The sequence below is a fragment of the Muntiacus reevesi genome, chromosome 18, assembly GCF_963930625.1.
Source record: "Muntiacus reevesi chromosome 18, mMunRee1.1, whole genome shotgun sequence".
NCBI lineage: Eukaryota > Metazoa > Chordata > Mammalia > Artiodactyla > Cervidae > Muntiacus > Muntiacus reevesi.
In genome coordinates this window covers 55,208,857-55,280,945 of record NC_089266.1, presented here as the reverse complement: position 1 = coordinate 55,280,945, position 72,089 = coordinate 55,208,857, and the positions used below count along the sequence as shown (strand labels likewise).

General features: G+C 39.8%; 1 protein-coding gene across 1 annotated transcript; it reads left to right on the top strand.

Moving 5' to 3' along the window:
• Window positions 1-29,975: 29,975 nt before the first annotated feature.
• LOC136149818 (phosphatidylcholine transfer protein-like) lies at window positions 29,976-62,273 on the top strand. The gene is made up of 6 exons (XM_065910403.1): window positions 29,976-30,070; window positions 53,271-53,385; window positions 55,886-55,967; window positions 58,981-59,150; window positions 60,026-60,093; window positions 61,201-62,273. The coding sequence occupies exons 1-6, from the start codon at window positions 30,020-30,022 to the stop codon at window positions 61,294-61,296; spliced, it is 582 nt and encodes a 193-aa protein (XP_065766475.1). The 5' UTR covers window positions 29,976-30,019; the 3' UTR covers window positions 61,297-62,273.
• The last annotated feature ends 9,816 nt before the right edge of the window (window positions 62,274-72,089 follow it).

The following is a 72,089-nucleotide window of genomic DNA, read 5'->3' as shown; positions in this document are numbered from 1 at the left end:
CAGTGGATCCCAATCTATATATTCTGCTCTGCAAAAGGGTAGGGAACACCACCTAGCCCTATGAAGATAACTCACCTCAGTTCTTGAAAATTCCCTCATATATCAAGTGGATCTCTGTAACCAGTTGAGGGCAGAGGGGATTAAGATGGCAAGTCTCCAAGCTAAACCTGAGTACCGGACAGGAACCTTGATATACTCTGACTTTTGGATGAGAATGTTGATATCCCTGCTACAGTCTTTGCATTTGTGGAAGTAATATAAAATAGTTGGTTCCCTTTCCTATATTTAAAGGGACAGGGAAAACTTGTCAGGTTCATCATAAAAGGTAGATTTGTAAAAGAGAAAGGGAATCCCCAGTTGAGTCCTAAGAAGTAGAGGCCTGTGTTCCTAAGTCCCACACAGGTCATGGATGAATGTTACTCTGTTAATGACTCAGAAGACATTTGGTGCACTTTCCTCTGTATTCAAAATGAAATTTACATACTTGCACAGGAAAACAAAGCATATCAGAATATGTGAATAGTCATGAGGGGAACCGTGGTTTTAATGGTGGAAGTCTCTTCTTCACTCAAGAACTTTCCTTTGATGAAGGAGTTAGGCTATACTGGAGTCTACAAAACTGAGCTGTAAACAACAGTTTAATCCTTAAGGCAATAAAATCATGCTGAAGGGTTATGGTGACTGCCGGGAGCCAGCACACGAGATCCCACCCATGACAAGGTCATGAGGGAGAAAACCTGATGGGCAAGGCGGATCAGGTTTTCAGGGATTCCGAAAAGCTGCCCCCAGCGCTCACCTTAAAGATGATATCTGTCTTTCTGATGCTTGCTTCAATAGACTACTCCCTAATTTCTATGACACAGGCAGAAGGCCATCCCGATCTCTTTCCAAATAAGAATCAATTTAGAACTTTAATCAATAAGTTTCCCGGGTGGTGGTATTTTATGAGATTATCCAGGGTGAAAGGAGTGTTTTAATTTAAACTCCTTTGCTGGTATTTTAGTTTGTTTGGCAAATGCGTCTATGCCCTTGGTACTAATATGCATAATTGCTTATAATACCCTAATCATAAAACAGCATAAAGAATCTGATCACATAAAGGCCCTAATAGACACAGAGCCCTTCGGGGGTGAGGAAGCCCTATTAGAGAACATAAAAATATTATTCTAAAAGTGGTTATTGTTAAAGATTTAGAAAAATAAGATTTTAAAATTGTTAATTTTAACCAGAAATGCTAAACAGGGGCTGCCTCACTGGAGCTGCAGAGTCTTTGTGTGGTAAACCTTTTAGATAAATTTAACTAATAACTTCTGCAAAAGGACTGACCTTTGTGTTCATTAAAGAATAGATTACAGAAAACAGCTTTGCATTCACCTAGGTCATAAAATGTCAATAGGCCCCAAGGCCAGAAGATAATGTATAAGACCCTCATAAACAAAGAAGTATGCAGAAAACACCCTGGTTTCCTGAAGAACAAGGTGATGTGGTGTTAAACTATCTTCCCCTTAGAAATGTACTAATTCAGGGTATAAAAGCCACGGTAAAAAATAAAGCTTTGCCAGACTCTGCCAGACCCTGCAAACACCCCCGTCTGGTCATTCTCTTCTCTCTTTCTCTCTCTCTCCCTCGCAGACTTGGCCCTATCAAGGCTGGTCTCACGTGTCTTCTCTCTCTCTCTCGCCGACGCAGTTGATCCTGACGGTACCCCCTGTGTCCTGCCGAGACTGGACCCCCGCAGGTGACTTTTTTCATCACCATTTTCACCACTAATGCGAACTTGAAAACCACTGTGTTTACAGCAGCTGTGTTCATGAAGGGCTGAGCTCTCAAGCATGCACGGAACTAAAACAATGCAGATATTTCTCTTTTTTTTCTTTAATTTTTATTGGAGTGTAGTTGGTTTATAGTGTTTTGTTAGTTTCCAATGTACAGCAAAGTGAATCAGTTATACATATACAAATACCCACTCATTTTTAGATTCTTTTCCCATGTCAGTCATCACAGAGTGTTGAGTACCATTCCCTGTGCTATACAGCTGTTTGTTATAAGCTATTTTATGTATAGTAGTAAGTGTATGTCAATCCCAGTCTCCCAATTTACATGCTTTCTAGCATTACATACTTAGCTAGTATTTCTATTGGCAGAAACTATCAACATTCTGGGGTGTCCTAGTCTCTCTATTCCTTTCTTGCTTGAGGCCTGACAAGACTGACATAAGTATCAGAGTCGTGTCTACGATTTTGGTTTAAGATAGACTCTCATTCTTGCCATTTCCTCTGGTAACCAAGAATATCCTTGTCTCCTTACCTCCTTTTCTACCAATAAACTTAAGAGAACCCCGTCTTTTATAAAATAGTAAATCTCTGACTGATACCCCATCCACATTGATAAAATGCACCACAGATGAGACTGACCTTGTTTTTTAAACATTCTGCCTGAAGCCAGTGTTTATCCAAGCGATAAGATTACAGCTGAATTGTATGGAAACAAATACCATAGCCTGAACAGATTGGTGAACTGTGCTGCTTCTTCACTTTAAATCATCTTTCAGCGTTCTCAGGAGTTAAGATGCTGGAGTAGATGAGAATTAAGAAAATTGCTAAGTACATAGCAATTATCTTGAATTCAATTTATTCCCCTTGAAAATTCAATGATTCAGCTCCCTCTGACTAAAGCAAATTCCAATACTTTTAAGCTATTTATAGCATTTTCTTTTTGTGTCAGGAGTCATTTTAATATCCATTACCTTGTTATAACCTCTTAAAATACTGAGAGTAAATAAAGTTGTTGTTAGCGACAATGATAAATGCAGTGTTGCTGAGAGCAGTGGTTTAAATAATGATGATGGTGGTGTTCATTCCTAGATTAAGGTCATATGATAGCTTATTTACATACATTATAGCATTTAATCTTTCCAACAACTTATAAGTCAGAGAAATAAAACCTACATATATGAAGTGACTTGTCCAAGGTCACATGGCTTATAAATACTAGAGTACATTTTGGAATGAAAGGCTTTTGTATTCTCAGACACTTTGATTTATGTATTGGCAAATCTGATGCATAAAATGCCCTTCTGTTTCCCGAGATGATGCATCTCACTTCTATAAGAACTTGGATAAACCTCACCTCTTTAAGAAACATCCAGTACCACCTATCAGCTTTGAGTTTTAGGAAAAACTATTTAGCATGTTTGTTCACCCATAAAAAGGAGGTAAAAATACTTGCCTCCAGAGCTGGTGCAAAGATCAAAGGAATATACTTTAAAAACCTGGCCAGCAACACACACTTTTGATTTATTTTTTATACTGACTTTAGACTTTCTATGCTTTGTCCTAATCATGAGGAACGCAAGTAACAAAAAGAGAGTCATAGTAAGCCAATTCCGAAGTCAGCACATTGTTCCAGCTCACTCATATTAACGATAAGTTGTAGTCTTGTCTCTCTGTCCAAAGCTATTATCAGTTTTCCACTGGACCTTACTCTTGCCACTGCTAATGGAGAATCAAATATCCTAAAGGAAGAGGTCCAAAGAGAAGTGAAAAACAGAACTCTAGGAGTTCAATCCTAGCATGACGCAAAGCTTATATGTCCTCAGAGAACAAAACTTTTCCCCAGCACATTTAATGTATAGTTTCAAGATGTTTGACAAATAGATTTGAGCCAATTGGTTATCAGGCAACTGCTCCAACATATTTTCCATCAATACCTAATGAGGCAGTGGTGTCCAACAAATATTGAAAGAATGCAAAGAGAGCAAAGATCCAAGCAACCCTGACTGCTGCATCAGTAGTTTCGTCCAACCTTGGCTTAAAGAAGACATTTTGTTTAAAAAAAAAAAGAACAACTATATTTTCCCTTCTGTTTCCAAAAGAGAAACCATAATTTGACATGAAAAGAATAATATGTAGGGGTTTCATTTCATAGTCCTCAAAAGAGTAGTTGTCTTTTTCATTTTTTCTCTCCTCCCATGAAAGAATCATCTTTTTCCTTAAAATAAACAAAATCTTCTTATGACTTGAGGCTGAGTTGAGCCTTATTTTTCTTTTGTTTGGAAAGTTTCACTAGGTATGACTTTCTATCTGTGGTCTGTTGGCACCACAATACCCCTTAGAGTAAGGAGGGTTAGTTTCATCATCTCTATTTTATAGATTGGGGAAGGGAGCTTGGAAAACATTGTGACAAATCCGGATGTCTCAGCTTGTAAGTTGTGGGGCCAGGACTAGAGCCTGTAAGTTCTGACTGTGGTTTCCAAAAATCAGAGAGCCTCATAGAGCTTCTGTTTGCACTGTTGTTATTGCTGCTGTTGTGTGTGTGTGTGTGTCCTCCAGACATATCCTGAATCATAAAAAAATGAACCACCAAACAATGAAACTGTTACTACCTAGAAATTTATCTTCTGGTTGGCCTATAAGCGACACTATCCTAAACAGAAAACATAGTCCCTATAACTGGATGCTGGGAAGACTGAGCAAACTGATGCTAGATGTTGCATGAGACTCAACAGAGCAGACCTCTAGGATCCAGCACAGAGAAGGATCCACCCTTCTGTGAAATCCAGGGCCCTGGTTTTTCCAATTGCTGAGACAACCAGGGCTGGGGGGACTGTCCCATGAGTGGTAAGTGCTTTTATAAAGTTCCTTCACTGAGTGCTACGTTAAAGAGATTTTACTACCTGCTACTGCCTTGATCACAGGAGTAAACTAGATCTGCTCATTGTCCCTAAAAGATGACAGGGCCAAGACAAGGTACACTGTTACTGCTCATGAGATTTGTAGGGCCTCATTGTGGATGGATGTAATCTTTGAAAAGGGGTTCTAGGGACCTAGATCAAGTTTCTCTAATTCCCAAAGAGTCAATTAGAGGTAACCATAGTCTGGAGAGAAATTGGGATCAAAAACCTAAAGACTGAACCATGTGTTAATCTTGTGGGGCAAGACTAGGATCAAATAATAGCTAGGCCATGTGAGCTGGTGTACGAGAGATCGGGAGAATGAAAATAAGAATTGATGCATGCAATAGGGGAAATTAGGTGGTTCTGTGAGCAAACACTGAATACCTTGGATGTGTGTGTGTGTGTGTGTGTGTGTGTGTGTGTGTGGTTACAACTAAGCTGCCAGAGATCATCAGAGCAAGTTGGAGAGTTTCTACCAAGTTACTAACCCTTCCTTCCCTCCTATCAATTACTACATTTCTTAAATTCCCTACAAGTCTTAGTTCTAATCATTTTCTCCTGCAGAGAATTATTCCAAGTCACCTAGAAGGGAAGGATCTTGCTCAGTTGAAATATATCCTGAACAGCTCTGTATCTTCACCTCATTTGTTATATATGAAGTCTATTCTCCAAAGAGAATATAACCTTATTAAAGCAAAGGTGAGAATGCGATGCCCTTTGAAAATCCCCAAGGCCTTAGTAAGCTAATCATTGAAACTGTGGCAAACACACATTTGGGTCTTACATGTCCCATGCTCTCCTCTGAGCACTTTTCATACATCTCATTTGCTCCTGGTAACAACAACCTGTACAACCTTCTTATTATTGTTCTATTTTATGTAAGAAGAAACTTAGTCCTGGAGAATTTTAAGCTATATTCCTGAGGTTTCTTAGTTTCAACTGCTGAGATGTTAATTTCTGCATTCTCCCCAGGCCCAGGACAATTTTTTCCAGGCTTTTTCCTGGCTCAGATGCCAAGGAAGTAGGTGTTACATGCATTCTGAATATAGCACCTGGATGTAGAAAGATGCTTGTCTGATGATTCACACTTTTAAATAAAATAGGAAAATGTTGGCTGGACTTCTTCAGTGCCCCAGTCCTGGGATGTGGTCACTGTGGTTCCAAAACAAACTTGGATGATATTTCTGCTCAAATAACATAATTTGCACATTTGCTGGGAAGTATTGGACAGTAGTCTTGTGATCAGAGTCCCTGTCCAACACCTGCCAAAAGCTGGCCCATGCTTTGGTTCCCTCTTTGTTGAAAACAAAAACAAGACCAGGAGCTGACTGTGGCTCCAATCATGCACTGCTTATTGCCGAATTCAGACTTAAATTGAAGAAGGTAGGGAAAACCACTAGACCATTCAGGCATGACCTAAATGAAATCCCTTATGATTATACAGTGGAAGTGACAAATAGATTCAAGGGATTAGGTCTGATAGATAGCGTGCTTGAAGAACTATGGATGGAAATTTGTGACATTGTACAGGAGGCAGTGACCAAGACCATCCCCAAGAAAAAGAAATGCAAAAAGGCAAAATGGTTGTCTGAGGAAGCACAAATATCTGAGAAAACAAAAGAGAAGTTAAAGGCAAAGGAGAAATGGAAAGATACCCCCATCTGAATGCAGAGTTCCAAAGAATAGCAAGGAGAGATAAGAAAGCCTTTCTCAGTGATCAGTGCAAAGAAATAAAGGAAAACAATAGAATGGGAAAGACTTGAGATCTCTTCAAGAAAATTAGCGATACCAAGGGACCATTCCATGCACAGATAGGCCCAATAAAGGACAGAAATGGTATGAACCTAACAGAAGCAGAAGATATTAAGAATAGGTGACAAGGATACACAGAAAAACTATGCGAAAAAGATCTTCAAGACCCAGATAACCATGGTGGTGTGATCATCCACCTAGAGCCAGACATCCTAGAATGCGAAATCAAGTGGGTTTTAGGAAGCATAACTATGAACAAAGCTAGTGGAGGTGATGGAATTCCAGTTGAGCTATTTCAAGTCCGAAAAGATGATGCTGTTACAGTGCTGCACTCAATATGCCCATAAATTTGGAAAATTCAGCAGTGGTCACAGGACTAGAAAATGTCAGTTTTCATTCCAATCCGAAAGAAAGGTAGTGCCAAGAAATATTCATATTACCGCACAATTGTACTCATTTCACATGCTAGCAAAGAAATGCTCAAAATTCTCGCAGCCTGGCTTCAGAAGTACATGAACTGTGAACTTCCAGATGTTCAAACTGGTTTTAGAAAAGGCAGAGGAACCAGAGATCGAATTGCCAACACCCATTGAATCATAGAAAAAGCAAGAGAGTTCCAGAAAAAAACATATATTTCTGCTTTATAAATTATGCCAAAGCCTTTGACTGTGTAGATCACAACAAACTCTGGGAAATTCTTCAAGAGATGGGAATACCAGACAGCCTTACCTGCCTCCTGAGAAATCTGTATGTAGGTCAAGAAGCAACAGTTAGAACCGAACATGGAACAACAGACTGGTTCCAAATCAGGAAAGGAGTAAATCAAGGCTGTATATTGTCACCCTGCTTATTTAACTTACATGAAGAGTGTATCATGTGAGATGCCAGGCTGGATGAAGCACAAACTGAGATCAAGATTGCTGGGAAAAATATCAATAACCTCAGATATGCAGATGACACCACCCTTATGGCAGAAAGTGAAGAAGAACTAAAGAGCCTCTTGATGAAAGTGAAAGAGGAGAGTGAAAAAAGTTGGCTTAAAGCTCAGTATTCAGTAAACGAAGATCATGGCATCCGGTCCCATCACTTCATGGCAAATAGATGGGGAAACAGTGAAAACAGTGGCAGACTCTATTTGTGCAGGCTCCAAAATCACTGAAGATGGTGAGTACAGCCATGAAATTAAAAGACGCTTGCCCCTTTGAAGAAAATAGATGACAAACCCAGATAGCATATTAAAAGCAGAGACATTACTTTGCCAACAAAGGTCCATACAGTTAAACTATGATTTTTCCAGTAGTCATGTATTGATGTGAGAATTGAACTATAAAGAAAGCTGAGTGCTGAAGAATTGATGCTTTTGAACTGTAGCGTTGGAGAAGAATCTTGAGTCCCCCAACCAGTCCATCCTAAAGGAAATCAGTCCTGAATATTCATTGGAAGGACTGATGCTGAAGCTGAAACTCCAATACTTTAGCCACCTGATGCGAAGAACTGACTCATTTGAAAAGATCCTGATGCTGGGAAAGATTGAAGGCAGGAGGAGAAGGGGATGACAGAGGATGAGATGGTTGGATGGCATAACCGACTCCATGTACATGAGTTTGAGCAAGCTCCAGGAGTTGGTGATGAACAGGGAGGCCTGTTGGGCTGCCATCTATGGGGTCGCAAAAAGTCAGACACGACTCAGCCACTTAACTGAACTCAACTTGTTGAAAGCAGCACAAGGAAAGTTGGGATGTCTTCTTTAGTTACAAATATAGGCTAAGAGAAGACAAGTTGGGTGAGTGGTCAAGCTAAGTCCTGATTCAACCATTACTTAACAAGCACTTAGTATATAACAAACATTACCCCATATCCTACTACAGTGATCTTCCCAGGAGCTCTGTGTGGTGAGTGTCACTATCCAAGTTTTACAGCTGTTGTGATAGATTCAGAAGTCCTAAGTACTTGTCAAAGTCATTCAACTACTAGAATGGAAGGGATCTCATTCCTGGTTCCCTGTTCTTTCTGTCACATAAACATGCTGCTAGCTCACCTTGTGGTGAATAAAGTGAGGAATGGAGGGAGAATATAATAAAGATGATGAGACTGATTCAAACTGTGGAATAGAAGAACATGCACTCATTTCTGCCAGAGCACCAAAACAACAAGTAGTTGTTGAACAGCCATTGACAGGCAGACACTAGAACCCACCAAAAAAAGATACCCCACATCCAAGGGCAAGGGGGAAACCACAACGAAATGGTAGAAGAGGCACAATGTTGATAAAATCAAATCCTATACGCACTCAAACTGGAGAACAATAATACTACAGAAGTTCTTGCAATGTTGTGAAGGTACTAAGCCCCACATCAGGCTCCCCAGCCTAGGGACTTGGCCAAGGGACTAGGAATCTTCAGGGAACCTGACTTTGACCATCAGGATTTGATTACAGAGCTTTGATAAGACTTGGGGAAACAGAGAGTCTTGGAGAAGACAGGAGAAAGACAAAGAAAATTTTGTGAACACAGGGACCCAGGGAAAAGGAGTACTGACCCCGCAGGAGGCTGAGCCAGACTTACCTGTGAGTATTTGAGGGTCTCCTGCAGAAGTGTGGATTGGCAGGGGCCTGTCACAGAACGGGGACACAGGCAGCAGCAGCCCTGGGAGATGCATCTTGGCATTGGTCCTCTTGGAGGTCACCAATAGCCTTACTATAGAAGCCTATAGATTCCAAGACTGGGTTGCCTCAGGCCAAACAACTAACAGGGAGGGAGCATGACTCCATCCATCAGCAGACAATTGGATTGAAGTTTTACTGAGCATGGCCCTGCCTACAAGAGCAAGATCCAGTTTTCCCCACAGCCAGTCCCTTCCATCAGGAAGCTTGCACAAACCTCATATCCTCATCCATCATAGGACAGAAAGAAGAAATAAGAACTTCAATCCCATCAGCCCCCAGAACTAATACCACAACCATAGAAAGATACCCAAAGTGAAAAGAAGTAGGATAATGCCCCAGGTAAAGAAACAAGATAAAGCCCTAGAAAACCAACTAAATGAAGTGGAGATAGGAAACCTTCTAGAAAAAGAATTCAGAATAATGATAGTGAAGATGATTCAGGATCTCAGAAAAAGAATGGAAGCAAAGATTGAGAAGATGCAATAAATATTTACCAAGGACTTAGAAGAACTAAAGAAAGAGCAAACAAAGATTAACAATACCCTAGAAGGAATCAATAGCAGAATATCTGATGCAGAAGAGTGGATAAGTGACCTGGAAGATAGAATGGTGGAAATCAAAGCTGCAAAACAGAATATAGGAAAAAGAATGAAAAGAACTGAAGATGGCTTAACAGAACTCTGGGACAACATTAAACACACCAATATTCACATTATAGGGGTCCCAGAAGAGAAGAAAGAGAAAAAGGACCTAAGAAAATATTTTAAAAGATACTAGCTGCAAACTTCCCTATCATGGAAAAGGAAATAGTCAACCATGTCCAGGAAGCACAGAGTTCCAGGCAGGAAAAATCCAGGGAGGAACACACTGAGGCACGTGGTAATCAAATTTACAAAAGTTGAAGACAATTTTAACAAATTATTAAAAACAACAAGGGAAAAAAGACAAATAACACATAAGGGAAAACCTATAATATTATCAGTCGATTTCTCAATTGAAACTCTACAGGCCAGAAGGGATGGCATGATATATTCCAAGTGTTAAAAGGGAAGAACCTACAATCAAGAATACCCAGCAAGACTCTCATTCAGATTTGATGGAGAAATCAAAAGCTTTTCAGATAAGCGAGAGAATTCAGCACCACTAAACCAGTTGTACAACAAATACTAAAGGAACTTCTCTAGGCAGGAAACACAATGAAGGAAAAGATCTACAAAAAACAAAGCAAAAAAATTAACAAAATGGTAATAGGCTCATACATCTTGATATTTACCTTAAAAGTAATGGATTAAATGCACCAGTCAAAAGATATAGACTGACTGGGTGGATACAAAAACAAGACCCATACATACACTGTCTACAAGAGACTCACTTTATATCTACAGACACTTACAGACTGAAAGTAAGGGAATGGGAGAAGGTGTTTTATGCAAATGGAAATAATAAAAAAGCTGGAGCATACTAATACTCCAATAATTAGGCAAAATAGATTTTAAAACAAAGACAGTTTATAAGAGACAAACAAGGATACTACTTAATGATCAAGGGTTTCAATCCAAGGAGAACATATAGCAATTATAAATATATATGCACCCAACATAGAATCACCTCAATATGTAAGGCAAATATTAACAAACATAAAGGGAGAAATCAACAGTAACACAATAATAGTGAGAGATTTTAACACACCACTTTCATTAATGGACAGATCACACAGACAAAAAACTAATAAAAAAATATAAGCCTTAAATGACACTTTAGATGAGTTGGACTTAATAGATATTTATAGAGCATCCCATTCAAAAGCAGCAGAATACACATTTTTCTCAAGTCAGTTTAGTTCAGTTGCTCAGTCATGTCCAACTCTTTGTGACCCCACGGGCTGCACACCAGCTTCAATGCCCATCACCAACTCCTGGAGCTTGCTCAAGCTCATGTTCATTGAGTTGGTGATGCCATCTAGCTATCTCATTTTCTTAAATTTACCAAGGCTTGCCTTGTGGCCCAGGATGTGGTCAATCCTGGAGAATATTTTGTGTGCTCTTGAGCTGGGAAAGATTGAAGACAGTAGGAGATAGGGATGACAGAAAATGAGATACCAGAACCAGACAAATATACCACAGAAAAAGAAATTACAGGTCAGTATCACTGATGAACATAGATGTAAAAATTCTCAACAAAATACTAGCATTCTGTATTCAATAGTACTTTGAAAATATCATGTATGATGGTCAAGTGTGATTCATCCCAGGGATGCAAGGATTTTTCAACATTCACAAATCAATCAATGATATGACATACCATATCAAGAAATTGAAGAATAAAAACCATGTGATCATCTCAATAGATGCAGAAAAGGCTTTTAACAAAATTAAGCACCCATTTATGATAAAAACTCTCCACAAAGTGGGGCATAGAGGATTCATACTTCAAAATGATAAAGGGCATATGTGACAAACCTACAGCTAGCATCATGCTCAATGGTGAAAAGCTGAAAGATCAGGAATCCTTTAAGATCAGGAACAAGACAAGGATATCCACTCTCACCACTTTCATTCAACAGTTTTAGAAGTCCTAGCTTGAGCAATCAGAGAGGAAAAAGAAGTACAGGGAATCCAGACTGCAAAGAGGTCAAACTGTCACTGTTTGCAGATGACATGATACTATACATAGAAGACACTACAGAAGCTGCCAGAAAGCTACTAGAACACATCAATGAATTTGGTAAAGTTGTAAGTTACAAAATTAATACACAAAAGTCTGTTGTATTTCTATATACTCACAATGAAAGACTAGAAAGAAAAATTCAAGAAATTCAAATGGTAAATTTGATGCATTTAGCATTGTATCAAAAAGAATAAAATACCTAGGAATAAACCTACCTAAGGACACAAAAGGCCTATATTCTGAAAACTATAAATGCTGATGAAACTGAAGAAGACATAAACATATGTAAAGATATATCATGTTCATGGACTGGAAGAATCAATACTGTTAAAACAACTATACCACCCAAGGCAATCCACAAATTCAGTGCAATCAATCCCTATCAAATTACCAATGATGTTTCTCACAGAACTAGAACAAAAATATTTCCGAATTTGTATGGAGACACAAAAGACCCCAAATAGCCAAACCAATCTAAAAAACAAAAGGAGCTGGAGGAACAGGCTTCCTAACTTCACCGTATACTACAAAGCTACAATAATCAAAACAGTATGGTGCTGGACAAAGATAGAAATATAGATCAATGGAATAGAATAGAAAACCCAGAAATAAACTGAGGCAGCTATAGTCAATTAATCTATGACAAAGGAGGCAAGAGTGCATGATGTTGGAAAGACAGTATCTTCAGCAAATAGTGCTGGGAAAACTGGGCAGCCACAGGTAAAAAATGAAATTAGATCATTCCTTAACTCCATACACAAAAATAAATCCAAAATGGATTAAAGACCTAAATGTTAGACTGGACACTATAAAACTCTTAAGGGAAAACATAGGCAGAACATTCTCTGACACAAGTCACAGCAACATCTTTTCTAATCCATCTCTCAGAGTAATGGAAATAAAATTAAAAAATAAACAAATGGAATCTACTTAAACTCAAAAACTTTTGCACAGCAAAGGAAAAATAACCAAAATGAAGAGACAACCCACAGATCAGGAGAAAGTATTTGCAAATGATGTGAGTGATAAAGGATTAGTCTCCAAAACTTACAAACAGCTTATGATACTTAATAGAATCAAAGCAAGCAACCCACTCAGTGAATGGACAGAAGGCCCAAACAGACATTTCTCTAAAGAGGACTTACAGATGGTCAATTGGCACATGAAAAAATGTTCAAAATAGCTTAGTTATTAGAGTAATGCAAATCAAATCTACAGTGAGATATCGCCTCAGACTTGTCAGAATGGCTATCATCAAAAAATCTACAAACAACAAATGCTGGAGAGGGTGTGGGGAGAAGGGAACCCTCCTGCACTGTTGGTGGGAATGTAAATTAGTATAGCCACTATGGAGAACAGAATGGAGGTTCCTTACAAAGCTAAAAATAGAGCTACCATATGATCCTGCAATCCTGCTCCTGGACATAAATCCAGAGAAAAACATGGTCTGAAAATATACATGCACCCCGATGCTCATTGAAGCACTGTTTACAATAGCCAAGACATGGAAACAACATAAATGTTGTTTAAGGAATGTTCAATAACATTCCTTATAAATATATACCACAACTTCTCTTATACACACACACACACACACACATGTACATACATACAATACAGTATTACCCAGCCATTAAAAATAATGAAATAAAGCCATTTGCAGTGACACGAATGGACTTAGAGGGTGTCATGCTGAGTGAAGTAATAAAGATGATGATAACAACATCACTACTAACATTTATTATTGAGTTCTCACCATGTGCTGGGCACCATGGGAACACTTTCCAAGGATCATTTCATTTCATCCTCACATCAACCATATGGAGAAGGCTCTAGTACGTCCCTCATGTTACAAAGAGGGAAAGTGATTACTTAGACATAAATCATTAATCAAAGACAACAAATGAATGAACCAAGACCTGAGCCCAATCATTTTGTCACGGTTGCTATATATAACATTAACAATAGCAGCTATTGTTAATAGCAGCTACAATATATGTATAACATTAACAATAGCAGCTATTGTTAATAGCAGCTACAATATATGTATAACACTAACAATAACAGCTATACCTGCACATACATTGTATGGGTTCTGGATTGGATTCTTTCCTTCCCTGGCTGTTGAGCCTGAGCACGAAGAGAGGAGCGAGACAAGCAATTTCAGAAAAGTAAGTCAGACTGCCAACTTTGCCAGCAGAGCTCACTAAACCCAAGTCACAATTCTCAACCCTAACCTCTGTGTTCTAAGGGTGACGTAGGTAACCTGCAGACAGACATTGGGGCGGAGGATGGAGTTACTGAGCTGCAACTTCACCTAGTCTGGAGGTCAGGATGTCCAGGGCAGTTATTCATGTCAGGAAGTCCTTCTTATCCCATCTGATTGGGAGTCAACTGAAGGGGACATATGGGTACCTGGCCCAACTTTTGAAGGTTCAGAACCCTGTCACTGAGGTGTGAGAAGGACCCTTTGGTTCTGACATCCTTTCTGGAAGATTACCAGTGATTTGCCCTCTGCAGTCTTGGGAATTGTCACCTTTCTTCATGAGAGCAGTGGAAACTCCTTGCAGAATGTTTGAGTCAGAGTCATGCCTGGCAAGACATGGAGGGAAATAGAAGGAATGGCAGATTGAAGATTAGCTTTATATCCAGTTATTAAGATACTAACAGAAGCAGGGCTGCTTTGTGTGGGTTAATTATTTGTAATACATTTCCCTTTCTCTTCTCATTAAAAAGAGACAACTTTTAAACACTGTAATAGAAACACTAGAAACAGTTTAACACAGAAAATATTCACATTCTGTTTTGGTTCTTTATGATCCTTGCTAATCTTTGCTCATATACTGTCCATTTTTATGTGACTGCCATCATAGACTTGAAAGGTGAAAGTGAAAGGGGAGGTCACTCAGTCGTGTCTCTTTGAGACCCCATGGACTATACAGTATGGGATTCTCCAGGCCAGGATACTGGAGTGGGTAGCCTATTCCTTCTCCGGGCCATCTTCCCAACCCAGTGATCGAACCAGGGTCTCCTGCATTGCAGGCAGATTCTTTACCAACTGAGCTATGAGGGAAGCCCCAAGGGGGGAACTGGCTGCATGGGCTGGTAATCGAACCCAGGCCTCCCGAGTGGCAGGTGAGAATTCCACCACTGAACCACCCATGCACTGCATAGACTAGAGTCAGTGGGAATGGCAAGTCACTCCAGTATTCTTCCCTGGAGAATTCCATGGACGCAGGAAACTGGTGGGGCTACAGTCCATGGGGTTGAAAAGAGTCAGACACGATCGAGTGATAAACATGCTCGCATGAGCATGCACACGCATGTGCGCGTGCACTCACACCCACACACACACACACACACACACACACACGTGTTAGTCACTCCGTTGTGTCTGACTCTTTGCAATCCCATGGACTGTAGCCCCACCAGTTTCCTGTGTCCATGGAATTCTCCAGGCAAGAATAGTGGAGTGGCTTGCCATTCCATTCTTTAGGGAATCTTCCCAACCCAGGGATCAAACCCAGGTGTCCTGCACTGAAGGTAGATTCTTTACTGTCTGTGCCACTCTTTTTTCCATCGTTTTTTCCCACTGACCTCTCTGATGCTTGCATCTCCATGCTTGAGCGTAAGCTTATTGATATCCATTCCAGGGCATGCAGAAGCATGACAATCCAGGAAAGAGCAAAATTTTCTATTCTGCCATGTAGTCATGACTCCAACGAAAAATAAGACAGCTGTTAGTAAGAAGATGGGAGAAGGAAAAGAAGGGGGGAAAACAGGTTTTTAAAAGGAGTCTTCATTCTAGTTATTTTCAAGTTAGGAAAACTGACGGTAAGGACACTCACCAACAAGCTGACAAACAGCGCTGCCCTCCACAGGCTTGGCAGTAGCCCAGCAGTTACACCCAGAGGAGGGCATCTCTGGCTGTGCCAGCAGCCTTTCCAAGACTGGGTGAGGGGAGGGGAAAATGCTTCACATTCCTCTGTCTCTGTTCAGTCACTCACTCAGGAAATAGGTCCGTGTTACTCAGCTGGGAGCTTCACTACTTTTTCCTGGGAGGCCAAGGGTTCAAGTTCCACCACCGAAAGTTGGCAGCTTCCCAAGGGCATTACTTGCCTTGTCATGGAAGGCAGATGGCTGCATGCAGTGGAAAAGAGAGCTTTTTCTCTCTGTTTCTCCCAGGGAAACGGGGAGCAGAGGAGCAGGAATGACACCATATCACTCATCTTAGTTTGATCCAGCAACTCCAAAGGACCCCAATATGACACTGGCGCAACTGTCACCCAGCTGCAGGCACTTCTGAGAAGAGAGGAAAAACTGGGCTTCCTGCTCCCATGCTCCACCATCTCCTTAAATCAGTACTCAGCTCAGACTTTGCTTCCACCACAGGAATGCAGGCAAAAACGGCACCAAACAATGGTAGGTCTGCATTGCCAGAGTGAGGAAGCAGAGGCCCACAGGTACAGAACAGACTAACCCTGGAGCTCAGAGTCACACTCATGCAGAATATTCTCCTGATGAACCTTTTCTCCAAAATGCTTATACACAACACTTCTTGACTGTCTAATATTACATATAAAAACAATTTATCAGTTGTATACTTATAAAAGTTTGGAAAGTATGATCACACTAGAAGTTATTTGGAATCATTTGTATTAAATACTGCTGTTAAATTTGCTTTTGATTTAATATTGGAAATTGGAGAGCTAACAAAATGGTGGCAGAGAGGGGTTTGGAGAGAGGGAAGATGATGATGACTCTTTCAAATAAAATAAGTCCCCCTGAATAAAAAACAAATCCTTTAGGTATGCGATGTAATTTATTATTCTGTCCGAATAATTTCTATGGCAGCCTGCCTGGCCTGAAAAAAAAAAAAGGTTTTCTGTTGTTTGTATATTGGACAATATTTGGTTTATAAATTGCTTCAAGGGTAGCCCTTGTTTTTTTGTTTTGTGGACAGCCCTGACTCCAGAGCCATTTGCCCCAGGATCACAGGTCTGTGTGTTGGGGGTGGGGGGAATGGTTCGTTTCTGGAGAAATTGTCTTTAGACTGGAGAAGCTAAGGTGGCGGGAGAAACATCTCAGTTGATGGACCATCACTCTCTCTCGTCCCCTCTTTGAAAAAGACACAGTGCTTGTGACCAGTTGTTCAGGAAGTAGGACCAGCATCAGGACCCCACCAAGAGGCTCAGGTCTGGGGCTTTCGCACTCAGGACACCTTTCACCAACTCCCTGTGGGTTTCATTTCTAGTCAGTTATTAGATTCTCTCTTCCTGCTACTGTAAGTCCCTCTCTCCCACCCTCCCAGACCTAAACATGTCTTGCGAGAAAAGATGACTGCTTCAGAGGAAAGGAAAGCCCAAAACCAGAAGGGAGCTATGCTGTGTGGGTCTCCCTCCGCCCCCATGGAACCTGACTTTAGTTCTCATGTTTCCACCTGAAAGTATTAACATCTTTTCTCTGTTTTCAAGAGCAAGTGTTTTTTTGTGGTTCTTAAAGCAATTTTATTGACTATAATTCACATACCATACAATTTGTCCACCTAAAGTGTACAGTTCAGGGCTTTACTATATACACAGTTGTGCAACCCTCACCATAATTAAGAATATTTTATTACCCTCCCCAGAGAAACCCCACATCCTTTAAGCCAATCATTCAATTACTCCATCTTCCCAGTTGTAGAAAACCACTAATCTAATTTTTTTCTCTACGGATTTGCCTATCTTGGATATTTCATAGAAATGGAACAAATGAGCTTCTAAAGCATGCTTCTATTCTTCCACAGAGTTTGGCAAACGATCTTGAACCTACTACTGTTTGAGTAAGGTTAAATTAGATTACTTGGTTTTAGAATTAATATAACCCCTGAAGTGGAAAGCTAGATAGTCTTATATGAAAAGCCTCAAATACCATTACTCAGAGTGGGCTAATGGCCTGGATATTATCAGAATGGAAAGACAATCTATGATTCACAGCTTCCCCTAAGTCAGCTCCCCCAGACAAGGCATCCTGTTCTGACAGCCCTTTCAACTTTACAACAGGTACACCATAAGCTCAACAATTCAGAAATCTATCAATTCCTTAAAATATGGGTAGTCTTTCATGAGCTGGCATGCCACTCTGCCTGTTAACAGGCAATAACATTAAAATGTACTAAAGACCATGTGATTTATTCCCAACATGCTCTTATCCTTTCCGAAACATTTGCTAAGTGAACATTTGTAGAGCATTTGCTGTACATTGCCTTTATTTCCAAGGACTGAGGTAAAGATCATATGCAACCAATAGTTGAAAGATAATTAGACACTTTACAGTTTCAACCTCAGGTGAACTCCTCTGCCTGAGTAAATTTTCTGGTCAGGATTTCCTTTTAATAGAATGTGAAAGCTTTAAGAAAAATGGAGCTTACAGATCACAGTATGGTCTGTTAGATAAATGACCAGGAGTAGTATTTCTTAAAACCACATTTTATAAACAAGTTATCAGAAAGTCCAGAAAAAAAAAAATGCCCAGTGCTCCAACATTCATGCTTAAATGAAGATAACACATGTGCCTCAAGCCCTAGATGTGCCAGGGCTTGGAGGGAAATTGGGGAGGATTAATGCCAAGAACCCTTCAGGGGCTGTTAGGACTGTCATCCTAGGTCTGACCTGAAAGCCTTCTCTTTGAGGAGAAAACAAAACGAGATCGACTGGGTTAAGGTTTAGCTCTCAGAGCTGAGACAAAGGATCCAGAAATACTTTCATGCAGCTGGCTTCTTTTCACTGAGATGGCGCTGAGTCACAAGTGAAACGGTCATTGTGTTTAGTAACTGAAGACAAGAATGGCTTGTGCTTTTCAACCTGATGGTGATCTTGGGCAATGACTCTGGACCCCTGGATGTTGAGAAATATCTAAGAAGGCTAGGGTGCTCTTGCCTTGTGTTTGAAGTGAGGCCTTTGGATTCTTCCTTTGTATCATCATTTTTCCTAAGGTCTGCCTCACGGTGACCTGGTGACTGTGAATAGTGGTTTGCAGAGTGAAAAGTGGTTTTACTGCTTTAAGTTCAGATTTCACACATCTGAGCCTCTTGCGTTAGATACAGATTCTTCACAATTAAAGGAAGCATGAAACTGTCACAATCATTTCTCTCTTTGGGTAGGGATGTGGTTTATAGCTTCTCCCAGGAAGGGCATCTGTCAATAAGAGCTCATCCTAAAGATCAAATCAATCATTTAAGAAGCACTGGGCTAGGAATTCCTTGAGTCCAGGATGACAGAGTAGAACTCACCATGGAAAAGACCTTCAAGATCCTGATGTTTTATTGGTGGTTTGTTGTTGGGGGAAAGGGGGAGAGCATGAATGTGGTGAGCATTGTGATATAAGTGGTGTGGCAAATGATGAAGCATAGCCTGGTGTAGGTTAGAAAGACTTCCTGTGGAAAGTGATTTCTTTATTGGGCCTTTAAGTAGGAATAGGAATTGGCCAGGCATCTACAAGTTAGCAGTTGAGGAGAAGAGACGGGCAGAGATATAAGCCCATGAAAAGGCACAGGATTAGAGACAGATTGATGTGGTCTGGCTTGTCCTGAGTGACGGATATGTTTTTCAGAAAATGAGGCTGTACAAGTCAGCAAAAGCCAGAAAAATAGAAGCCTTGTGTTGAAATGAGACATAGCTGTTTTCTAGTTCTTTCTTGCTCTTCCAACATGCAAATGATGCCCTGAGTTTTATCTTAGTGATTACTACTAAATGTATGTCCCTCTCTTTTGCTCTAAATGGACAAAACTGTACTCCAGTTTTGGCTCTGCCACTTACTGTGTAGTCTCAGACAAATTAGCCACATAGAGCCTTTGTTTAGTCTTTTGAAAAATAAGACCAAACTAGGAACAAAATCATGAGACAATTGTGAGTGTTATCTGTATCAAACAAGCACAATGAAGGGCATTAAAAAGTTTTCATAAAATATTTGTGGAGTCATACTGGTACATGAGTGAAAAGGAAACTTTGCCATCTGGAAAACAGCCTTTAGCTGCCCAGACACCAGTAGCTGCCAAAGCAGTCTAGGAGAACTGGGAAGAGACAGAAAGGGGATCTGAACTCTGAAGGAGAGTGACAGGAAGCCAGGGGCCCCAGAGCCAGGAGACAGTGGCCCAGAAAAGCAGATCAAAGTGGGGGGGATGCAGCTTGTGCCAGAAAACAAGGGCATCATGGGTCAGGAGTGCAGGCAGGAGGGAAGGGTGGCAGGTGCTGCTCACGGCACTTCAGGGAGTGGATGCACAGCAGCCCGTGGCTTCCTTTCCTGTGGTAGTTCTGTGTCCTACCAGACTCTGGAAAGAAACCAAAAAAGGGAATATAGAGAGAGGTAGAGAAAAGGGAAGACAGAACAGCTGTGTTTTTGTATAGTAACAGTATCATTCCTTCATGATAAATACTCTTAGTGTGAAAGAACTTAACCTGTGAAAGACCATCCATGAAAAACCAGCAGCTAATCTTATTCTTAATAATGAAGGATTCTTTCCCCTTAAGATCAGAAGCAAGAAAAGGTTGTCTGCTCTTCCCATTCCTATTAAAAATTGAATTAGAGGATGTGACTAGGGCAACTGGTCAAGAAAAAGAAGGAAAAGACATTTAGATAGGAAAGGAAGATGTAAAACTGTATTTTCAGATGACTTGTAATTAGAAAAAAGCTTGAAAGAAGAAAACAGTTGAAAGATTTACAGTTTCTGACTTAAAAGTTTAATACAAATCAATAATAATCAGGACAGTGTTGTATTAGCATGAGGATAAACAAAGATCAATGGATGAAAATTGATAGTCAAAAGTAAACCTTCTCAGTTACCATCAGTTGATTTTCTAAGTGAAGTGAAAGTCACTCAGTCATGTCTAACTCTTTGTGAGCCCATGTACTATACAGTCCATGGAGTTCTGTAGGCCAGAGTACTCGAGAGGGTAGTCTTTCCCTTCCCCAGAGGATCTTCCAACCCAGGTCTCCCATATTGCAGACAGACTCTTTACCAGCTGAACCATAGTCTAAAGGGAGTGGCAAAAGATTCAGTGAAGAAAAGGGTCTAACTTTTTCAACAAATAATGCTAGGACAACTGGTTAAACACATACAAAAGAATGAACTTGGACTCCTATCTCACAACGTATACAAAAATTACCTTAAAATAGATCAAATTCCTAAATACTAGAACTAAAACTATAGAAAGCTTAGAAGAAAACTTGGGGGAAAATCTTCATAACACTGGATTTCACAACAATTTCTTAGATATGACAGTAAAAGCACAAGGAAAAAAAGAAAAAAAATAGGTAAGTTGGATTTCATCAAAACTGATAAATTTTCTGCTTCAAAATATATCAAAAAATGAAAGCAACCTAAAGAATGAGAGAAAATGCTTTTACATTATATATATTTAGATGATGTACTAAGATAGGATGAACCTTGAGAATATCATACCAAGTGAAAGAAGTTAGCCTCAAGGGACCATATATTGCATCATTCCATTTATATGAAATGCCCAGAATAGGCAAATCCACAGAGACAAAGTGTAGGCTAGTGGTCACCCAGAATTGGGAGTTAACAGATATGAAGTTTCTTTTGGGATGATAAGATGCCCTAAAATTGAATGTGGTAATGATTGCACAACTCTGTAAATATACACAAAGTCACTGAAGTGTAAATTTTAAGTGCATTAATTGTACAATATATGAATGATACTTCAATAATGCTGTTATTAAAAATAAATAGCCAATTATGACACATATTAACTGGTTGCTATGCTAATGCCAGGCACTGTGGTAAGCTCTAAATTCTAACCTTAGGGTCAGGAGAGTTTTATTGTATTTATTTAGAGTGAAAAACTGGTTAAGTTCAGAGACAATGATCTTGCCTGTGGTCACAAAACCAGTAAGTACCATAATAGTCAGGAGGTAGGATTGACCCATTTTTGTCTCACTTTGAGTGTTAGGGTCTTATTAAAGGGTCATAGCTTGGGTTTTGTGAGTCTTCTTGTGCTCCAAGTCCTGTGTTTACAATATAACTAACCACCAAACAGCAGGAGTTAGTGAAAAGTCTGCTTCCAACTTTCTCAGCACGGTACTGTGGCGAGGTGTTGGATCCCAGGTGCTGCTGGATATGAGGTGGAGAGGACTCTGTCCCCCCATTAGCTCTGTTCTCTGGCTTTCTCAGGACATTTGTTCTAGAGATGCCCTCAACTCCCCCCTCAGATGTGTCACAGCTGTAATTCTAGAAGTGAGACGGTTGACCCTCCCCCTTTGGCATCTGATTTTACAGATTCATTCTTGTGTGTGAAACTGATTCCTGTTACTTTTACCTTTGTCCACTTCCTATTTCTAAGAAATAAAACGTGAGAAGGAAGGTGTTAGGCTCATGAAGACAAACATAATTTTACCAAGGAAAACTTAGATGAGTTTTGTAGATATAACTATGAAGCACATGGATTCAATGTTCTTTTGGGGTTCAGCAATTAAGAAGAAAATGGGAACCCAAACCAATTATGCTTAGGATCTTTTCAAATCCCCAGTGTTGGAAATCTTGAAAAACATTCCAGGATATTTGACTGAACTTGGAAAAATCAATACCTTGACTGTGGCTATTCCAGACAAAGGTGATTGTGAATAGCTTAAAATGATCCAAGTACAAAAGAAGCCACAGGCATGATCACTTCTTTTGTGCGAGGTGGTATAATGGTACCCACCATTAATGGAAATTTTGTTGCAGGTATTAACTAAAAACATGGTTACAATAAGAGTTTCTTAGAGAGTGAAAATTAATTTAAGTAACCAAATGCAAATTCTAAAGGGAAGAAATGAATTCTTCCATTACACTATCTGTGATAAAGAGCAGAGGCTGGAAAGGAAATTGCCTTTCAATGACTGTCCTCTCTGCTTTCTGTGCATTCTAAAATAGTCCCAAGAACTTTTGTGGCCTCATTTCATCCTGTGGTTTTTCCACTGGGTTCTTAGGAATCAGAGCAGAACATATTGCAGTGATCAGGATCAGAGAGCCATCCCCTAGTTTTCAGTAAATCCAAACCCTTCTTGATAGATTGGGTAAGTAATGGGAGGGCAAGAATAATGCCAGGGGAGAAGTTGAGTCATTGTTGAAACACTGAAATTGTTTGAGGCTGTTCATAAGCAGATACAATGATTTCAAAATAGTTTCTCTCATTATTTCACAGTATTTACTGAGTGTTAGCTACATTCTATGCATTAGGAAAAACAAAACAAAACAAAACAGTTCAGTGGCTCAGTCATGTCTGATTCATTGCAACTCCATGAACTGCAGTCCACCAGGCTTCCTGGTCCGTCACCAACTCCCAGAGCTTGCTCAAATTCATGTCAATCGAATTGGTGATGCCATCCAACCATCTCATCTTCCGTTGCCCCCTTCTCCTCCTGCCTTCAATCCTTCCCAACATCAGGGTCTTTTCCAAGGAGTCAGTTCTTCCCATCAGGTGGTCAAAGTATTGGAGTTTTAGCTTCGACGTCAGTCCTTCCAATGAATATTCAGTACTGATTTCTTTTAGGATTTACTGGCTGGAACTCCTTGGAGTCCAAGGGACTCTCAAGAGTCTTCTCCAAACATCAAAGTTCAAAAGCATCAATTCCTAAGCACTCAAATTTCTTTATAGTTCAACTCTCACACCTATACACATCTTTGATCAGATGGACCTTTGTCAGCAAAGTAATGCCTCTGCTTTTTAATATGCTGTCTAGGTTGGCCAGAGCTTTTCTTCCAAGGAGCAAGCATCTTTTAATTTCATGGCTACAGTCATCATCTACAGTGATTTTGGAGCCCAAGAAAATAAAGTCTCTCACTATGTCCATTGTTTCCCCATCTATTTGCCATGAAGTGATGGGGACAGATGCCATGATCTTTGTTTCTGAATGTTGAGTTTTAAGCCAACTTTTACACTCTCCTCTTTCACTTTTATCAAGGGGCTCTTTAGTTCCTCTTCACTTTCTGCCACAAGGGTGGTGTCATCTGCATATCTGAGATCATTGATATTTCTCCCGGCAATCTTGATTCCAGTGTGTGCTTCATCCAGCCCGGCATTTCACATGATGTTCTCCGCATATAAGTTAAATTAGCAGAGTGACAATATGCAGCCTTGAAGTACTCCGTTCCCAATTTGGAACCAGTCTGTTGTTCCATGTCTGGTTCTAACTTTTCTTCTTAACCTGCATACATATTTCTCAGGAGGCAGGTAAGGTGGTCTGGTATTCCCATCTCTTTCAGAATTTTCCAGTTTGTTGTGATCCACACAGTCAAAGGCTTTGATGTAATCAATAAAGCAGAACTAGATTTTTTTCCCGAAATTCTCTTGCTTTTTCTATGATCCAACAGATATTGGCAAATTGATCTCTGATTCCTCTGCCTTTTCTAAGCCCAGGTTGAACATCTGGAAGTTCAGCATTCATGTACTGCTGAGGCCTGGCTGGGAGAACTTTGAGCATTACTTTGATAGCATGTGAGATGGGTGCAATTGTGGGGTAGTTTGAACATTCTTTGGCATTGCCCTTCTTAGGCATTGAAATGAAAACGGACTTTTCCAGTCCTGTGGCCACTGCTGAGTTTTCCAAATTTTCTGGTATATTGAGTGCAGTACTTTAACAGCATCATCTTTTAGGATTTGAAATAGCTCAACTGGATTTCCATCACTCCCACTAGCTTTGTTCATAGTGATGCCTCCTATGGCCCTCTTGACTTCACATTCCAGGATGTCTGGCTTTAGATGAGTGATCACACTATTGTGATTATCTGGGTGATGAGGATCTTTTCTGTATAGTTCTTCTGTGTATTCTGGTCACCTCTTCTGTATATCTTCTGCTTCTGTTTGGTCCATACTATTTCTGTCCTTTATTGTGCTCATATTTGCATAAAATGTTCCCTTGGTATCTCTAACTTTCTTGAAGAGATCTCTAGTCTTCCCCATTCTATTGTTTTCCTCTATTTCTTTACACTGGTCACTGAAGAAGGCTTTGTTATCTCTCCTTGCTATTCTTTGGAACTCTGCATCAAATGAGTATATCTTTCATTTTCTCCTTTGACTTAGGCTTCTCTTCTTTTCTCAGATATTTGTAAGTCTTCCCCAGACAACCATTTTTCCTTTTTGCATTTCTTTTTCTAGGGCATGGTCTTGATCACTGGCAAGTGATTAATTGGCAAGATGGTGGAGTAGAAGGACGTGCACTCATCTTCTCCTGTGAGAACTGCAAAATTACAACTTGCTGCTGAACAACCAGCAACAAGAGAATGTTGAATCCCACCAGAAGAAGATATCCCACGTCCAAGGGCAAAGAAGAAATCCCAGAAAGATGGTAGGAGGGGTGAAATCGCATTTAGAATCAAATCCTCTACCTGCCAGAAATGCTCAGAAGGCTAAAACAAAACCTGGTTTGCACCAGGACCCAGAGGCCCCACAGAGACTGAGCCAGACCTGTGTTTGAGTTTCTTGCAGAGGCACAGGCCATCTGTGGCCTGCCTCAGGGGCAAGCACTCTGAATGCAACTACCTGGGTCACACAGCCTGTGGCATAAGCCCTCTTGAGGAGTTCACCATTAACCCCACCACAGAGTCATCAAGCAGATGACCCACAAACCTCGTAACAGTTATACCAAGAAATTATTGCTCTGTTAAGAAAGTTCTAGGACCTACAGCAGATTTCCCAACCTGGAGATATGGCAAAGAGTCTGAGAATCCTTAGAGAATTTGACTTTGGAGGCCGGTGGGATTTGATTACAGAACTTACATAGAACTGGGGAAACAGACTCTTAGAGGGCACAAATAAAACCTTGTGCACACCAGGACCCAGGAGAAAGGAAAAGTGACCTCACAAGAGACTGACCCAGACTTGCCTGTGAGTGTCTCTGGCAGAGGTGTGGGTCGGGATGGCCTGCTTCAGGGTCAGGGGCACTGAGTGTTGGTCTCAGGTCAAACAACAGGGAGGGACCACAACTTCACCCATCAACAGAAAATTGGGTTAAAAATTTACTGAGCATGGCCCCATCCATCAGAACAAGACCCAGTTTCACCCACAGTCAGTTTCTTTCACCAGGAAGCTTCCATAAGCCTCTTATCCTTATCCTTCAGAGGGCAGACAGAATGAAAACCACAATCACAGAAAACTAATCAAACTAATGATCACATGGACCATAGCCTTGTCTAACTCAAAGAAACTATGAGCCATGCTGTGTAGGGCCACTCAAGGCAGACAGGTAATTGTAGGCAGTTCTGACAAGAAATGGTCCACTGGAGAAGGGAATGGCAAACCACTTCAGTATTCTTGCTTGAGAACTCCATGAACAGTATGAAGAGGCAAAAATATATGATACTGAAAGATGAACTCCCCAGGCCAGTAGGTGCCCAATATGCTTCTGGAGAAGAGTGGAGAAATAACTTCAGAAAGAATGAAGAGACAGAGCCACAGTGAAAAACGCCCAGTTGTGGCTGTGACTAGTGATGGAAGTAAAGTCCGATGCTGCAAAGAGCAATATTGCATAGGAACCTGGAATGTTAGGTCCATGAATCAAGGCAAATTGGAAGTGGTTACACAGGAGATGGCAAGAGTGAGCACTGACAATTTTAGGAATCAGTGAACTAAAATGGACTGGAATGGGTGAATGTAATTCAGATGACCATTATATCTACTACTGTGGGCAAGAATCCCTTAGAAGAAATGGAGTAGCCCTCTCTCGTAGTCAACACAAGAGCTTGAAATGCCATTCAGGTTCAGTATCAAAAATGACAAAACGATCTCTGTTCATTTCCAAGGCAAACCATTCAATATCACAGTAATCCAAGTCTATGCCCCAACTAGGAATGCTGAAGAAGCTGAAATTGAATGGTTCTATGAAGACCTATGAGACCTTCTAGAACTAATACCCAAGAAAGATGTCCTTTTCATTATAGGGGACTGGAATGCAAAAGTAGGAATTCAAGAGATACCTGGAGTAACAAGCAAATTTGGCATTGGAGTACAAAATGAAGCAGGGCAAAGATTAATAGAGTTTTGCCAATAGAACGCCCTGGTCATGGCAAACTCCCTCTTCCAACAAGAGATGACTTTACACATGTACATCACCAGATGGCCAATACTGAAATTAGATTGATTATATTCTTTGCTGTCAAAGATAGAGATGCTCTATGGAGTCAGCAAAAACAAGACCAGGAGCTGACTGTGGCTCCAATCATGAGCTGCTTATTGGCAAATTCAGTCTTAAATTGAAGAAAGTAGGGAAAAGCACTAGACCATTCAGGTATGACCTAAATGAAATCCCTTATGATTATACAGTGGGAGTGAGAAATAGATTCAAGGGATTAGATCTGATAGACAGAGTGCCTGAAGAACTATGGATGGAGGTTCACGACCTTGTACGGGAGGCAGTGATCAAGACCATCCCCAAGAAAAAGAAATGTATTAGAAAAACTACAGTAAATAAAACAGACAAAAATCCCTTGCCCTACTAGGGTTCACATTCCAATGGTTAAAAAAAAATATCATTATCATTTGGGAGATATTAAATTGTTGTTGTTTCAGTCACTAAGTCACGTCCAGCTCTTTTGTGACCCCATGGACTGATGCCCACCAGGCTCCTCTGTCATGGGATTTCCCAGGCAAGAGTACTGGAATGGGTTTCCATTTCATTCTCTAGGGGGCCTTCCCAACCCAGGGATTGAACCTGCATTTCCTACATTTGCAGGTGAATTTTTTTTACCACTAAACCACTTGGGAAATCCATAATATTAAATAGCTAGTTTTTAAAAGAAAGTTGATGTGTTGGACAAAGAGGGTTAGAATTTATTTTTGTCTTCTATATGCAGCTGTAACCTCCTGTTAGACTTTTTGCCCTAGTACTACAAATATTTATTCTATTTTGCTGATAAATTTCAACACTGACCTCCATTGAATAAAATACATTGTCTTTACCATTAACATAGCATCTTAGGCACAAAGCTAAATTTTTGAGTGAAAAAACACGTAGATGCATCCTTTAAAAATTTTCCCCCAAAATAACTAAAAAAGAGGAGATTGGGAAATGCACTGAGAAAGCAAAATTCGCATGTAGATATTTAAGAGAATCTTATGAAAAAAGTAACCATCAGGTTTGCATTTTGCTTTAAGGTGACAGGATGGTTCCCAGTCTCCCCTTCCTTTCATTTCTGCATATCAAGGTCATACAATTCTTTGTGGCAGGAAATGCTGTTTTTAGTGGATTCCAGTCTAGACAATAATCAGCAGAGCTCCTGTGTGGTACCTGTTGTGAACATGTTAACAGCTACAACTTTTTCAGTGCTGCATTAGCCCAGCCTTGCTTTCACTGCTTCTGAGCCTCCAGCTGGCCACAGCTGCTTTTACTGATGCTCCCTAGCTAGAGGTTGAGCTCCCTTCCCTGTTCTTGAGGGAGATGAATAATGCAACAATACTCATCCTCCAGGTTTGTATTGTTATTTGAGATTGTAGATTCAAGGACCCTGGATAACTGAAGAGCTCCCATACTGCTTGCCATTAATCAGATCTGAGATGTACTGACAAGATTGGTTTCCAGGAGGGATTGGGTACATTTGGGTTGCAGTTCACTTCTGCTTTCTTCCCCTGCGTTCACCAAGTCCACAATTTAGAGCTGCAGCCCTGATGTCCTCTCCTTTATCTAGTCTGTTTACACCTCTAGTTTACTAGTTCAGATTCTAGCTTTGGTGATCTAATTACTGGTCTGGATATTCTTTTTTGGGGGGGGATTTAACCTAACTAAATGTGGTATTTTTTAATGCCCTGCTGGTGGTTTTTTTTTTTTTTTTAATTTTTTTTTTTTATTATTTAGAGGCTAATTACTTCACAACATTTCAGTGGGTTTTGTCATACATTGATATGAATCAGCCATAGAGTTACATGTATTCCCCATCCCGATCCCCCCTCCCACCTCCCTCTCCACCCGATTCCTCTGGGTCTTCCCAGTGCACCAGGCCCGAGCACTTGTCTCATGCATCCCACCTGGGCTGGTGATCTGTTTCACCATAGATAATATACATGCTGTTCTTTCAAAACATCCCACCCTCACCTTCTCCCACAGAGTTCAAAAGTCTGTTCTGTACTTCTGTGTCTCTTTTTCTGTTTTGCATATAGGGTTATCATTACCATCTTTCTAAATTCCATATATATGTGTTAGTATGCTGTAATGTTCTTTATCTTTCTGGCTTACTTCACTCTGTATAATGGGCTCCCGTTTCATCCATCTCATTGGATATTCTTGCTTTGAAAAAGACCTTGGAGATTGTGTCCATCTGGCTTGTTAGATTGGTCAGTTTCTACCAGTCTAATTCTTGTTCCACTGACTGGGTGCAATTTATTGGAAAAGCCTCTTCAAAAAGTGAAGATGAAGACAGGTACAGTCTCAGCAATACTGCGTATAATCTAACTTCTAGCACCTCTGGAACTCTCCCCTGTCTTAGCTCAGTATTCATGTTCAAGCTAACTCCTGCTCCCTTGCCAGCTCACCTGATAATACTGTAGGCCTCAGTGCAAAAAGCTTAAGGCCAAAATCTCAAGCAAGAATAATTTATAACTGGAGCTACCTCATGTTAATATATATTAGCTGTTTGACATTCCCCCTGGCCACAGAAATAGACAGATCTGGGTTATACATTTATCCCAGTTTTCTGTAGAAGGTTAAGGCTTTGAAAGCAGGAGTGGCCTTCTCTGGTGCTAATTCAAGACCCCCTTTAGTCTTCCTTTGGGAACTTCCTGGGATACACAGCTCTAGATTTTTTTAGGGCACCCAGAATGTGGGATGGGTTTCATATCATCATCATCAGTCCCTTTTAATGTTTCCAGTTTTTTCTTTTATTCCTACTTTAAGCGTCCTTAAAATACACACATACACACACACATACAACAACAACAACAACTTTTGGTATACAGATGAATTTGAGCATGGGAAGAAGGAATCTTGGAGAAAAGTGAAAGTGAAATTAAAAAGAGAACCAGATGGCTCTTAACAGGAAAGTGGGCTACATTGCTACCAAGTACATTGATAAGTCCTGCCTTCTACCCTATCTCTTTTAGGATTCCTGCCAATCACCCTGGGCCACACTCTTGCCCTGATCTTTAACACATACCAAGCCTGTGTGTGGCCTCCCTTGCAGGCAGAAGGGCTGTGGCTGTGGAAGAATGGCCTCTGCCAGCAGGTTCTCTGATGAGGAGTTCCAGGAGGCCTGTGCAGAACTACAGCGTCTCCAGATATCAGGCTGGGAGATGCCAGTGGTCACCTCAGTTGTTAGGGTCTACCAGCGACCACTGAACAAGGTAAGTTAGCAGCATGCAGGGGACCCCTGGGAGGCTGCAGCCTGTCCGGACCCCAGGAGTCTTCCAGAACCAGGAGGAACAACTTCTTCTGGGGTGGTGCCTCCAGCTAACTTTGCCACTTGTGGAAGCAGGAGGTGAAGAGGTAAACTGAAATTATTCTCAGGTCTGAGGTCTACCCAACAGGAAAAGTGGTTTGTTAGAAGTTAGTGATAGTGTTATAATGTGGGTCTGCCTGATTATTAGCCCCATACCCTTGCCTGAAAAGGACATGGATTCCCCCTCCTTGGTTGATGTCAGTGGTATTTGTGTGGTAGGGCGTATCTTAGGTTTGAATATAGGTAAAGAAGAGACTGGACTTTTCAGAGAGTGGGTGTTCAGGGTATTGTACATGAAGAAATCCAGTGAGCTGCTAACTAGCTTCTTGGCCTTAAGTTGCCCTCTACCCCTTCCATCTTACACACCACAGCTCAGTCAAGTACCTGAAAGAGAGGCTGTGATCTATCAACTCCCTCCTCTGGCACTGTTGATTGATGAACTAATAATAACAGCTACGGTAATAGTGAACACATTGCATGTTGTCTTAGGGTCCAGGAACTGTTTAAGTGCTTTGCAGGCATTGCCTTATTTAGTCCTCATATCAGCCCTAATGTAAGGTTCTAGGATTGTGAACAATTGGTTAAGAAACCGCAGTGAGCTGTGACTATGATTTAAATGATGCTATAACAAAGCTATTATTATATGTTTGGAAAAGATTTAAGTGTAGAAGTACTTGAGAGAGTTTACAATGTAACAAATAGATAACATTTTAAAATAAAACAGATTGTGATTTTAGTAGACACAAATAATTCTGAATCTTGGACAAATTGCTACTTTTGATAGATTTTAATTTTCTTTTTTCCTATTTAATCACAGAATTTTAAACTTAGAAATTCTCTTCAAAATCATTGTGTCCCACACTGTCATATTTTCCTCTCATTTTTTAAAAAAAATTTTCTTTTCTTTTTCTCAGTTTCCCTGTTTTACCTTCTGTTTTTTTGCCCAGGTAATAATGGTAGTAACTTATCTTTACAGGTGCTTTAATATACAAAATGCTTCTTCATAATAGTTTTCATTTATCCCTCTTAAGAATTAGAAGAGAGATACAGGCTTATTTTCCTATTTTACGGATGGCATAAAACCCAGAGTTGTTAGGTGAACCATACAAGACCTCATAACTAGTAACCAGATATGAACCAGTTGACTTTGAAGAACTCAGTACAAAAATATGCAGCTTGCTTCAATTCAGAAGTAACTTCTCTTTCCCCAAACCAAGCAAAACCAGTGCAAAGCCACTGTGTGCTAGTCCATGTGCTACCTCAGGAAGAACATGGGTTTTGGAGGCATGTAGCTTTGGATTAAAATCTCTGCTCCTCCCCACTCTCATTCATTTATTTAGGAGCTATTCATGAAATGCCTACTATGTGGTACTGCTTTGTAGGTGCTGCAGATATGCAGGGAACAGGGATTTGGAGCTGCTGGTTCAATAAATGAGCTTCTTGAACAATAAACCATATTCACTGATGATAATACACTCATAGTATATAATGAAATGGCAGCTGAAAAATCTCTACAAAGAAAGCAAAGTGGGATGAAGGAATACAGAGATGTTATGGTGGAGAGTATCCAGGGGTGTTGTGATGTCCTTTAGATAAATAGAATATGGAAAGTCTCTCTTCCAGAAGTAACAATCAAGTGGAAATAGAAGTAAAATGAGGGATAGTCTCCTGAAAATATCTGGAGGAGAAATTGATCAGAGAGTGTTTCTCACAGCTCAAGCACAACAAAATTGTTTGGGGAGCTCTAAGGACATTAGCAAGATTTACTTAGAGTCCAAATTTAATTTTTTTTCCCAATTTTTTTTTTCATGTGTATGTTTTCTTTTTTTTTTCCCATTTATTTTTATTAGTTGGAGGCTAATTACTTTAAAATATTGTAGAGGTTTTTGCCATACATTGACATGAATCAGCCATGGATTTACATGTGTTCCCCATCCTGAACCCCCTTCCCACCTCCCTCCCCATCCCATCCCTCGGGGTCACCCCAGGGCACCAGCCCTGAGCACTTGTCTCATACATCCAACCTGGACTGGCGATCTGTTTCACCCTTGATAGTATACATGTTTTGATGCTGTTCTCTCAGATCATCCCACCCTTGTCTTCTCCCATAGAGTCCAAAAGTCTGTTCTATACATCTGTGTCTCTTTTTCTGTCTTGCATATAGGGTTATCGTTACCATCTTTCTAAATTCCATATATATGCATTTGTATGCTGTATTGGTGTTTTTCTTTCTGGTTTACTTCACTCTATAATGGGCTCCAGTTTCATCTACCTCATTAGAACTGATTCAAATGAATTCTTTTTAATGGCTGAGTAATATTCCATTGTGTATATGTACAACAGCTTTCTTATCCATTCGTTGGCTGATGGGCATCTAGGTTGCTTCCATGTCCTGGCTATTATAAACAGTGCTGCAGTGAACATTGGGGTACATGTGTCTCTTTCAAATTTAATTGAGCGTGGTGGAACTTGAAGGGATGGTCCTTTGGAAAAACTCCCCTTTCACATAGAGGTTGATTATTCTGTCCTCCCTACTTTTGTGTATGTTGAAATGCTAGTGCACCAGAATCACCTGCACTGCCTGTAAAAATTAACAGAAAGAACCCAGCTTCTAATTTTGATTCGTGCATCTGGATTCGGAGTTTCCTTTTTACTTCTTTTTTCCTTCTACTTCGCCTTTCTCTCTTTCTCCTCCTTCTTCTCTTTCTCCTCTTCCTCCTTCCTCTTTTTTATTTTCTTTTTAAGGAATTCTCTGGTTACATAGAAATTCCTGGTCCAGGGATCAGACTTTGATAACCATTGATGTATGCAGAGCATCTTGTATGGTCCTCAAGGAGGTTCTGACTTTGGAGTCAGGAGAGGGCCCTAGAGATGAGGAACGGCGGGAACTGAAAGGTAAGATTGAAAGTAAAAGAGTGTCTTAAGATGAAAGCAGCATCTACTTTAAAACTCACTTTCCCTTATTTTTAAATTAGTGGCCACTTGGGAGTGAATGTGGTTCCCTGAACAGTGCTGAGAAATTCTCCTGGCAGGATAGGGCCATAGGTCACTTGCATAAGTTTTCTAGGGAACTACAGTCAGGTCTAAATGGAGCTTTAGATTGGTTCCTATGTCAGTAGACAGAGTGACATGATGGTTGATGGTTTGCAGAGGTTCACATCATTGACTTAGACCAAGAAAATGTTGGTATAAAAAAAGATCTGGGAATTCCCTAGAGGTCCAGGGGATAGGACTCTGTCCTTTCACTGCTGAAGTTACGGATTTGATCCCTGGGCAGAGAACTAAGACCCCACAAGTGACACAACATGGCAAAATACCAAGATCTGGTTGATGGTTTGACTTCTTATGTTTTTTAAGCCCACTGTCGGGCACTGTGAGAAGGGTCTGTGTTTGTTCTTTCATGGGTCTTCTAATCAGTGAGTAGGCTGCCTCTCAGTCTCCCTGAGAGGCAGACTGTATTTTTCCCAGGGACTGTTTGTTCTTTTGTATGCTGATAATCTACTAAACTGTTGAGAGCCTGGCCTCTTGAGTAAAACTCTGTGGCTCACCAGGCAGGGTTGAGAGAAAGTTTTACCTTTCAGAGGGAAGCAGATATTTAATTGCCATGAGAACACACTTACCTCCATGAAAGAGAAGCTTCCACTCCCATTCTCGAGGTGGGATCAGAATCTGATAGCATCATGGGATTTTTTACTTCCGGATGACAGGACTATTCTACTTTCTCCCACCCTTCTGTGTACCAGCATGATTGTTGGAACAGTTATTGTACCCATGACACTTAATGGAGCCTGTTTATTCATGGGTAAAACCACCAAAGCTTAAAGCTGAGCACCTGGTGTGGCCTGCTTCTATTTCCTGCCACTGATCAAGGCCACCTCTCTCTCTCTCTCGTCCTTATTCCTTCATCCCTGAGATCCCTGAGCATACGACTGGATAGACAGATATGTCAGAGCCTCAGTTCTCTCTCAGGAGGAGGGTGTGGTATAAGGCAGTATGAAGATGCTGGTCCCAAGATAGAGCTTTGGGGGAATGAAGGGCGAGGGATGAGGAGGATCCACTACTTTTGTCTGCAGATAAAAGTATAACTTTCACCTCACTCAGCCATGCCCATCAGAGGAAAAACAAACAAACAAAAACTCAGCATAAATCTCACCCTATATGAAGCTCACACACATTACTGGACCAACCTTAGGAGGGCAGGAATCAAAAGGAAGAAAGAATTCAACCTTCTTCAAGGAAAGAATTCAACTTTCCTTGAAGCCTGGGAAAAGGAAACCTCAAACACAATAACTTTAAAAAAAAAAAAAAAAAAAGGAAAGAAAGAAAAGGCAGAGGAATACTGCACAAATGAAGGGACAAACTGGAAACACAGAAGTCCAAATAAATGAAGAGGGAATAGGAAAATTAGCTGAAAAAGAATTCAGAATAATGATAGATCAAAAACCTTGAAAACAAAATGGAGAAAATGCAAGAATCAATTAACAAAGACCTAGAAGAATTAAAGAATAAACATACAGAGATGAACAACACAATTACTGGAATTAAGAATATTTTAGAAAGAATCAATAGCAGAATATCTGAAGCAGAAGAATCAGTGAGCTGGAAGGTAAAATGGTGGAAATAACTTCTGAAGGGGAGAATAAAGTAAAAAGAATGCAAAGAGCTGAGGACAGTCTCAGAGACCTCTGAGAATGTATCAAACACACCAACATTTATAGTGGTCTCAGAAAAAGAAGAGAAAAAGAAAGGGTATGAGAAAATTTTTGAAGAGATTATAGTTGAAAATTTCCCCAGTGTGGAAAAGGAAATAGTCAATCAAGTTCAAGAGGTGCAAAGAGTCCCATACAGGATAAACCCAAAGAGAAACATACTAGTCAAACTACCAAATATTAAACACAAAGAAGGAATATTAAAAGCAGCAAGGGAGACACAACACGGAACATACAATGGAAACTCCATACTCTTAACAACTGATCTTTCAGCAGAAACTCTGTAGGCCAGAAGGGAATGGCAGGATATATTTAAAGTACTGAAAGGGAAAAATCTACAACCAAGATTATTGTATTCAGCAAGCATCTCATTTAAAACTGATGGAGAAATAAAAAGCTTTTCAGACAAGCAAAAGTTAAGAGAATAGAGTACCACCAAACCAGCTTTACAACAAATGTTAAATGGACTTAAATAGTCAAGAAATACAACAGAAGAAAAAAGATCTACAAAATCAACCCCAAACAATTAGAAAATGGCGATAGGAACATATATATCAATAATTACTTTAAATGTAAATGGATTAAATGCTACAGCCAAAAGACACAGACTGGCTGAATGGATACAAAAACAAGACCCATATATATGTTGTCTATAAGAAATCCACTTCAGACCTCAAAACACAAATAGATTGAAAGTGAGAGGATGGAAAAATATATTCCATGTAAATGGGAAGGAAAAGAAAGTTGGAGTAGCAATCCTTATATCAGACAAAATATACCTTAAAATAAAGAAGATCACAAGAGGTAAGGAAAGACACTACATAATGATCAAGGGATCAATCCAAGAGGAAGACATAACGATTGTAAATATCTATGCACCCAACATAGGCGCACCTCAATAATTAAGATAAACAATAATAGACATAAAGGGAGAAATTGACAGTAACACAATAATAGTAGGAGACTTTAACACCCCACTCACACCAATGGACAGATCATCAAAACAGAAAATTAATAAGGAAACACAAGACTCAAATTATATATTAGATGAGATGGGTCTCATTGATATCTTCAGGACATTCCATCCAAATGCAAAAGAATACACCTTCTTCCCAAGTGCACATGGAATATTCTCCAGGATAAACCACATCTTGGGTCACAAATCAAACCTCAGTAAACCTAAGAAAATTGAAATCATGTCAAGAACCTTCTCCAATCACAATGCTATGAGACTAGATATCAACTAAAAGAAAAAAACTGTAAGAAATACAAACACATAGAAATTAAACAATGTTTCTGAATAACCAACAGTTTACTAAAGAAATGAAAAGGGAAATAAAAAAAATTGTAGAAACAAATGACAATGAAAGCACAACAACTCAAAAGCTATGGGATGCAACAAAAGCACTCCAAAGAGGGAAGTTTAGAGCAATACAATCCTACCTCAAGAAACAAGAAAAACATCAAATAGACAACCTAACTTTACATCTAAAGCAACTGGAAAAAGAAGAAGGAAGAAAGAAAACCCAAATTAATAGAAGGAAAGAAATCATAAAGATACAAGCAGAAATGAATGAAAAATAAATGAAAGAAGCAACAGGAAAGATTAATAAAACTAAAAGATGCTTCTTTAAAAAGATAAAATCGACAAACCCTTAGCCAGACTCATCAAGGAAAACAGAGATAAGAATCAAATCAACAAAACTAGAAATGAAAAAGGAGAAGTTACAGCAGACAGTGCAGAAATACAAAGGATTATAAGAGACTATTATGAACAACTATATGGCAATAAAATAGATACCCTGGAAGAAATGGACAGATACTTAGAAAAGTTCATTCTTCCAAGACTGAACCAGTAAGAAATAGAAATTATGAACAACCTAATTACAAGCACTGAAATTGAAGCTGTGATAAACAATCTGCCCCGCCCCCCCAAAAAAGCCCAAGACCAGATGGCTTCAAAGGAGAATTCTATCAAACATTTAGAGAAAAAGCCAATGCTTATCCTCCTAAAACTCTTTTAAAAAATTGCAGAGGAAGGAACACTTCCAAATTCATTCTACGAGGCCACCATCACCCTGATAGCAAAACCAGACAAAAACAACACTTGAAAAAGAGAACTACAAGCCAACATCACTGATGAACATAGATGCAAAAATCCTCTACAAAATTTTAGCAAACAGTATTCAGCAACACATCAAAAAGTTCATACAGCATGATCAAGTTGGGTTTATTTCAGGAATGCAAGGATTCTTCAATATATGCAAATTAATCAATATGATACACCATGTTAACAAATTGAAAGATAAAAACTATATGATCATCTCAATGGGTACAGAAAAAGCCGTTGACAAAATTCAACACCCATTTATGTTTAAAACTCTTCAAAACATGGGCATAGAAGGAAACTACTTCAACATAGTAAAGGCTGTATATGATAAGCCGACAGCAAAGATTATTCTCAGTGATGAAAAACTGAAAGCATTCCCCCTAAGATCAGGAACAAAACAAGGGTGTCCACTTTCACTACTATTATTCAACAAAATTCTGGAAATCCTAGCTACAGCAATCAGAGGAGAAAAAAAAGTTAAAGGAATCTAGACTGGAAAAGAAGAAGTAAAGGTCTCACTGTTTGCAGAAGACATGACATTGTACATAGAAAACCCTAAAGATAGTATCAGAAAATTACTAGAGCTAATCAGTGAATTTAGCAAAGTGGCAGGATTCAAAATCAGTACACAGAAATCACTTGCATTTCTATATACTAACAATGAAATATCAGGAAGAGAAATTAAGGAATCAATCTCATTCACCATTGCAACAAAAAGAATTAAATATCTAGAAATAAACTTACCTAAGGAGACAGAAGAACTGTACACAGAAAATTATAAGACACCAAGGAAAGAAATCAAAGATGACATAAACAGATGGAGTGATATTCCATGTTCCTGGGTAGGAAGAATCAGTATTGTGAAAATGACAATACTATCAAATGCAATCTACAGATTTAATGCAATCCCTATCAAGTTACCAAAGGCATTTTTCACAGAGCTAGAACAAAAAAAAATTCACAATTCTTACGGAAACACAACAGACCCTGAATAGCCAAAGCAGTCTTGAGAAAGAAGAATGGAGTTGGAGGAATCAACCTTCTTGACTTCAGATTATTGTACAAAGCTACAGTCATCAAGACAGTATGGTACTGACATAAAAACAGAAATATAGTCTGGTGGAACAAGATAGAAAGCCCAGAAATAAACCCATGTGCCTATGGGCACCTTATTTTTGACAAAGGAGGAAAGGATATACAATGGGGCAAAGACAGCCTCTTCAATAAATGGTACTGGGAAAACTGGACAGCTACATATAAAAGAATGAAATTAGAACACTTCATAACACCATACACAAAGATAAACTCAAAATGCATTAAAGACCTAAATGTAAGACTAGAAACTATAAACTCTTAGAGGAAAACATGGGCAGAACACTCAATGACATAAATCAAAACAAGGTCCTCTATGACCCACCTCCTAGAGTAATGGAAATAAAAACAAAAGTAAACAAGTGGGACCTGATTAAGCTTAAAAACTTCTGCACAGCAAAGGAAACTATAAGCAAGGTGAAAAGACAGCCCTCAGGATGGCAGAAAATAATAGCAAATGAAACAACTGACAAAGGATTAATTTCCAAAATATACAAGCAGCTCATACAACTCAATGTCAGAAAAACAAACAACCCAATGAAAAAGTGGGGAAAAGACCTAAAGAGACATTTCTCCAAAGAAGACATACAGATGGCTAACAAACACATGAAAAGATATCAACATCGCTCATTATTAGAGAAATGCAAATCAAAACTACAATGAAATATTACCTCACACTAGTCAGAATGGCCCTCATCAAAATGTCTACAAACAATAAATGCTGGAGAGGGTGCGGGGAAAAGGGAACACTCTTGCACTGTTGGTGGCAATGTAAATTGATCCAGCCACTATGGAAGATGGTATGGAGATCCCTTAAAAAACTAGGAGTAAAACCACCATATGACCCAGCAATCCCATTCCTAGGCATAAATCCTGAGGAAACCAAAATTGAAAGAGAAACATGTATCCCATTGTTCATTGCAGCACTATTTACAGTAGCTAGAACATGGAAGCAACCTAGATGCCCATCGACAGATGAATGGATAAAGAAGTTGTGGTACATATGCACAATGGAATATTACTCAGTCATAAAAAGGAGCATATTTGAGTCAGTTCTAATGAGGTGAATGAACCTAAAACCTGTTATACAGAGTGAAGTGAGTCATAAAGAGAAAGATAAATACCATATTCTAATGCATATATACGGAATCTAGAAAAATGGTACTGAGAAATTTATTTACAGGGCAACAATGGAGAAACAGACATAGGGAACAGACTTATGGACCTGGGGAGAGGGGAGGAGGGGTAACATGGAAACTTATATTACCACATGTAAAATAGATAGCCAACAGGAATTTGCTCTGTGGCTCAGGAAACTCAAACAGGGGCTCTGTATTACCCTAGAGGGGTGGGATGGGGAGGGAGATGGGAGGGAGGTTCAAAAGGGAGGGGACATATGTATACCTATGCCTGATTCATACTGAGATTTGACAGAAAACAGCAAAATTCTGTAAAGTAATTATCCTTCAATACAAAATAATTTAAAATAATTATAAGTTTGTCCTGCCACCCTGTCTTTCACCCCATCCTTGCATGAAGATCACACCAGGTGACTATTAATCAACCAAAGCTTTTATTATCATTGGGCCTTGGAAAACCTTGACAGGCAAGGTGACTTTTACGAAGGTTTTGGACATTCCAGATCCTTGGACGTAACACCATACCAATACTTGTGTGAATCAGGAGCTGAATCAGGGCAATGCCAAGTAGAGGTCAATTCTTGCCTGGTCTTCCAACTGGCCTTTAACATCAGAATGAACACCTATGGGCAGAAGGAGAATTCTAGCAGGCTCTCAATGTGAGAACGTGGTTACCTCACAAGCTCCCCGCTCCCCGACACTATTTCAGAAAGCTATTTTACTATTTATGGAAACCATGCAAATGGTTATATTTTTGTAAGAAAGGGAGGATCCATGTAAATATGAACTTTCAAATTTTACCCTGGGGCTTTTAATGTGTTGCTAATACACAAAAAGTCTTAGAAATATCACATAGCTACCTTATCTTATATAAATATATACATCTTATACAAATATAAAATAGCTACCATTTAATGTAAGTTGCCTTTGGATTTTCTGAATATACCTTCATGAGAAGAATACTCCAGAATATTGCTTCATGACCCATTTGGCAATCTTTCAGAGTTCATTGTTTGCTTGTGTTTTCCTAAGCCCTGGGGGTAGCTGATGTCTTTGAAAGACAAAGCGCATGTCTTTCAGAAGCTTTAAGACAAAAGTCTCTTTCAATGTTATGTAGATCTGAGTTCCTGACCTATACCTTTTTTCTCCTTCAGAAATGTCTTTTAACATTTCTTCCAGAGTAGTCTGCTGCTGATGGACTCCCTCAGTTTTTATTGTTTCACTTTTGTTTCATTGGATATAGAGTTCTAGGTCAGTGGCTTATTTCTTTTAAAACATTCTATGTTTCACCCCACACTCTTTTAGCAGGGTGGTTTCTGATGGGATGTTTGCTAAATCCTCATCTGTATTCCTCTATATTGATAAAGTGCTCCCCTATCCTCCCCTGTCTAGCTTCTTTAAAGATTTTCTTTTTCTCTTTAGTTTTCTGAGTTTGTATATGATATATTTAAGGTTGTTTTTTTTTTTTTTTTTTTTTTTTGTATTTATTCTCTATGGTGTTCTAAAGATTGACAGATTTAGTTAGAAGGGTGTTCTGAACTTAAATCATAAAGTCCCATGTGATTCAAAATACAATATAATATATTTAGAACTTATGCCACCAAGATTCTTTTCTTACATGTGGAAATGCAGTGTGACTATTAATTCACATCTTTCTCAGGTTATATGCTTTAAAAGTGATGGTGGCAATAGTCTAAAGCAGAGATTGCCAACTTTTTTTCTGTAAAAGCCACATAGAAAATATTTTGGGCTTTACAGGTTATGAGGCAAAATGGAAGTTATTTTGTATTGACTTATATAGCTGCTTATAAATATAGAAAACATTCTTAGCTTGTGGACTGTTTAAAAATAAGCAACATGACAGATTTAATAACCTCTGGTCTAAAGTATAGTTTGGATGCTTAATTGTTCTATGATTTTAAGATTTATGAATCTAAACCCTAGCTGAGTCTCAGCTTCCCCATCTATACACTGGAGATAAATCTTGCTCTTCCAAATTTGTCCAGAGATCTAATGAGAAGATACATTTTGAAGCACATAATTAATTAAATGGCCTTTCTCTGTGAGCTGTAGAAAGGGTGATCTGTGTCCCAGTATATCCATTACAGGTTTAGTTTACCCTTGTCTCGGTGGGAAAAAAAAAAATTATAACACCTCTCTCACTAAAATGAGTTATGGTTGGAATGATAAAATATAAATTACCTTTGCTATAACTGTGTGCATTTCAATGGATTATTATTCAGTTCAGTTCAGTTCAGTTGCTCAGTCATGTCCGACTTTTTGTGACCCCATGAATCGCAGCATGCCAGGCCTCCCTGTCCATCACCAACTCCTAGAGTTTACTCAAACTCATGTCTATCGAGTCGGTGATGCCTTCCAGCCATCTCATTCTCTGTCGTCCCCTTCTCCTCCTGCCCCCAATCCCTCCCAGCATCAGGGTCTTTTCCAATGAGTCAACTCTTTGCATGAGGTGGCCAAAGTACTGGAGTTTCAGTTTCAGCGTCAGTCCTTCCAATGAACACCCAGGACTGATCTCCTTTAGGATGGACTGATTGGATCTCCTTGCAGTCCAAGGGACTCTCAAGAGTCTTCTCCAACACCACAGTTTAAAAGCATCAATTTTTCGGTGCTCAGCTTTCTTCATTAAGTTGGTGCAAACATAATTGTGATTTCAGACCATGTATTTTAAATCTTTATAACTAGGTTCAAACACATCTTTATTAATCAAAGAAGGAATCATTACAATCAACACATTTTTGCCAACAAGAAATAAGCTTATTTATTCCTATAGCATGAAAATCCAAGCTTAAGGTTTTAAAGAACTCTAGAAAGCATTTTCTGCCTCTTGCTGGTTGTGAAAGCATTTTCCCTGCAAAAAGCTGTTGAGATGCTTGAAGAAGTGGTAGTTGGTTGGCAAGAGGTCAGATGAATATGGCAGATGAAGCAAAACTTTGTAGACGAATTCATTCAACTTTTGAAGCATTGGTTGTGTGACATGCAGTTGTCATGGAGCAGAATTAGACCCTTTCTGTAGATCAATGCCAGCTGCAGGCATTGCAGTTTTTGGTGTATCTCATCTATTTGCTGAGCATACTTCTCAGATGCAGTGTTTTTGCCAAGATTCAGAAAGCTACGGTGGATTAGACCAGCAGCAGACCTCCAAACACTGACCATGACCTTTTTTTGGTGCAAGTTTGGCTTTGGAAAATGCTTTGGAGCTTCTTCACATTTCAACCACTGAGCTAGTTGTCACCAGTTGCCCTATAAAGCCCACTTTTCATTGTATGTCACAACTTGATTGAGAAATGTCTCGTTGTTGCATAGAATTAGAGAAAATGACTCTTCAAATGACAATTTTTTTGTGATCAGCTCATGAGGCACCAAGCTTTTCACCTTTCCAATTTGTTTCAAATGTTGAATGACCATAAATGGTCAACATTGAGTTCTTGGGCAACTTCCTGTGTAGTTGTAAGAGGATCAGCTTGATTCTCCCAATTGGTCACTGTCAACTACCAATGGCGAATCATTGCATTCCTCATCTTCAAAGCTATTGTCTGCTTTTCAAAACTTCTTGAACCACCACTGCACTGTACATTCGTTAGCAGTTCCTAGGCCAAATGCTTTGTTAATGTTGTGATTTGTCTCTGATGCTTTATGACCCATTTTGAACTTGAATAAGAAAATTACTCTAATTTGTTTTTGGTCTAACATCATTTTGCTAGTCTAAAATAAATCTAAAATGCACAGCAAGTAATAAGTAATTAGCAAAGAACATAAAGTGAGAAATGCACATTAAAATGATGTATAATATAACCACATTTATATAAGAATGTATCCCAATATCAAAGGGCAAATTTCAACAATGCAAGACAGCAATTACTTTGGTCCCAACCTAATATTTATCTAACAATATGTTGGCAGAGGTCAGTGACTTTTGGAGGCAGGATAATAAACCTTGATCTCTACTGTCACATGAATGGCTTCAGGTCCAAGTTCTGTTGTAACTAATGAACTTCAAGTCTTGTGTGTTATAAAACTTGGGTAAGTTTCATAACATATACTATATATATATACACACAGACATGATTAAAAGCTTTGAAGATTTATTAACTACCATAAAATACATTCATTTAAAGTGAGCAATTCAATGGTTTTTAGTAAATTTGTGGAGTTATGCAACATTCATCAGAGTCTAATTTTGGAACATTTGTGTAACCTCCAAAAAAATGTCTTACTCACTTGTAATCATTTATTGTTCCCATTCCCAATCTTAGATAAACACCAAGCTACTTCCTGTGTCTACAGAATTAACTTTTCTAGGAATTTCTCAGAACGTCCTTAAATCTCAATTTTGTTGTCTTTAAATGGGTTTACAAATGGTCCACATTCTCATGTTTTCATCGTGCAGATTAAGTAGGGTGACCCCTGTAAAGCACTCAGCCCAGGCCCTGGTATTCAGTAAGCACTCAATAAGCATTTGTTATTAGTGTTATCTTAGCCAGCTCTCTACAGTCCTTCAGTATTAAACTTGCTGTGTGTTTTTGAAGAGATATCAAATACCGAATCAGATTTAGTCACCTGTCTTTCTTCTTACAGTCATGGTACAGACTTCCCAGTGACAGCTACAGCTTTGATACCTGCAATTAGGAGTGATTCTCCCTAAGGAAAAACTGTTTGCTTTTCATACCTTCTGAGCCTGTTACTCTTGCCCCAGAGGGCTACTGTTGGAAATCTTTCAAAGTAGTGGATTGAGGAGACTTCCTGGCCCCTGCAGTATGAAATGAACTCTTCTGTTAAAGGCAAAGAAAATTCAGGGCACACTTGATGTGTACTGACAGGATTAGAAAGACGTGATTCATCGGGGCTGTCTTGCAGTTAGCAATATAAATGCAGATAAATGCCAAAATTGAAGAGAATGAGAGATGACTTTTTCCAGGTCAGGTGGCAGGGTATAGGGGCAGTAGGGGTTACTCCTCTGTAGGAATTACTCTCATGTGGGAATTGCAAATGTCATATGCAAACGCTATGATATTTGGATATTTGCCATATGTAAACACATTGGCTCTTATAGAATTTATTCTGCTTTAGGACAAGTAACTGTACAATTGTCAGTAATGTTTCACTAAGTATATTAATATTTAGAGTATTTATATATAAAGGTTTAACAGTACTTTAGTGCAATATCAAATAAAAAACAAACCTGGACTTAGTAAGGAAAGACTTTCATTCAAAGGATTATTGCCAAGGGTTGGGGGGTTATTATAGTAGGTAGAATTGCTGTTGCTGTTCAGTCGCTCAGTCTTGTCCAACTCTTTGTGACCCCATGGACTGGAGCATGCCAGGCTTCTCAGTCCTTCACCATCTCCTGGAACTTGCTCAAACTCATGTCCATTGAGGCAGAATACTTTGACCATAAAATCTGTGGGTGTCTCAGGAGTGAGGCAGAAAGGTATTTTTTATAGACAGGAGTCAAGAAAACTGAAGTCATGTGTGAGGAAGTGATATGAAGGTGGCCTGACTGGAGAATAGAAAAGAAATTTTTGTTGCCTGAAGCCAGTTTATTTTCAGAAGCATCTAGATGCTGCACAGGTTGAGGCTCGATCAAGTTCAGGGACCTGAAGGAAGGAAACATGTTTACCAGTTTGGTTATCAAGCATTTTGTTCTGATTGATCATTGGAGTAAACTGTTTTGGTTATCATTTATGGGACAATGAAAGGGCATTTAGAGGTGCTGTGTCTGGCCTTGTGATAGATGAATAAGATGTGTGTGTGTGAGTCTCATCTAAATCATGGGGAAAAGGTGGCTTTTTTGTGGTAAGCTGTTTTCTGGAACACAAAGAGAGTGAGTGTTTCATACTTCTACTCTTTTCCAGGGTCACAGAACTGAAATAAAATTCATTCTTAGTAAGGACTACTCAAAATAATTACGATTGCTTTTTAGTTACAAGTAAAATAAAACTGCATTAACAATGACTTTATAAAATGAGGTTAATTTTTTTCACCTAATAAGTAGTTAGAGGTCACCAGATGCTGGCACTAGATCACCTGACCAATATGGCTAGTAAAACTCTTTGAATCTTTTTAGGCCACATCCTCTTTGCTGTCTCTTAGCCACAGAATAGCTGCTGTGGTTGTTAATATCCTGTGTGTATTCAAAACAGGAAGGAGGTATGATATGGGCTTCCCTGGTGGCTCAGCTGGTAAAGAATTAATCTGCAATGCAGGAGACCTGGATTTGATTCCTGGCTTGGAAAGATCCTCTGGAGAAGGGAACAGCTACCCACTCCAGTATTCTGGCCTGGAGAATTCCATGGACTGTATAGTCCATGAGATCACAAAGATTTGGGCACGACTGAGTGACTTTCCTTTTTGCCTTCACCTGCATAGGAGACCAGGATAGCTATTAACTATGCACATGGCCATAGGGATTCTCTAGCAAGAAAGATAGCACATACTCGAACAAATATTCTGTTTCTTCTGCTAATTGTATTATACACTTCTTACTGATTCTTTACTATTGAATAATTCATTAACTATTTGAAGTATAGGGAATTAAACACCCTATAAATAGAGTATTAGAAAATCATGCAATGTGTTTTACTTTAGATAAACTGAGCCATTCTTAGAACTGGTCTTTTGGAGGAGCCTTAGGAAAAGCCAAGAACCCCTTAAGTAAGCTTGTTTGGAGTCATTGAAATGTTAGTATGCTTGGACAAGTATCTTCAACAGGTGTTGCAGAGCTTACATATCAATACTTTGCAAGAGACTTACACATCAATACTGAGAACACTGGCCAAATAAAACTAAGGTTTATGCTCTTTTCCTATTAAATTTTTTTGTAGAAACAGTGGTACCCAATCCTGATGAGATGCTCCTGTGCTACTGGTGAGAATACAAAAATGGAAAACAATTTCCTTAAATATTTGTAAACACTTATAAAAACTATAAACAGAAAAAATGTTAGTGTCATTTACCCTAAAATATATTTGTACTAAAACTTCCTGCTTTCTGAAGGAACAATTGTCATTATTGTCCATGTTTATATGGAATAGTTGTTTCAAAAATATTTCACATTTGTAGAAGTGTATGGAAACAGAAATAATTCATGATAATAAATAAATTAAGTGTTATCTCTCTAAGCTTCAAAGTAATATTCTTTAAAATAGTGTAACCTGTTTATATTATATTACTTCCATTTTGTAACACATAGAAGTATCTATTTACTTAAAAGAAAAATGTCTACTTTCCCAAAAAACAAAATACACATTATTTTCAGCGCACTTGGAGAATTCTCTAGGATTGATGACATACTAGGTCATAAGACAAGCCTCAACAAATTTAAGAGTATATAAATTATTTCAAGCATCTTAAATTTGTTATGATGAAATCAAAGAATGAACTAAAAATACCTTGAGGCAAATGATAATGAAAACATAATGATATAAAATCTACGGGATGCAGGAAAACCAGTTCTTAGAAGGAAGTTCATAGTGATACAGGTCTTCTTTAAGAAATAAGAAATCTCAGTTAAACAATCTAACATTAACCTAGAAGAATTAGAAAAGCAAAAGAACAAACAAAACTTAAAGGCAACAGGAGGAAAGAGATAATAAAAATCAGAAAGGAAACAAATAAAATAGAGATAATGAAACAGGAAAAATCAATATAACCAGGACCTGGTGCTTTGAAAGTGTAAAAAAAAAAATGACAAACCTCTGGCCATATCCACCAAGAAGATAAGATGGAAAACAAGACCAAAAACAAAATAAGAACTGAGAGAGGAAAAATAAAAATCGATACCATAGATAGCTAGAAATAACAATCAATACCACAGAAATTTGGATTTCTTGTGCTCCAAAATCACTGTGGACAGTGACTACAGCCATGAAATTAAAAGGTACTTTCTCCTTGGAAGAAAAACAATGACAAACCTAGATAGTATATTGAAAATCAGAGACATTACTTTGCCAACAAAGGTCTGTCTAGTCAAAGGCATGGTTTTTCCAGTGGTCATGTACAGATATGAAAGCCGGATAGTAAAAATGGCTGAGCACCAAAGAATTGATGCCTTTGAACTGTGGTGCTGGAGAAGACCCTTGAGAATCCCTTGGACAGCAAGAGATCAAACCAGTCAATCTTAAAGCTAATCAACCCTGAAAAATCATTGGAAGGACTGATGCTGAAACTGAAGCTCCAATATTTTGGCTACCTAATGCAAAAAGCTGACTCACTGGAAAAGACACTGATATTGGGAAAGGTTGAAGACAGGAGGAGAAAGGGATGATAGAGGAAGAGATGGTTGAGTGGCATCACTGAATCAATGGGCATGAGTTTGAAAAGTTCTGGGAGATGGTGAAGGACAGGGAAGCCTGATGTGCTGCAGTCCATGGGGTTGCATGCAGACATGACTGAGCAACTGAACAACAACAATAACAACCATATATATATATACACACACACGCATATATAATTAGAGAAGACTATGAGCCATTATCCAGTGGTCATGTATGGATGTGAGAGTTGGATTGTGAAGAAAGCTGAGTGCCAAAAAATTGATGCTTTTGAATTGTGGTGTTGGAGAAGACTCTTGAGAGTCCCTTAGACTGCAAGGAGATCCAACCAATCCATCCTGAAGGAGATCAGTCCTGGGTGTTCATTGGAAGGACTGATGCTGAAGCTGAAACTCCAGTACTTTGGCCACCTCATGGGAAGAGTTGACTCATTGGAAAAGGTCATGATGCTGGGAGGGATTGGGGGCAGGAGGAGAAGGGGATGGCAGAGGATGAGATGGTTGGATGGCATCACTGACTCGATGGACATGGGTTTGAGTAAACTCCAGGAGGTGATAATGGACAAGGAGGCCTAGTGTGCTGAGATTCATGGGGTTGCAAAGAGTCGGACACAACTGAGCGACTGAACTGAACTGAACTGATGAGCCATTATATGCCAACAAATTTGACAAGCTAGAAAAAAGAGACAACTTTCTAGAAACATACACCCCACCAAAACTGAATCAAGAAGAAATAGATTGCATGATCAGATCAATCACTAAAAGTGAAATAGGATTTATAATTTAAAAAATCCCTACACACAAAAGTCCAGAATAAGATGACTTCATAGTTAAATTCTACCAAACACACAGAGAAGAACTTATACCAATATTCTTCAACTGTTCCAAAAGTTTGAAGAGGAACGAACATGCCCAAAAACATTCTATGAAGCCATCACTCTGATACCAAAACCAGAGAAAGATATTACAGAAAAAGAAAATTACAGGCCAATATTTTTTGTAAATATAGATACAAAAATTCTCAACAAAATATTAATAAATCAATTCCAACAGCAATAAAAATATCATACACCACAATTAAGTTGAAATCATCTCAGGCCACCATGATGTTTCAACACGCAAATCAATCATTATGATACATCATATCAGCAAAAGTGACAAAACCCACAAGATCATCTCAATAGATGCAAGGAAATAATTTGGTAAAATTTCATATCCATTTATGATAAAACTCTTGTGAAAGTCAGTATAGCGGGAACATATTTCAGCATAATAAAAGTTATTTATGACAAACTCACAGCCAATATAATAACCAAGTGTGAGAAGTTGAAATCTTTCCACTAAAATCTGGAACAACACAAGGTAACCACTCTCACCATTTCTTTTCAACATAGTGTTGGAAGTCTTAGACATACAAACCAGAAAATAAAAAGAAATAAAACCTATTCAAAATGATAGGGAGGAGGTAAAATTGTCATTATATATGATATATGATCATAGATAATGATATGATATGATATGATACTGCATTAGAAAACCATAAAGACTCGCTGCACAAACTGTTAGAACTGATAAATGAATTCAGCAAGGTAGCAGAATATAAGATTAACATACATACATCTGTTATATTTCTTTATGCTAACATGAAATATCAGAAAGAGAATGAAAAAAATTGCGGCAAAAGAGTAAAGTATCTAGGAGGTAAAACCTGACCAAGGAGGTGAAAGATATACACTGTGAACTATAAAACATTAATAAAAAAAATCAAAGACAATTCTAAGAAATGAAAAGATATCCCATGCTCTTGGATTGTGAGAATTAATATTGTTAAAATGGCCATACTATCCAAAGCAATATACAGATTTAATACAATACCTATCAACATATTCATAACATTTTCCACAGAACTATAGAAAATAATCCTCAAATTCATATGGAACCATAAAAGACCCACAATTGCCAAAACAATCTTGAGGACAAAGAACAAAGCAGGAAGCATAACCATCCCAGACTTTAGACAATACTACAAAGCTACAGTAGTCAAATCCATATGGTATTGGCACAAAAACAGACATGAATCAATGGAACAGAATAGAGAGTCCAACAATACACCAACATACTTATGGAAAATTAATCTTTGATAAGTGAAGCAAGGACATACAATTGGTAAAGAACAATAGCTTCAGCAAGTGGTGCTGGGAAAGTTGGACAGCCACATGTAAATCAATGAAGTAGGTACATACCCTCGCACCATACACAAAAATAAATGCAAAACAGCTTAAAACTTTAAATATAAGACAAGACACCATATGACTCCTAGAAGAGGCAAAACATTTCTGACATGTCATACCAATGTGTTCTTAGGTCAGTTTCCCAAGGCAATGGAAATATGAGTAAAAATAGACAAATGGGACTTAATTGGACATGAGTTTTGCACAGCAAAGGAAACCATAAACAAAACAAAATGACAACCTATGGACCCTGAGAAAATATTTGTAAATGATATGACTAACAAGGCTTAATTTAACATCTCCTACAATGCAATAACAAAAAAGTACAACCCAATAGAAAAATGAACAAAACTTAAATAGACATTTCTTCAAAGGAGATATACTGATGGCCAGCAGGCATTTGTAAAGGTGGTCATCATCACTAATTATTAGAAAAATGTAAATCCAAACAAGGTCCCATCTCACACTAGTCAGAAAAGCTATGATTAAAAATCTACAAATAATGACTGATGAAGAGGGTGTGGTGAAGAAGGAACCTCTTACACTGTTGCTGGCAATTAAATAATGCCATTTTCAGCAATATGAATGGACCTAGAAATTACCCTACTAAGTGAAAAAGTCAGAAAGAGAAAGATGAATGCCATACGATATCACTTATATGTTAAATCTAAAGTATGAAACAAATTAACATATTTGTGAAACAAAAACAGACTAACAGATATGTAGAACAGACTTGTGGTTGCCGAGGGGGAGAGGAAGGATTAGGGAGTGAAGGATTGGGAGTTTAGGATTAGCAGATGCACTCTGTCATATACATGATGGATAAACAGCAAAGTCCTACTGTAAAGCTCAGGGAACTATATTCAATGTCCTGTGATAAATCACAATGGAAAAGAATATGCATATATATTATACCTGAGTCACTTTGCTGTACAGCTGACATTAACACAACATTGTAAATCAACTGTTTCAATAAAATATTTTGCAAAAAGGGGAAATATGTCAAATATTGCAATTAGGTGTTTGTGAATTATAGAGTTGCATGCCATTTTAACTTTGTTACTTTGGGCATTTCATAATTTTTCTTAATGATTCAGAATTATTTTTAGAACTATAAAAACTCACTTTATTTTTTCAGTGACAGAATGAAAATGTTATTGTATTTGCTGAATTTCTCTTTTAAAAGAAACGATGGTTTAAAAAAGTACATTGATCCAAATTTGAGTGAGGTTGCTAACTACCTGAAAAAAAAATTTTACTGATAGATTAGGAAAGGAGTCATTGAGCATTTGGTTTCTTCGGTGTTTTGGCATTTTTCAGTGCTTCCATGAAGGGAATGTTTAAAGGAAGTTATCATAATAGTTCATTCTAGGGTGTTGACATAAATCACAGCATTCTATTTTTCTCTTATTGCAAGGCTTTCTGTTTCCTTTTCTGTGATATTACAGAACTGAAGTCACTAAGAGCTATAATTATCAACACATTTAGGAGGAAAGGGAAACATTCCTAGAGGAATCAGTTTGCTTTAATTAATCCAAATAATCAAAGCTAACTCATGTGAAGTTGGGAAGATCATAATCTCTATACATAATTATCCCCTTTGCTCACTGTGTGTAGAAAATGGGGCCACATTATTCCTGAAGAGCAGCTAATTGTCTCTCTCCCAAAACTGATTAAAGTGTGTGTGAGTGTAGATGTGTGTTGTCTATAAACCCTCACTGTCTTCCCATCCTTGAGAGGGAGGGGAGAGGGAGGAGGAGAAAGAGATATTTTTTACCTTGACCTGCCCTTCTTCGGGGCATCCATGGAACAGCATGTAAGGGGGTCAGACCTACCAACTTGTCATTTGCTGGCTGAAAATACTTGGTATAAAGCCATTTACTTTTAAAGCTGACACTTCCTTGTGAATTCAGTTTCAATTTTACTTTCCATTCCCTGCCAGGTACTTTCACCTACATCTGAGATTACTCAACTGGGAATTATTGTTATGCCACCTGAGTCAGGAGACCTTTGAAGCCTCAGAATCTCTAGAAAGATTTCCATGTTTACCCCTTGACTTCACATAAGTCCCTGGGACAGTGTTTAAGAACATGGGGTCATTCATGTTTGATTAGCCAATAGCATTGCATTAGCAACTGGAAGTATGAGTCCATCTAAAAGGTTCACTTTGTTTAGTTTATTAGCTTTTGCACTGAAATTAATTAAATCCTTAGTTTAACCTTAACAATATAGTCTTTAATCAAGGTGAAGGTCAGGAATTCTTAGCTGCCATTGTACAGAGAGTGAAGTGTATCCACTCTAGTCCACATCCTCACAGAATATGGTTTAACATGAAAACAAAGAACGTCTTTTGTACTTAGGAATCTAAAAATGGCCCTTTTCTGATTAAAAGGGACTAGTGTGGTTTGAAGTTGGTATTTCTTCCCCCCTTTCATTATTTTCTATACATGAGTTGCTTATAGAAAAAAGGAAGCAGTTGGTGAAAAATTCTGTGTTGGAATTGGTAAAACAATATTTTGAATTTCATTTCTCTCTATGATTATATAAAATAGTATGAAGCCTGGATGCTAGCTGCCTATATGATACCTCCACATGGATATTTAATAAGAATTTCAAGCTCAACATTCTCACAGTAGAGCTCTTGGTACCCTGCAGCCATCAGATAACCAGCTCCGCAAGTTTTGGCTATATCAGAAAATGGATCTCCTATCTACCTGGTTGTTTAAGCAAATGTTATAAGAATTTTTAAAAATTCTTTGCTTTCTCTGTCCCCACAGCCAGTCTGTCAGCAATCCCTGTTAACATTACTTCAAAATGTGTCCCTAAATCACTAACTTCTCCCCATCATTTCTGTTACCTCTTTGTCCAATCACCAGCATCTCTTCTCTGGATCATGGCCCTGGTCTTCTAACCCATCTTCTTGCTCCCTTATGATCTATTTTCAAGCAACAAGAACCATGTTTTAAAAAATTATTTCCTTGTTTTAATTAATTCATTTGTTTTCCATAGCAATAAGATCTCTTTTCCCTTTATCTTGGTTCACAAAGTCTTTTGGACCCAGCCTCCGCTGCTCCTCTGACTGCCCCCCATCACAGTTCTCTGGACCCCTTGACTTTCTGTTCTTTGAGTAAGACAATCAATCAATCAACCTGAGGGCCCTTTCCCAACCAGGAATGGTCTTCCCTAATCTTCCCATAGCTGACTGCTTCTGCTATTTAGAAAAAAATTCTTCTGATTAGTCCAACATAGAAACAGCTCCCGGACATCTGACAGTATAGGATGAATCACCAGCCCACCAAAACTAGACACCATTTATCACATAACTCTCTTCTATCCTTTTTACATTACCTGGGTAGCTGTCACCACCAAGGGCAAAGGCGATGAGAGCAAAATCCTCACCTGCTTTTTCAGCACTGCATCACCAAGTCTACAGGAGAGGGGCTCAAGAATGACGTACAAACAACTATTTTTCATGTGCTGTGTAATAGCAGCTCGAGAATCAACAGGCTATTTCTGTCTGCTTTCATTTTATAGCCGACTGGACTTTATGAGTATAAGGTCTCTGGTATTGTGAGATCTCCACCAGACCTCCTTGCAGATGTTTATATGGATTTAGACTATAGAAAACAGTGGGACCAGTATGTTCAAGGTGAGTCACACTTGATCTAAAAAAACTGTTAGAAAGTAGAATCTATTCCTATTACTCTAGCTAGTAGAATGCAATAGGTTTAGTTATGTTATATATGCAATAAGTTTAGTTATATTATGTTTCACTTAAAATTTTGGCTTAAATATTTGAAGTGCTGGTCTTAAATGTGATAATTTGCCCTTTCTGCAAGTTTGTTGTCATCTTGTATATATACCTGAATATCCAGGTATATGCTGATATATACCTGGATATATATACCTGAATATTCAAGAAAGGCTTTTTGGAAGAGGTCATGTTTGAACTTTGCTTTAGAAGTGGAATCAAAGTTTTATAAATGGCAAGAATACATGTGTATGGGGAAGTGAGAGGTGAAGGGGGTGAGTGGAATAAGGACATTTGGCCCAAATAACAGCATTAGTAAAATGAGAAATACCTGAAACAACATGAAATGTTAAAAAAAGGAAAACAACTATGAGCAATTTTGTGTTCTTGCATAGTTGTGGTAGCAGAATTGGAATTAGCCCCAAGGGCCTAGGCTGGCCATCTGGCTACACTTATTAGATTTTTCTTTTTTTTTTTCTTTTTAGATTTTTCCTATAAGTGATGGAGAGTTATGAAGGGAATAGATAAGGTATCTTTCTCCCACTTAGAGTGAACAATGGCCTTTGCCATCTCAGTCACTGTGAAATAGATACACAGCTAGCTGAGGAGCACAGAAATCCTGGCAGACCCTTGCTGTGGTCAAGAATTTTGTTTGCAAGTAAGAAAAGCTAACAAATGGCAGTGTAAGGAAAGGAAAGAGTTTATTGTTTCATGGCATTGAAAATCCATGAGTATCTGGCCTCCAGGACAGCTGTATTCAGTACCTCATTTCTCCAGCTTGACTGTTTCCTTTTGTGTTGACCACAATCTCAGGCAAATTCTTGTGTCTTGGCAGAAATGCCACCAGAAGATGTAGGCTTACATTCCAACCATGTACACAACCACAGGAGGACAGGAACATTCCTACGTATGGCCTCCAGATTCCCAGGATTGGCTCCTATTGCCTCAGCATGGGTCATGTGCTTATTTCTTGGGGATGTTTGTCATGGTTTGGGGTCACTTAATGTTATCAAATACCCTTACTATTTAGGGGGCATTGTGATGCCCACTAATTCAAGGGAGAAGTCACACATTCTCTGCTCATCTTCCTAGCAGTTGTGGTTCAGTCATGTGCTGTAGACGCTGGTAGAGCCTCTGATGTGTAGTACTTAGATTTAAGAGTCTGCACTATGGAGTATGGCCCAGAGGCTGCAGTAGTTTGACTTCTCTGGAGCAATCCTGAGGTTCCTAACCTAACTCTATTCCTCCTAGATGTTCTCTGAGCTTCCTGAGAGCCTTTACAAAACCACTTTTGGGCCTAAACTTGCTAGAGTGGTAAGCCAAGACTATCCACGCATGTATTCCCTAAACTAATTGCTGTGATCATGTTTGACTCATTTTCCTAGCCCTGAAATTAACACTGAGTCAGTCCTGCTTAAACCACATTGTGGAGAAGGAGGGGAAGGGTGATGACCTGAAGGAGAAAGAGATTCTGGGGCAAGAAGGGGAGAGTCATAGCAGAGCAGGCAAAAGCAATGGATGTCCACTCCTTCCCTTCCTTTCAAGGGCATCTGCAGCCTCTTGTAGTAATGGACTGATAAGTTCTTTACTTCATAGTCTGCTTCTAATAGGTTTTATTTCTTTCAGAAGCTGAATTAAACAACACATTTCTGCTGTCAGCACCTCCTCAAGGGGCTCTCTTGGCTCTTTCAGCAGTCTTAGCTTGACTCCTCTATATGGTTAGTTAGCAGCTTCCTACACAGCCTGAGGGCAGAGGCTGTGCACTTCATAGTATCCCTTTGCTATCCTCCTCCTTGAGCTGATGTTATTTGCACACAAAAGCATGGTGGACATTATGCAGATTTGGTTCCTATCTCTGTAGTATAAAGCAAAATGGGAGAGAGGCAAGTAGCATAGTGTTAGCATAATTAAGCTTCTTCCCGCTTAGAAGAACACTAACCTGTCCGAAACCTTCATTAAACAACTGCAAACACTAAACTGCATTGCTCGGTTCCAGGATACTTGAAATATGTCAATAAATTTAAGGTGAGGAGTAAGGCCACAACAGCAAAACTATTGGCATTGCAGTGCCATCCAATAGTTACCATGATTTAATAACTTGAAATTTTATTTTTTTGGAAGCCTAATTTTATTATCACATTCTGCCTTAGAATGTTTGTAGCATCCAGTGAACTAATTTTGTTGGATTCATTTATTTTCAATGTGCTTTTAAGTCTACTAAAGACTGTTCCTGGGCAATAAGCTTTCAGTGATAATGACTTTTCCTGGAAAAGTCAGTGCCTTCTGATTTAGTGTTTTATCATCCTCTACAAGGTTGTCATATCAACACTTTTTGTTAACTGAAGCCAAAGAGACTTCCAGATGCAATAACATCATTTGATTTTTTTTTTCTTTCTAGAACTCCGTGAAATAAAAGTCGATGGAGAAGACGCGGTCTATTGGCAAATGAAGTACCCTTTCCCCATGTCCAACAGAGATATATCCTTTCCAAAAATGAAGTGCTAGTCCCTCAGTCATGGCCAGCTCTTTGCAACCCCATGAACTGTAGCCATTCTCTTCTGTCTGTGGGATTCTCTAAGCAAGAATACTGGATTAAGTAGCCATTCTCTTTTCCAGGGGATCTTCTGGTTCTAGGGATTGGCCTCCAATCGCAGGCAGACTCTTTATCATTTGAGCTACCAGAGAAGCCCATCCTGGTTCAACATTGATCAGCTTTCTTGGTGTTTCTGTGCCTGTGGCTGTCACCCAATGGTGGCATGGCCAGGAGGTGTGGACAACACTGTCTTTTACTCTTGTGCAAGCATCTGCTAAATCTGTTGATTTTTGTGTGGCTTTCAGAGACCTCAGGGTGTGATTTCTGGGCCTGACTACATGTACAATTACTACAGTAATTGTGGGAAGGCAGCTCATACTTTCTTGAGAATATTTCTAGGAACTCTTTTTGCATCAGAATTGAGGACCTGAAAAAACTTTTCATAAAGAGTATTCAATGCCCTCCCTCAGTCTGTAGAGGAGGAAGCAGGGACCCGGAGAAGTCAGGTGACAGACGCACACAGGCAGTGGTTAGCAGCCGACTGGGGGCTGCAATACCGGCCCCACATTTCCAGCTCTCTCCGCCTTCCCACCTTCCTGAATGTTGGCTCTGGACACTGGGTGCGTATTTTTTACCCCTCATTCTCCTCAATTAGAAGCAGTTGAATGGATGTGGGTAGACACTCTAGGGTTCTCTGAAGCCCCCTTAGGGCCAGGCTGGGATGGTTTGATGGACATTTGCTGTGTGGGTGGATGGGGTGAAACAGGGGTGGGGACGGGTGAGGTTTCAACTCTACTGTCCTCTTCAGTCATAGAAGCTGAATCTTTACACACTGAATTTCCATAAAGGATTCTTTTAACAAAGAATCTGTGGAATTAAAAAACAAGCAAAAATGCTTGGAAACCACTGCTGGATGGTTGTTGAAATCTTTTCCAGCTGTAACATTCTGTAAGCCTGTATACTCCTGAATAATTGCGCTCTAGAGAGAGAGGGGGCATGGGGGTGAGTGTGGGTATTGTTCCTGTGTGATTGGTCACCCTGGCTCGGCCACATTACAGACTCCATAAGGTTTATTTCTTGGCACAATTCCCACAGACTGCTAGGTAGTTTGTATACAGGTGGTATGTATTTCAGCCAATTGTGGTTACTTAATCTTTTAACTTTTACATGGTTTTCTCTCATCCTGCCAAAACTGCGCAGGGTAGGAGCCATCATCCCCCTCAGACAGGGAAGAAAACTGAGGCTGAGGGACGTTCAGAACTCTGCTCAGCTTCTCGGCAGGGTCTCACCATTATGGGCAGCAGATGCAGGTGTGGACCCAGGTCCAGCTGTGTCCAGAGACAGTGATCTGGACCAGAGCAAACTCTGACCTCACAGGACCCTGTGGAGTGGGGGTGTTCTTGGGAGCAGACACTTGGGGCTCCTTGAAGTTCTGCTGCATTGTCTTTCCAATGCCACTCAATCCCATAATGAGTATCTCAGTCTCTGTATCTGCAGGGCTGTTCAGGTTTTGAGCACAGAGAACAGTGTAGAGAAAAAGGGCAGTAGATTTGGAGGGAAGGCTCTCAAGTTGCATGTGTGCTCACTCCTGGTTTGCTGTGTGACCTTGGAAAACGCCCTTCACCTCCCTGGGCTTCTGCAGTCATAGGCTAGGTCACACACTGGACTTTGCAACCCTGCAAAAACTTCTGTCAAATTGTAATCGATACATTAAGCTAATTTTTCCTCAGGTGAGTCTCAGGTGAAGTCTATCACATGAGCCGAGCAAGTTGTGGGAGAATATTTGCTGTGGAAAAAATAAAAGGCTTGGGAGGGAGGAAATTCAGAGCCAAAACAACATCATTCCTTCCCTAAAACATTTAAGAAATTTATGCATCAGTAAGTAGAGAGTGGGGGTCATAAACTATCCTGCAGGGTGCCTGGGGGAGGGGCAGACCACAGTGGGGGCTATAGAGCCTCTGAGTTACCCTTGGGCTCTGGTTTTGGCTTTTATAGTAAGTGTAATTATGTTGCACTTAGAGTGATTATTTGGATTATTTTAGGCTTTCACTCCTTACCCTGTGAAACCCAAAATTCTGTCACTAGAAAGTCTAAGGAACACGTTAAAGAGCTGAGTCACCTGCAGCTATGAAAGTCTTTTGAGGTTTCAGAGCCTGATATGTTTTCAAATTCAGGTTCCATCCCTTCAGCTAGTCTATGGGATCTTTGGCAAGTTTCTTTACTTCTCTGAGCCTCAATTTTGTCATCTGTAAGATTAGGGACTTATGCCAAACTCAAAGGGATTTTCTCAGGATCAGAACTGGTGTTCAATGTAAAGCATAGGGTGTATGTATACGGGAAGGGCTCACTCAGTAAGTGGTGACCCCTGCCATTTCTTTTTTTTTTTTTTTAAATATTATTTTATTAGTTGGAGGCCAATCACTTCACAACATTTCAGTGGGTTTTGTCATACCATTTCTTAAAATCGAATTATCTTCCCTGTAATAGTGTCATAGACATAGTGGTTGGTCTGTGAGTGTTTACTGAGATGAAATGACTTTTGTGATTCTTCATGAACCAGACCCAGCGAGGACATCTGCCTACTAATATTTGGTTATTCAAATATTATGTGTCTTCTTATGATTGCCAGGTATAAGCAACCTTGCCTGACCATCCTTTGTGCATAGAAATCAGTGATATCAGTGATTGGGGCCTAGGGGGAGGACAGAGAGCAATAACCCCGTTGTTTAGTGAGTGAGATTCTGCTCCAGTCTCTCTCCAATGCTCTCAGTGCCTGCTCTCAAATGAGAACACCAGGTGGGAGGAGCCATGGTTTTGCAGGATAGGTTGGCAGAAGGACAGGAAGTGAGGTAAGAGTATAAGGGAGCAAACACCAAGCGGAGGAACAGAATCATGTCCCTTTGCTTCTAGCTCATCTGACATGCTGGCCTTGATGTTGTGCCTTGACTGGTGGTGTAGTGTGTCTATGTGAGGCAGCGGCGACAGCTGGACTTTGAAGGGCGGAAGGTCCACGTGATCCTGGCCGAGAGCATCTCTGTACCGTGGTTTTCAGAAAAGTCGGGCATGATCCGGGTGAAGCAGTACAAGCAGAGCCTGGCAATCCAGAGCTATGACTCTTGGAGGAGCGAAGGTAAATACAGGGCATATGTTGGTGCATCTACCTGGACCACCCATGTGAAGGCCACACTGATTGCAGGCCTGTCAAATGCAGGATGCTTTTTCCCTGAAGTCAGAGACTGGGCATGGGTGCCAAAGAATCACAGGAGACTCACTTCACCCCAGAAGCTTGGCTACAATGCAAGATGGATGTTTAAATCTGATGAGTCCATTCTTTACTGACTCCATTGTCCAGATGAAACCAAAACATTCATATGAAACAGAAGGCTTAGAAATTCACTTTGGGAAGGTCCTGTACATGCACGAGCTGGACAGGGGTGGGCAGGAGGGCTGGTGGGACCACCTCTGGGGAGACAGCTCCTCTTCAGCAAAAACCCAGGGACTCAGAACCTGTCTGCCTTGAGTTCCAGCCTCAGGAGAGAGGCTGGGAGGGGTCAATGCAGCCATCTGCCAGACTGGAATGGATGTGACCCTGAAACAGCAGTAAAATCTGAACTTAGTTCTGACGTGTGTTAAATCGGCCACCTTTACATGTCACTTTACTCTTCTGAGTCTTCATTTTATCATTTATAAATTGGCGTTCAATTTTATCAACTTTTTATAATTGAGATAGTTAATGAGAGAAATAATTAAATGGGAGATATATACCATTTAGATATAGATAATAAGTATCAATTAATAGCACTAGTCATGCCTTTAATAAAAAGGAGCAGAATGTGCCTGGGCTGTTTTCCTTAATGTATACGTGTAAGTCTCCCATAAGGCAAGAGTTCACTTGAATTCAGTGTTACTTCCCTCCTTAATTTCTGGACTGAATATAAGCCTGGGTGTTTCCAGGGGTTTGACTATTTTTCCTTCTTGTAAATTGTACTTTCTTTCACTCTCTAGTTTTCATGTACTACTTCAATAACCCAGGTGGCCAAATTCCATTCTGGATCCTTAACAATTTCACCAAGGTAAGATCCCAGGAGGCAGCAGGGGAGGTGTGTTTGGCAGATGTTAACTTAGCAGTCTGGAGAGATGCGCTGTCAGGCCTCATGCAGCTTGTTTGACTGACTCTGGTCAGGACTGGAGTTGCCAACATCCAGGACAGCAGCCGGGACAAAAGACATAGACTCTTTACCTGCAATGCCAGCCCCTCCCTGCTTGCCCACCATGATCTCATCAGGATCACTCTCTGGAACCTCCAGACAATAGCCGGCTCCCTGTAGGAACAACGGTGCCTGCGGGCCCTGTGTTTGCTTATGGGGGAGTTAGGCCAAGCTGACTTGGGAGGCAGTGAGACATGTCCAAGCCTGGGAAAACTTCCAGTTTTGTTCTTGTTTTCTTTTTCTGTTGAGGAGCGGGAGCCCCGGTTGACCCGGATCACTAGAGACTGCATAGGACCTGGAATCATGCCTGCCATTCAGTCTGCTTTGTAAGGTCCTACTTCTGACTGGAGAGGTCACCAGTTCCCTGGGGGAATGAAAAAGCACACAGACTTAGAATCAAGCACAAGATATTTTGAATCCTGACCTTGTTTCTGACTGTTTAATCTAGGCAAGCCATCAGTTTCTCCCCTCCAAAAAATAGAGGTGGATATCCCCACTCTATAGAAAAGGATTAAATAAGACAACATTTGGGGAAATTCTTGAATGCTCGATGCTAACTGGAGGATCACATATCCTGCTCCATCCCCCTGCCCACCCCCATCCTTACCATTTTCTAATTCTGGAAAGCAAGTCCTTTCTCTCATTTTTTTTGGAAGAGTTCCACAGCCCAAGCAAATCCCATCTTCTATCTTCATTTTTCTTTCAAAATATGATATCTCATAAATATTTTTGCCTTTTATTAGCAAAAGCTAAAATGCACAAGGTCTCACAACAGTGACCACCTTGTCTTACCAGTGCCTCGTGTCTTAACCTGTGTCATCATCTGTGGCTGCGTTCTGTGGAAATCTGCTCAGGGGCCCGATTGTCATATTTATCATTGCAAAAACCATCTTCATTATCTTTGCCACTTCCTGAAGAATCAAGAGTGAACACCGTGAGGGCATAGAAGTGACAGTTTCCTCTCCTTTGCAGAGTGAAATTCCTGGCTTCCTGAGAGACTTGGAGAATGCCTGTCTGAAGTACCACAGAGCCGAAGAGAGATTTGTGAGCCTTGTGTCCATGGAGTGATGTCCATAGAATGATGCCTGCACGTGCCCCAAGTGCTGACACTCAGCCTGCCTCTCTCTTTTCCAGCCTCAGAGGCCCACACACTCTCCATCACTTGTCCTCAAGTGTGTTTGCCTGAGATCCACTTCCTTTCTCACTCTCCCTGCCTGGGACCCACTGCCCTCTTCCACTGTTGAATGCAGGTGATATTAGGGAAACCTTTGATTGTTTATTTTGAAAAAGGGGAGTCCTCTAGGGAACAGAGTCATTTCATTATGCCCTTCTAGGGTGTTGTGGGGGGTGACTGACACCACCTCCTCAGGGTGACTGATCCCAGTGAGCCGGTTCCTTCCCACACCTGAGTCGTTGCAACTCAGGAGGGTGATTTCCTGGCGAAGTTGTTTTGCCTTCAGAACTGACTCTCAGTGCGCCAAGACCGGAAGATGCATGTCCATTGGCCTTATGCTTTGCTGATTTGAGATGATAATCACGAAACCTCTCCCCATTCCTACGTGAGGAGGATCATGACCTGTTTTGACTGCAAACCATTTGAAAGATGTTTCAGACCGGACTATGTGTATATTGTGAAAGAGTTTTTTTCTCATCATCCTTGTCTGGGTTTTTCTCTTTCCCATATGCCACTGGGGAAGGCTGTCTGTACCTCTCTAGTTCTGTGTTTTACTGGACATTGAGGCATCAAGATAACTCTGGTGGTTACCATAAGCCAACTTGCTCTGCACACAGCATTGAGAATAATTTTCTTTATGTGTAATTTCCTTCCATAACATTTGGACATGTTGAAAGAATAAGTGTTCACAGACAGGGAAATATGAATTAGTGGTGTGGTTGACTCTACACCTTTTTTCTCAGAAATTCTAAGTTATTTGCCTCTCCCACCAACAGAAGACTTCCCTTTACTACTTTTCTCTTGAATTTCAGAAGAAAAGCTATTCTGTGGACAAAGGCACAGCCTTATAATCTCAGGGAAAATTTTTAATCACTTTTGTGATGGTACCAAATCTTGATTACTGGACATACAAATTCAGGATGTGATGCCAGAAGCAGGGGATTTATTAAAATGGGATAACTCAGACTGTGTCTTTTCTCTCTGGAAAAGGAGGTGTGTTGAATATCAAATAAATTCACAGTGACTTATACTTGTCCTGTCTATAGTCTCTTTTCTGCCTTATTCCCTATGAATGAGACTGTTAGGTCTCTTTGGTTTGCAAGTGAAATCCAACCTAACTCATGGACTTGAACATAGAATTTCAAGGCTCACTTACATGCAAGGTCAAGTGTAGAGTGGCTTCAGGTAGTGGTTGATACAGGTGCTTGACAGATATTAGGAATCAGCTCTGTTCTTCTTTAAGGTTTCTTAGATATTGGGCCATGATTGGTGGCAGGATCACTGATACTAGAAAATGGAAGACCTGCATCTTCCCGAGTTCACACCAAGTCAAAAAAAAAAAAAAAAAAAAATTCTTTCAGTAGATCCTGAACTTCTCCAAGATTCCCTCTAAACCATATATCAATCCCTGTCCCAGTGATTGGTCATGTGGATAGAATACTGCAAATAAATGAATACTTCATAAATGTATCATTAAAATAGCACTATTGGTAATGTAGGGCTTGTCTTCTGGCTCAAATGGTAAATAACCTGCCTACAATGCAGAAGACCCGGGTTCAATCCCTGGGTTGGGTAAATCTCCTGGAGAAGGGAATGGCTACCCACTGCAGTATTCTTCCCAGGAGAATTTCATGGACTGAAGAGCTGCAATTTAATTTTAGGTAAAGTAAATCTGAATATCTCATGTAATAGAGATCAAGTTGACTGTTTATATATAAAGTCATTGAAATACAAGCACTAAGATTATAGTCTTTCAGCAGAGAATCCACATGAAATGGTATCATGCAAACTATCTTTAACAGTGTTTGATAATCTGCTAAGAGCACAGAATACTAAGAATGCTAAGAACACAGAATACTAAGTTTCTACATGTGAAAGTGAAAGTGTATGTGAAAGTGTTAGTCAACAACTCTGTCAACAACTCTTTGTGACCCCATGGACTGTAGCCTGCCAGTCTCCTCTCTCCATGGAATTCTCAAGGCAAAAATACTAGAGTGGGAAGCCATTCCCTGCTCCAGAGGATCTCCCTGATGCAGGAAGATTTCATGCATTGCAGATATCAGGAAGGTTTCATGCATTGCAGGCAGATTCTTCACCAAGTTTCTAGATAAGGCAGCTTAAAAAAATCACTGTTTGCTATAATGAGTAGAGTTAAAACCCTTTGGCATTCAAGTTTACTAAATTGGAGAAGATAGTACCAAATAGTGGGAAGCATGGAACCCCTAACCAAACGGTAAATGCCAGAGGACCAAAAAACATGGAACTGGTACTTTGGAGTTTGAGCTGGATTTTTACAATGTGACTCACTGAAGGGGCTGAATGTATCATTTGGAATTTAATGTTGCAATTGTATTCTCATTCCTCTAACTCTTTGTTTCACCTATTTTATCTGTCTTTCTGAGTAGATAATAAGATCTTTGTGGGTAGAAACTCTTCTTCCTCTTAGATTACTGACCCCTAAGCAAGTATATCCTAGGCATTCAAATGGTACCTAATGAGGGACTTTAAGGACTGACCACACACACACCCAGAAGGCAAAACCTATCTAGATACAGAGGTGAGATTTGATTACATGAAATACTATTTTAATACTTAATAATCTGATTCAAGGCAATTTTTCCCACATCATCATTTTGGGGGTTCTTGATTCCTCAGGATCTCTTGGGTCTCTCCTTGAAAGTGCTCAGGTCCTTTGCTTATAGTGGGGTGACTTTGCTGATGTGGCTTTAGGTTATACTTCAATGTTACAAAAACCTTACTGTCTACACAGTCCAGCTGAGATTAGTCAGGATTTCAGGATTTTGATGACTAAAGTGGCAACTACTATTAGCGCTAAATTTTTTCCACAGTCTAATTATTCATACTGCATAATAGCTTAAAGTTAATGCTGACCTTGGAACTGAGGAATTCCAGTAGATGGTCAGCTCCTGAAAATGTTCCTATGTCACAGTGAGGGTCCTGACCTGGCTCCTGGCTGAGATTCCTCACCAAGGAGCCCCACCTCGAGGGCCTGCCCTTCAAAACTCCTTCTTCCCAGCTGGGTTTGAAAGAAACGCAGGAAGAGCTCATTCAGTCCTCGTGTTTCTGGCGGCACTGCCCAGTCGGCTCAGAGAATTATCTTTAAATGCTTTGAGATCTGTATTCACTTCACAGATATTTCTCAATGGTCTGGCATCCTTCTGGCCAGGGGACAGCACGGTAGCTCCTTGGAATTGTAGGGGCTTGGGGTCCACTCTCAAGGAGCTTATGATCTAGTGAGGAAGACACAGTGGAGAAGCTATTGAAAGATGATGAATTATGAGAAAGGGCAAATAAAGTGGGCTAGAGTCTAAACCTGGGGCACTAACCAAATCTGAGGGGTTGCAGAGAACATGTTGGTGTTGGCTGGATGAAGCTTGGAAAAGAAGACTCTTCCACATGGAAGGAACCATTTCCACAAAATCCCTCAAGCAGGAGAGCCAGTCATGCTGCAGGAACTGCCAAAGGATCTGAACAGTGAGGGTGGAGGAGGACATCACTCACATGTGGCTGAAGAAGAAGGCAGTGAGGTTACAGGAGATCCTGAGAGCTATGGCAAGGATTTTGGATGTTCTACCTAGAATGTGAGTGAAGTTTGAAGAATTTTAGGCTGAGCAGGGACCCAATAAAACATAGTCATTCCTAACACCAGCTCACTTCCCCCCATGGTTCTCCACCATCTCCAGCATCCCTCCAGCACTGTCATGGAGGTGCTCTCCAAGATGCTTTAAGTCTTATCACTCTGTATCCCTCCCACCGTGAGAGAGCACCCTCAGTAATCCACATCCAAACCTAATGTCTAAGGTAGAGCATCAGGCTCTGAAACTTAATTGGAGAAAAAGGGAGCATCCATGCCCATCGCCCTGATGCTCTGGTCCATGCAGTTGTCAACATGCCTTCCAGTGTGACTGCATCATGCATCCCATGAGAGCAGAGTCAGTGCAGGACCCAGAAGTGGTGGTGAAAAAATGAAGTCACGCAACAGGTAAGCAGGTCTACCTTCACCAAAGTTTAATTTTGGATACAACTCTCCAACTACAAGGAAGAATATTTTTTTTTTCTTGAGAATATAAATACACTTTATCCGTTTATGTTCTCAGAGTTTAGAAACAACAAAATGGGAGGATTTCAGAAAAACTGTTTGTATTGCTAATTCATTTGTACGTGTTTTTGTGGGTCTGCTTGGATACATGTAATGTATGTTCCGTTTCCTCATATAAAATAATGGAACAGCAATGAAGCAGCATGTTATGGGAGTGAGTTTGCAAGTTCTCTACCTGATGTGCCAGGTTGAGTGCTAGGCAGTGACGTTCATAAAGTTTAATTAATTTTTCTGTTAGAGAATTAGCAGACTACCGAGAACATGGAACATGCACACAGTTTACGATAATGAGAAGCTGTGATCACCGCCATACAGAAGTAAAATGTGATATTCTGGGATTTTGCAGTTAACTGATTTGAAGAAAAAAACAGATTACAGGCCCCAAATGGAGCATTATGCAAAGCCCGCCATCCCAAACCAGGACTAATTTCAGATTTGGCTCTCCCAGAAATAGAATCTCAATGAGGTCCATAAAGAATTCTTGATCAGCACGAGTTAATCTGCTTGATAGACCTCTTGTTGTTCAGTCACTAAGTTGTTTCTGGCTCTTTGTGACCCCACAGACTGCAGCATGCCAGGCTTCCTTATCCTTCACTATCTCCCAGAGTTTGGTCAAAACCATGTCCATTGAGTTGGTGACGCCATCCAACCATCTCATCCTCTGGAGCCTCCCTCTCCTCCTGCCCTCAGTCTTCACCAGCATCAGAGTTGTTTCTATCCAGTTGGCTCTTTGCATCGGATGGCCAAAGTATTGGAGCTTCAGCATCAATCCTTCAAATTAATATTCAGAATTGATTTCCTTTAACGTGGTCCACTGGAGAAGGAATGGCAAACCACTCCAGTCTTACTGCTGTGAGGACCTCATGAACAGTATGGAAAGGCAAAAAGATGTGGCACTGGAAGAAGAGCCCCCCAGGTTGGCAGGTGTCCAGTGTGCTACTGAGGAAGAGTGGGGAAATAACTCCAGAAAGAGAGCTGGGCCAAAACAGAAGCGATGCTCACTGGTGAATGTGTCTGTTGGTGAAAGTTATGTCTGATGCTGTAAAGAACAATACTGCATAGGAACCTGGAATATTAAGTCTAGGAATCAAGATAAATCGTTCGTAGTCGAGCCGGAGATGGCAAGAATGAACATTAATATTTTCAGAATCAGTGAACTAGAATGAACAGAAATGGGTGAATTTAATTCAGATGACCATTATATCTATTAATGTGGTCAAGAATCCCTTAGAAGAAATGGAGCAGCCCTCATAGTCAACAAAAGAATCTGAAATGCAGTACTTGGGTGCAGTCTCAAAAATGACAGAACGATCTTTGTTCGTTTCCAAGGCAAATCATTTAACATCACAATAATTCAAGTCTATGCCTCAATCACTAATGCCAAAGTAGCTATACTTGAACAGTGCTATGAACATTTTCAGACCTTCTAGAACTAACACCAAAAAAAAAAAAAAAAGAAAGATGCTCTTTTCATCATAGGGGATTAGAATACAAAAGTAGGACGTCAAGAGACAACCTGGAGTAGCAGGCAGGCTTGGTCTTGGAGTGCAGAATGAAGCAGGGCAAAGGGTAAAGAGTTTTCTCAAAAGAACACACTGGTCAGAACAAACCCTCTCTTCCAATAACACAAGAGATGACTTGGATAGACCCCTGCCCGCCCCTAAAGGAAAGTAACCTTGTAATAACCAACCTGCTCTTTTCCTAATATAACCTCTTTGTTTCTGCTCTCTTCTGCTTACAAAACTCTCTCATTTATTCATCCCTTGGAGCTCCTTACTATCTCCTAGAAGGGATGCTGTCCAATTGAATTGATTGCTTTTAAACAATAATTGTTACCATTTATCGAGCAGTTATTATATGCGAGGAACTAAACGTATTGCATGCTTTATCTCATTGGTTCTTTGATTTTTCCCCTTTGACTTTATTATTTTTTATTTTAGATTAATTTATTTATTTTAATTGGAGGCTAATTACTTTACAATATTGTGATGGTTTTTGCTATACAGAGACATGAATCAGTCATGGCTGTACATATATCCCCCCGTCCTGAAACCTCTCCCACGTCCCTCCCCACGCCATCCCTCTGGGTTGTCCCAGAATACCAGCTTTGAGTGCCCTGCTTATTGCACAGGTCATCTATTTTACATATGATAATACACATATTTCAGTGCTATTCTCCCAAATCATCCCACCCTTAATTTTTACTGAAAGAAGCTCTTAAAATTTTTAATATGCCTTAACTTATCTCTGAAACATTCTGGTATAAAAAGAAGGTGCCAAACAAGATGCCCTGAGGGCCCCCAGAAGCAAAATCAACCAGACTTGGGTACCTACTGAGCCCCTCACCTCTGCTTTCTTGTCAGGGATTTCTGGAGGCGGTAAGTCCCTCTCAGATTCTAGCTCTGCAGCTTTTCCCTGAGGTATCAGACGTTATTTGAGCACATCTCCTTCATGACTGTGTCCAGAAACTGGCTAAAACCAGATTGGGTCTGACTTAAAAATTGAATGGGCTTCCCTGATAGCTCAGTTGATAAGGAATTTGCTTGCAATACAGAGACCTGGCTTGATTCTTGGGTTGGGAAGATCCCCTGGAGAAGGGAAATGCTACCCACTCCAGTATTCTGACCTGGAGAATCCCATAGTCCATGGGGTCGCAAAGAGTCGGACACGACTGAGTGACTTTCACTTCACTAGAAATCGGACTGAGTCTGGGATTGAACTGGATCAAGATAAGAAACTTAAATGAGTCTAGAGTCAGTCTGAATCTTACTTAAGTTGGACTGAATCCAGTGTGGGACCTTAGGTGAATAAAATTTTGTTTTAGGGCTGGACCAGCAGGCTAGCCTTACCAAAGATCATCTTGAATCACAGTGGCCACAGTGGAGAAATTGTAACCTCAATAATCTTATCATTTATGATGTGATCTAGAATAAAAGAGCTCCCTGGATAGCTCAGCTGGTAAAGAATCCACATGGAATGCGGGAGAGCCTGATTCAACTCCTGAGTCAGGAAGTTCCCCTGGGAAAGGGATATGCTACCCACTCCAGTGCTCTTGGGTTTCCCTGCTGGCTCAGATGGTAAAGATTCCTCCTGCAATGTGGGATTGCAGGTTCGATCCCTGGGTTGGGAAGATCCCCTGGAGGAGAGACTGGCAACCCACTCCGATATTCTTGCCTGGAGCATCCCCATGGACAGAGGAGCCTTGTGGGCTGCAGCCATGGGGTTGCAGAGTCGGACACGACTGAGTGACTAAACACAGCACTAGAGTGAAATGGGGATCTCAGCCAAGAACTCACTATGAAGGTAGGGGGAGTGTGACTTTTCCTCCTCTAAAATCTAGATGACCAGGATGGGATTTGCTGGAACACACTACTCACTCCAGAGCCTGCAGAAAGGATTCCAGGAAAACAACCAGAAGCCAGCAAAGGTAAGAATTCTGACCAAAGTCAGTTCTCTCATCGCTGTCTCCATCAGTAGCACATGGCTAACAGAGGAGGTAAAATGTCACCTTCTCCCTTCCTTTCTAAATTCAGACTGGTAGGCAGTAAACATTCTTAAGAATTAGATCTTTGAATGTAAATTTGCTTTTGAGTACCTGGTGGTTGTGGGTTCCTTCTTTCTCAAGCACAGCCATTGCGTTCCTGTTTGTCTAACTTCTGTCCTGAAAACTTGGCTTGGCAACAACCAATTTAAAGATTCAAAAATTTTAGCTGGGAGGAAATGTGAGCTGCACTCCAGGTGCAGCCAGGGTTCTACCACTGTTATCAGCTTTCAAGGGAATTATCTAAGCCTTTCTTTCTCTCTTTTTATTATCTTTGGTATAGCTGTGGAACTTGGTGGGGTAGTGTCTTTTGCACACTTTAGGACACCTCTTGCCTTATGGGCTTGTTCAGTATTTATGATCCAGGAGTATGTACTGTTTGTCCAACAGAAAACTATAAGATATTCAAAGGATTTTTTAAAAAAAATTCTATGTTAGGAAATTGGCCAAATTAGAAGCTCACATTCGGAGCTTGTTGGAAACTTTTTCTCAAGGCCTTCTTCTCTAAACTAAAGTGAAACTATTGAGCCAGAGAAAAAGAAAACTTCTGAAGCCTTTGTGGAAAAGTTTATTAAAACACTCCTCAGACACACAGTTCTAAATCTAGAATATAGCACTTTTTAAAAAAGCAATATTTTAATTATTCTTTATTCTTCAGTAGAAATTTGTTATTATCCCTTCAAATTATATCCTTTAAATAGGTCTCAATGAATAGCCTTTTAAAAATTTTTTTTGCATTAATCCTTGACTATCACACTTTTAAATTTATTTTTAGTTGGAGGATAATTGCTTTACAATAGTGTGTTGGTTTTAGTCATAAATTAATATGAATCAGCCACAGGCATACATACATTCCCTCCCTCTTGAACATCCCTTCCACTCCCCCACCCCTTCCGTCTCTCTATGGCGTCACAGAGGGCCGGGTCTAAGCTCCCTGTGCCAGACAGCAAATTCCCACTGGCTATTTTAAATAAGGCAATGTATATGTTTCTTTCTTTCTTTTTTTTTTTTTCAGACACACTTAAGTTTTATTTATTTATTTTTTTTTGTATTTTTTTATTTTATTTTATTAGTTGGAGGCCAATTACTTAACAACATTTCAGTGGGTTTTGTCATACATTAACACGAATCAGCCATAGAGTTATACGTATTCCCCGTCCCGATCACCCCTCCCACCACCCCCCCCCTCCACCCGACTCCTCTGGGTCCTCCCAGTGCACCAGGCCCGAGCACTCGTCTCATGCATCTCACCCGGGCTAGTGATCTGTTTCACCATAGATAATATACATGCTGTTCTTTTGAAACATCCCACCCTCACCTTCTCCCACAGAGTTCAAAAGTCTGTTCTGTACTTCTGTGTCTCTTTTTCTGTTTTGCATATTGGGTTATCGTTACCATCTTTCTAAATTTCATATATATGTGTTAGTATGCTGTAATGTTCTTTATCTTTCTGGCTTACTTCACTCTGTATAATGGGCTCCAGTTTTGTCCATCTCATTAGAACTGATTCAAATGAATTCTTTTTAACGGCTGAATAATATTCCATGGTGTATATGTACCACAGCTTCCTTATCCATTCATCTGTTGATGGGCATCTGGGTTGCTTCCATGTCCTGGCTATTATAAACAGTGCTGCGATGAACATTGGGGTGCAGGTGTCTCTTTCAGATCTGGTTTCCTCAGTGTGTATGCCCAGAAGTGGGATTGCTGGGTCATATGGCAGTTCTATTTCCAGTTTTTTAAGAAATCTCCACACTGTTCTCCATAGTGGCTGTACTAGTTTGCATTCCCACCAACAGTGTAAGAGGGTTCCCTTTTCTCCACACCCTCTCAAGCATTTATTGCTTGTAGACTTTTGGATAGCAGCCATCCTGACTGGTGTGTAATGGTACCTCATTGTGGTTTTGATTTGCATTTCTCTAATAATGAGTGATGTTGAGCATCTTTTCATGTGTTTGTTAGCCATCTGTATGTCTTCTTTGGAGAAATGTCTGTTCAGTTCTTTGGCCCATTTTTTGATTGGGTCATTTATTTTTCTGGAATTGAGCTTCAGGAGTTGCTTGTATATTTTTGAGATTAATCCTTTGTCTGTTTCTTCATTTGCTATTATTTTCTCCCAATCTGAGGGCTGTCTTTTCACCTTACTTATAGTTTCCTTTGTAGTGCAGAAGCTTTTAAGTTTCATTAAGTCCCATTTGTTTAGTTTTGCTTTTATTTCCGATATTCTGGGAGGTGGGTCATAGAGGACCCCACTGAGATTTATGTCGGAGAGTGTTTAAATAAGGCAATGTATATGTTTCAATGGTACACCTTCAGTCATCTCACCCTCTCCTTCCCCCTGTGTCCACAAGTCTGTTCTCTATGACTGCATCTCCATTCCCACCCTTCAAAGAGCTGCATTAGTACCATCTTTCTGGATTCTATAAATATATCCATTAATATACTATATTTGCTTTTCTCTTTCTGGCTTACAGGCTTCCCTTGTGGCTCAGCTGGTAAAGGCTCTGCCTACAATGGGGCAGACCTGGTTTGGGAAGATCCCCTGAAGAAGGGAAAGGCTACCCACTCCAGTATTCTGGCCTGGAGAATTCCATGGACTGTATAGTCTGTGGGGTTGCAAAGAGTTGGACACGACTGAGTGCCTTTCATTTTCTGACTTACTTCACTCTGTGTAATAGGCTCTAGGGTCATCCACCTCATTAAAATTGGCTCATGTATTCCTTATATGGCTGAGTAATATTCCATTGTATATATACACCACAGCTTCTTCATCCATTCATTAGCTGATGGATATCTAGGTTGCTTCCATATCCTAGCTTTTGTAAATAATGCTGCAATGAACATTGGGGAATATGTGTCTTTGTCAATTATGATTGATTTCCACTTTAGTTGAAGATCTTTTTCTTGATGTAAAGAAGGGAATTGAGGATAACATCATTGGATGGGTAGGGCAAACTCCATATCATTCATATTGCCTCCAAGGATTAAATAGCAACCCACTCCAGTACTCTTGCCTGGAAAATTTC

Bases quoted from the DNA above. Each gene is read 5' to 3' on its own strand.
- LOC136149818 (XM_065910403.1), top strand. From the start codon at position 30,020: ATGCCAGTGGTCACCTCAGTTGTTAGGGTCTACCAGCGACCACTGAAC. The intron at 53,386-55,885 runs GTGAGTCACACT...TTTTCTTTCTAG, and splicing joins GTGGGACCAGTATGTTCAAG to AACTCCGTGAAATAAAAGTC. The intron at 59,151-60,025 runs GTAAATACAGGG...TTCACTCTCTAG, and splicing joins TGACTCTTGGAGGAGCGAAG to TTTTCATGTACTACTTCAAT.